This window comes from Diadema antillarum, unplaced genomic scaffold (genome assembly GCF_040938485.1).
Source record: "Diadema antillarum isolate AM-2024a unplaced genomic scaffold, OU_Dant_1.0 seq00002342_RagTag, whole genome shotgun sequence".
NCBI lineage: Eukaryota > Metazoa > Echinodermata > Echinoidea > Diadematoida > Diadematidae > Diadema > Diadema antillarum.
The window spans coordinates 12,417-84,505 of NW_027272957.1; the positions used below are offsets into that span (position 1 = coordinate 12,417).

General features: G+C 39.6%; 2 protein-coding genes across 2 annotated transcripts in view; one reads left to right on the forward strand and one right to left on the reverse strand.

Annotated features, from left to right (window-relative positions):
* Window positions 1-674: 674 nt before the first annotated feature.
* Window positions 675-57,266, forward strand: LOC139714615 (solute carrier family 12 member 4-like; the record flags this gene model as incomplete). Its single annotated transcript, XM_071626296.1, has 25 exons — window positions 675-698; window positions 8,290-8,366; window positions 9,388-9,501; window positions 13,659-13,808; window positions 18,121-18,306; window positions 18,778-19,013; window positions 22,473-22,696; window positions 24,926-25,057; window positions 25,889-25,987; window positions 26,562-26,619; window positions 26,992-27,285; window positions 28,056-28,274; window positions 31,176-31,280; window positions 32,560-32,648; window positions 35,627-35,706; window positions 39,882-39,914; window positions 45,883-45,971; window positions 46,932-47,038; window positions 48,386-48,505; window positions 49,382-49,471; window positions 50,059-50,150; window positions 50,701-50,808; window positions 54,090-54,385; window positions 55,265-55,398; window positions 57,122-57,266. Coding segments are annotated over 25 exons (3,248 nt in total), but the record flags the coding sequence as incomplete, so codon positions are not given.
* Window positions 57,267-63,798: 6,532 nt separating this feature from the next.
* LOC139714618 (uncharacterized) overlaps window positions 63,799-72,089 on the reverse strand; it is a 22,015-nt gene continuing 13,724 nt past the window's right edge. Inside the window, exons 12-22 of the mRNA XM_071626298.1 lie at window positions 71,232-71,439; window positions 70,683-70,885; window positions 70,202-70,319; window positions 69,386-69,479; window positions 68,530-68,650; window positions 67,593-67,695; window positions 66,924-67,062; window positions 65,966-66,090; window positions 65,388-65,401; window positions 65,187-65,300; window positions 63,799-64,067 (exon numbers count right to left, since the gene is read on the reverse strand). Of these exons, the coding sequence (XP_071482399.1) occupies window positions 63,799-64,067; window positions 65,187-65,300; window positions 65,388-65,401; window positions 65,966-66,090; window positions 66,924-67,062; window positions 67,593-67,695; window positions 68,530-68,650; window positions 69,386-69,479; window positions 70,202-70,319; window positions 70,683-70,885; window positions 71,232-71,439 (1,508 nt within the window). The remainder of the gene's footprint in view (window positions 64,068-65,186; window positions 65,301-65,387; window positions 65,402-65,965; window positions 66,091-66,923; window positions 67,063-67,592; window positions 67,696-68,529; window positions 68,651-69,385; window positions 69,480-70,201; window positions 70,320-70,682; window positions 70,886-71,231; window positions 71,440-72,089) is intronic.

Here is a 72,089-nt window from a genome sequence, read left to right on the forward strand (position 1 = left end):
TTTGCTCATTGCGGCTTACATCATCTCTTTACATTGTTGTAGTGTATTCATGGAGCAGAAATACAGTGTATCTTTGTGGAATACATTTTCTTTCAAAAGAGAACTGTTCCTTAGGGAATTTGCATGTAGCCTATAATTGATTTCGTAGTCAGAAATATGGTCTTTTATACCACAAAGTTGATAACTGTGTTAATATTTTCATTGAAACATTTACCACTCAATGAAGAGCACACCATTGCGGATAGTTTATCCCATTTGTTCAAACTTGGTGGTAAGTAAATGTCAATTTTATTATCTGAAATCTTTGAATGTGAGCTTGGTTCTATACTTTTGCATTTTGATGTACTGGTGCATTAAATGTGCTCAATGACTGAAACACTGTCATTCTTATGGAGATAACTTGTTTTTATTTTCTTATAATCCAATGTATCTTCACATTTAGCAAGCTTGTACTTTAATATTTTTTCTATTAATGCGTATGTTTTGTAGACATGTATGGTCTTTTTTATTTTCCTTCTTACAAAGACACCAAATGGTGTGACTTTTTTGTTTGCCTTATCTGTGCTTATCTTCTGATTTCAGAGAATATTTTAAGCATCAATTTTCAGTTTTAGGAAGTTCGCTTTGTGTGCCTTGTATCTACATGTATATTATTATTTGTCTCTTGTTTTCAGTATATGAAAATTGTTCACTGTTGGGTACGTACACACTCACTACAACTTGGAGCTAGTGCACTTTTTCTTATCTGTGTAATAATCTTCAGTTCTTTAATACACCACACTCACATTTTCACACACTTAGAAATTGTCTGTGTTGGCAATACTGTCTCTGCTATCGTGAATTTGACCCTCATGTGTTCTAAATGTACAGATGTAAGGTATAGTGACCATTTCATGCAAATCCACTGATTAAGAACATGGTTTTCAATAGGCGGACTGATATAAATTAAATAAAGGCCTTTTTTCTATTAAAAAAGACCTCATGAGCTATTTTTCTCTCTTCCCTTGTCTGTTCATCATATCTTTTGTCTGTATATCCTCATGTATACACTGTACATTGCATATAATCTTCCTCTTTCCATAATAATTCTCCCTCCTTCTTCATTAATGTTTGGCAATATCCATGCATACCCCAAATCTGTCAGTAATGTACATGACGTACAGCAGAGAAAATGAAAAACAAAAATATTTGTCCCAAAGGAGAACTTTGGATCTTGTCTTCAATGATCATTCAATAGATTAATTACATGCTTTCGTGCATCATAGGCTTTTGAATCAGAGTATCATGACTTCATATGCACAAACAAACAAACCAATGCTTCACTCAGGTTGTTTGAAATGCTCAACGATGTTCGCTATAGTCCTATGCATGATATGTGCAATATGTTGTCAGCCCATCTGACACGGGCAGATGTACATGTACACTTGAGTGAGCACTGTCTTTCAATTCGGCTGCTGGCAAGTCTCTGTTGCCTTGTGGATGCCCAAATTGTCTCCCGTATTTGCTGCGAGGGATTCCCTGAAATTAGATTTATCCGAGAAGGGTGCCCGGAAGATACAACTGATTGCGAAAACACACCAGTGAACTTGCAGCTGCTGTGTCGCTTCACAGCTTCAGTAGATGGTTTACAACAAACAAAACAGATGGATACTAATTGTCCTTTATGTGGAGGCCATGGGACAAATCCTTCACATACACTGTAACTTAGCCCTTTTGGTATTTGATCCAAATTAAGAACTTGTGCAAGAATTCATGCACTTTGCAACTGAGAGACAAATGTTCTTGTCATGTGTGAAGGCAAATTCTTTTGAAAGCCAGCATTTAATGCAAAAGCTATCATTTGCCATCACTGTCCTTCCCCCCCCCCCCCCAAAAAAAAAAAAGGAAATATGAGATAAAATCCAGAAATAATATCAAGCCTGCTCATCAATGAACAAGCTAAGTTTCGAAAATTTTGAATCATCTTAACTGTAGGCGCAATTCAAATGTCTATTTTTAACGTTATAAGAAACATGATTTTGCTCTCTTCTGTCTATAACCAGTAGGACACACACATTAACATATGATACAGTGTATGTGGGCTGTATAGTTTTGGGATGCTGCATTAAAAACAAAAACAAAATGCTAACCAAAAAAAAAAAAAGAATAAATAAACATGCTGTAGAATAATTGATGAAGAGACCTGTTTTATTCATTGAACAGATCACCAGGGATTGATATTCTGAAAGAAATTAGAGTGAATGAATAATAATGCTTTCTTGGCTATCATGTAACACAAAGCAAACCAGAGGAAAGAAGGGGTGAACTTGCTGGGTGATGTTCATTATTTCAGAGGCCCCTTAGATAGTCCAAAAATGAAATAATATATAGGTTTGTAATTCAAAAGGTTTGTCATTCCACAACACACTAACTCCTGATACTAAAAGGGTTTGTTAATCCAAAAATGAAAAAGGATTCATTATTCTCAAGGTTACTCTGAAAATGAAATAAGGTTTGTTTTAGAATCTGAAAGTGAAAAAGGATTTGTCTAGAAGGGTCGTTCATCTGAAAATGAAATAAGATTTGTGCAAGAACCTTTGCTACAAGTGCACTTACTTGTACTCTTGCTTCAAGTGCGCAATTGCATGTTTACAGTGTCTACCGTCCTTTGTGAGGCAGCGTGCAGCCAGTAAAAATGAAGACACAGCTCTTTGGTTTAACCAGTCCTTGGAATAACAGACATTACTTCATTTCTGGATTAATGACCCTTCAGAATAATGAACCTAAGAATAACAAACTGTATCCATTCTAGTGACTGTAGTCTCTGTCATAGGCAAGTGCAGTGCTACTCTATGCTGTAGTTGTCTTAACTATAAAAAGAGTAAAAAGCACACAAACTGAATGGAGAGTGTCTAATTTGCATGTGAAGATAATAGAATATGAAGATTTCTCATGTTTCCATTTTAAACAGCATTACAGTATGTAAGTATGTAGGTTAAGAAGGGAGGATGTAATTTCATAACTCTCACACATTTAGGTTTGTAAAAAATAGATAAATGAATGAATAAATAAATAAATAAATAAATAATAAATGAATACATACATACATAAATACATACATACATACATACATACAATGTACATAAATGAATAAATAAATTTGTAAATAAATAAATAAAAGGAAAAAGAATCATGTTTCTGTTGCGGACATCTGCAGTCTGAGCCACAGCTCCTTTCCCAGTGACAGGTTAGTACTACATTGTACATCAGAACAACAAACTGTACACATTTACTTTTTTTTCATCAACAAACTTAAAATATGATGAAGATTTCTGTTTCTTCAGGGAAAGCTGTGGAATGAGGATCATCCATTCCTCAAATTTTTATGCATTTGTATTAGCCAATATTACTCTTTCATGAAAAACATGAAACTGAGATCTCTTCACTTTATTTTACTTGAGGTTCTTATGGAATATTTATCATTTTTTGTTGCTGTACCTTGCTCTGTTTGTCGAAATCAATTCAAAGACATTGTTGAGTTGCATCGTTACGCTCTTTCTCTGTCATGGTGACGTCAGTAGCAAGCAGGTATTCATTGTGAAAGGCCTGTGCATACAGCGTCTTGTTTGTTGAAGCACAATTCATTTTCTGTCGGACATCATACTGTTGGCATTGGGCATAAAATGGCTCTTTGTACCCTGATTGCGGCCTAATTTTTAGCTCACCTGAGCCAAAGGCTCAAGTGAGCTATTGCGATCGCCCTTCGTCCGGCGTCCGTCGTGCGTCGTGCGTCGTGCGTCGTCCGTCGTCCGTCGTCCGTCGTCCGTCGTGCGTCGTCCGTCGTGCGTCGTGCGTAAACTTTTTACATTTTCATCTTCTTCTTGAAAACCCCATGACCGATTTTCATCAAACTTGGCAGGTAGCATCCCTAGGGGGTTAGGAACTCAATTTGTTAAAATGGGCACCATGCCCCACCCAGGGGGCCCCCAGGGGGGCCCAAACCCCCCAAAATTAAGGAATCTGTAAAAATCTTCTTCTCTAGAACCAGAAGTGATAGAGCTAAGTTAATACTATGAGTTAGTACATTGATGACTGTAGTATCAAGTTTGTTCATGGCAGAATCAGGGGTGCCCCCCTTGGGACCCAGGGGAGGGGGGTGGGGAAGGGTTCTAATGGGGCCTAAATTGTACATTTTCATCTTCTTCTTGAGAACTCCATGACCCATTTTCACCAAACTTGGCAGGTAGCATCCCTAGGGGGTTAGGAACTCCATTTGTTAAAATGGGCACCATGACCCACCCAGGGGGCCCCCCAGGGGGCCCAAACCCCCCAAAATTAAGGAATCCGCAAAAATCTTCTTCTCTAGAACCAGAAGTGATAGAGCTAGGTTAATACTATGAGTTAGCACATTGATGACTGTAGTTTCAAGTTTGTTCATGGCAGAATCAGGGGTGCCCCCCTTGGGACCCGGGGTGGGGGGGGGGGGGGGGGTGGGGGGGGGGGGGGGGTGAGGAGGGGTCCTAATGGGGCCTAAATTGTACATTTTTATCTTCTTCTTGAAAACCCCATGACCGATTTTCATCAAACTTGGCAGGTAGCATCCCTAGGGGGTTAGGAACTCAATTTGTTAAAATGGGCACCATGCCCCACCCAGGGGGCCCCCAGGGGGGCCCAACCCCCCAAAATTAAGGAATCTGTAAAATCTTCTTCTCTAGAACCAGAAGTGATAGAGCTAAGTTAATACTATGAGTTAGTACATTGATGACTGTAGTATCAAGTTTGTTCATGGCAGAATCAGGGGTGCCCCCCTTGGGACCCAGGGGAGGGGGGTGGGGAAGGGTTCTAATGGGGCCTAAATTGTACATTTTCATCTTCTTCTTGAGAACTCCATGACCCATTTTCACCAAACTTGGCAGGTAGCATCCCTAGGGGGTTAGGAACTCCATTTGTTAAAATGGGCACCATGACCCACCCAGGGGGCCCCCAGGGGGCCCAAACCCCCCAAAATTAAGGAATCCGCAAAAATCTTCTTCTCTAGAACCAGAAGTGATAGAGCTAGGTTAATACTATGAGTTAGCACATTGATGACTGTAGTTTCAAGTTTGTTCATGGCAGAATCAGGGGTGCCCCCCTTGGGACCCAGGGGGGGGGGGGGGGTGAGGAGGGGTCCTAATGGGGCCTAAATTGTACATTTTTATCTTCTTCTTGAGAACCCCATGACCCATTTTCACCAAACTTGGCAGGTAGCATCCCTAGGGGGTTAGGATCTCAATTTGTTAAAATGGGCACCATGCCCCGCCCAGGGGGCCCCCAGGGGGCCCAAACCCCCCAAATGAAGGAATCTTTAAAAATCTTCTCTAGAATCAGAAGTTATAGAGCTGAGATAATACTATGAGTGAGTACATTAATGACTGTAGTTTCAAGTTTGTTCATAGGAGATCCAGGGGTGCCCCTCTTGGGGGTAGGGGGGGGGGTGGTTGGAAGGGTCCAAATGGGGGCCTGAATTGTACATTTTCATCTTCTTCCTGAAAACCTCATAATGGATTTTTGTCAAACTTGGCAGGTAGCATCCCTAGGTGGTCAGGATCTCAATTTATCAAACTGGGCACCATGCCCCACCCAGAGGGCCCCAGGAGGCCCCAATTCCCCCAAATTAAGGAATCTTGAAAAAATTGGGCCCTTATTGTACATTTTCATCTTCCACTTGAGAATGCCTCGTCAAATTTTTGGTAGAGCTGTGAATAATTTAGATTAGTGACTGCGTGAAAGGTGAACTTGCGATACTCAGGTGAGCGCTAGACCCGCGGGTCTCTTGTTTGGTTTCCACGTCTCTGTGTACAGACCTGTCAAGTTTTGCCAACAAAGTGATATATTATGTCACCTTGAACGTACACACTCTGGACCATTCACCCTGAGCAGCTCATTGATGGATTTTCATTTTCGTTTGCGATCGGCATCCTTTCAGTATCATTTCTTTTATTCACCTCTCATTAATAGTGCAAACATTATATTAACTATGATTTGATTTATGTACATCATGTACATTATTTTGTGTCTTCTTTGAATACATGTATCATGTTTTTTTTTTTTTCTGGCATTATTGTGTACACTGTGCAAGAGCAATGAAGTATTCTTGGCTTAATGATTGTTCTATGAGTCTTTTTCTTTAATGTGTAGTCCTTCTTTTGTACGAGTCACTTTTTCTTGTCTTTTTGTTTTTAGTCAAGCATTTGTAATTAATGTTTGCCCACACAAGATATACTCGTTTGTTGTTCAATATCTGTTATTGTGGCAGTGATAGCAGTCATTACTAGACATTTTGTGCCATACTAGTAATATTCAACTCATACAACATACAATGTAAATTTAGATTATCAAATATTTTTTTAATTATCTTTTTCTGTTTTTTGTTTTTTTTTAAGGTCATGGCATATGGTAGTGCACAGAGAATGTATCAATCTTAATGAAGTTCAATTGTGCTGCGTCTGAGGAGGATTTATACCAGTGATCAAGAATAATCCTAATCCGTTTCAGGTCCCTACGGTACATGTACCAAGTTTGAGGAAGACACAGGTGCAGCTTAAAACTGCTCAGAATCTATGGCTCAAGTAAAGCTTAGATACTATACGGGTAGTCATACTAGTGAGGGATTTCATTTGTCATATTCAACAGTGAAACAAATCATATTGCTACATGTATATCTATGCCTTTCAAAAGAACGATAAACAACAGAAACCCATCAAAAAGCCAAAGGGGTATTAGGGGATTTCTGTTTACCAGAGTGTTATTATTTTAGAAAATCTGAATAGCAAATCTACATTGTATGTCCTTCAACCAAGCAAGTTCTTAATGCTAACCTTGCCCACTAATTCTTACTGAGATTGATGAACTGTCATATAAATGTCAGTGCAATATCAGTACATGCATCTGATGCCTATCCATATAATAAACCCTACTAACTGATGTAAAGTTATGATGTACATTATATATACAAAGTAAATGTATTCGGTTGTCAAAGTGAAAACTATTGTCTTTGTATCACTGTACATTGTATATGTGCAGTCTGTTGTGGTAAATTTTTGTGGTAATGGCATCACTAACTTTGTAGTATTTAATGCCACTTATACCTTTGTTCTGTGATGTAAACTGCCTTTGTGTTGTGATTTTATTTGTTTTTTGTGCTTTTTACTCTGTTTTGTTGTCCTGTTCCACTGTGTTTTAACAAAATCCACACTTACAATGCCTAATATCATGTAATACACATTATTTGTCTTCATGTTGGTGTAAAGTACAATTGTTGTACAAGTTATGTCTGTTGTACATGTCTGTACTTCAGTTGTGTCCAATGCTTGCATTGAATTAAACACATTATATTTGTAATAGCTCATAAATTGGCAAAATACAATGTAGAATGCTTACGTCAGACTATAAAGTACAGTATGCAGATGTATAGCATGAAATTGGAGAATATGATAACATGTAATTACGTTCTCTGGTAATAAGTATTTGAAGGGGGTAATATGACAAAATTAGACCTGCATTTGTTTTAAAAGGGTAACAGGCACATCAAGGGCCTTTTTTTTCTGCATTTTATTTATTTTGATAATATTGGTAACTTGGTTTGGTCATTCAATTTGATCATCTTTACCATCATTTTTTTTCTTCCTTTCTTCTTGGTTGGTCGTTGTGGGAATTCAGATACATGCATTCACACCCTCGTCAATGTATCATAGGCATAAGTCTCCTGGCTTCCTTGAACCAATTTATCAATGCATGATTAAGAATATGGTATTTTATTGGACAATTGTATGAACATGACTCAATACCAAGTACACACTTTCTGCCAAAACACCAATATCACCCAAAATGTATGTATGTTTCAAACTTCATCCGGTACTCTTTTCTCACAAAGTTGCAGTGAAAATTCAGAATTTTACTCTGTTAACCCGTTGTAGACTAGTCCCTAGTATACTTGGGCAGTTGTCTATGGGAAATGCATGTTATGGTAAAATCGGATCGTCCTCAACAGGTTAATGTTACCTGCCAATTCCACATTTGTTCAAATAAGTGATTATCATGGCTTTGGATCTACAACATTAAGGTTGTGGGTTTTGGTTAATGAACTACTAGTTGTTTTTTTTTTTCTCCCTCTTTCTGATTGTAGCAGATCACTTCCTTGCTATTAGAGGGTATTGCTTAATATCATATTTGACCCTACTGACCGGTCTTGATGGCAGACAGTGGTCAGTCCGAGGGTCAAGGTGTGGTCTGTATACTGACACTTCATTGGTTTGTCCTGCACTGCCACAGGTGATGGAGGCGACAAGTCCGATGGCATGGCGTTCATCGAGTCCGGTATTCACGAGAGGAACCTGGCCCTCTATGAGGTGAGCAAACTTTCAAATCATTGAAGTTTTAACCTCATGATGTCATAATGCTACATCATTACTTGATGAGGGCATATTTTTTTAGTGGTTCTCCACAATCTTTTTCTTGGATCAGACTGATTTCCTTGACATTTACCCAATAGTGCAATTTTCGTCCTTGAGTTAGTTCCAGTGAACTCCTATTATAAGGAAGTCCTCGGGATCAGCAGTTTTCTTTTGTTATATCAAAATGTTGTTATAATTGAACAAATAAACAATGAAATACATAGAGTGGATAATGTTGCAACCTAAATTGTTAACGTCATTGTAACTGGAATTTTGTTCTAACATTGTTTGTTATAACGGGAGTGCACTGTACATATTTCTGTCAATTCTCATGACCGTATCCGGGCAATTACCCCGAGAGGGCAATTACCCCCCCCCCCCCCCCCCCCCCCCCCCCCCCCGCTAAATACTGGTTAGTGGTAAGCTTAGAGTAACGATTATGGTTAGGGTTAGGGTTAGGGTTAGGAGTTTGAGTTAGGGATAGGAATAGGTTCAGGATTAGGATTATGATTAGGGCCAGGGGAAGGGTGCGGGGTAATTGCCCAGGGGGTAATTGCCCTAGACCCCTCATGACATATCTTATAGTGCTAGGGAAGTGGATTCTTTAGTGCTTAGGGATTATGCTGAATTGCATGAGTACAGTTCATTTTGCACGTAAATGTCACATGCATGTTCTGTGAAGCTACCTGCCAGATTAATATTCTGTTCCAATGTAACACCGTCTGCATTGGTTCCGATCGATTTGCAGTAATGACAACCCTCGAATGACCCTGGAAGCTGTGAAATATAAGACTGCATGAGAAATGTTATTACCTCATGTAGCTGGTAGCTGCAATCTACCTGTAGACTTTTCATCCCAAAGCTGCGCCCCATTATTGTCATGTAAACATATTAGTCATCTGGCCAGCCTTGATAACTTGTTATTGCTGTTGATTTTTTTTTTCTTCTTCTTCTTTTTTTTTAATGGCGCTGTTAGGATGAGATGGAGCAGAGGCCCAAAGTCTCTTCCCTCATCAGCTCCCTGGCAAACTACAAGACGCTGCCAGAGCACACGGAGGAACCCGACGAGAAGAGGAAGACAGCTGTCAAGGTACGCACATGATTTCCCCATCATTTCCTCCATCGTCGCCCCCGGCAACATCCTCATCCCCATCACATTCTTTTTTTCTTTCCTCCACCGTCCCCTCAGTCATTACCCTGAATCTCTGTGAGATGGGTTTTCTCCTCGGTGGGAAGGGAGAGGTTGTATTTGCCAGGTGCTCGTCAGGCATGCCAGTGTTTTCGCATACCTACCTGGCTCTCTCTTTGTCAGTCGTCACTGTCTTTCAAGATGCGTAAAGAGATAAACAGAATACATCCATATCCCGAGCATTGTCAATATGCATTCAGAGGCAATTAATCAAATGGGGTATTGGAATCTACTCGTGGTTTTTCTTTGTCTTTTTTTTTTTTCCTCTCTCTCTCTCTCTTCAATTCTGTGGCTGAGCCACAGGTTCTTAAAACCTATGCACAAGTATTTTCAAAATTGTTTCTTGCCAAGTGGATATTTCTTATTGTTAGCCACACTTTCTCTTTAAAAGACATCAACCACAGCTATACTTGCCACTAGTCAATTTGTCCATCTAGTCTTTTTCAAAGACCACCACACATCTCAGAACCAGTTTTCAGGCATGGGCAGTGTTGATGCTACAATCGTTTATTTTGGGTATTGTATCAATGTGAATGTCTGTTTCCTTTCATTTGCCTAGGTATGCTTGACTGAATATGATAAATATCAAGTGATATCAATCAGAGTATTAGCCACACTGCAATCTGACTGCATGGCATGGCTTTTTTGTGCATGTACATCACAGAAAAAACTTAGAATCTGAAAGTTTGTGATCATTGGGATTGGGAAGAGGGGTGGGGGCTGATATCTTGCATGGTAAGTTCAAATCTGTTCTCTTACATGATGTGCCAATTCTATGTTGCTCTGTTGAGTGGACATATATCTTGCATATTTTGTTGATTCAGCACAATTTAATGGACTGTCCTTTGTGTTGTAACTGTGGTTGTACATCTTGTAGATACATACACTGTACATACAGGTGTGATTAAAAATGTTATTTCAAGTATCACACTTTTGACACCTGTGATATACAGTTTATGTCATTTAACTCATTCAAAATCAAATACTAGGACTGAAAAGGGGGAAATAAAGATGTGCAGCTTTGATGCAGGAAACACGATTTTCAGACCAAAGTTGGGCGGGAATTTGTGACTAGTTGCTGCTTAAATATCAAGCTTTAGTTTAGACAACAATAACAAAATACAGAGAAGCAATGCATGGAATTGGTATTGTAAAATTTTGTTATGAAATATTCAGTTCATTTGAATGGATATCAGTCAATGCAATTTCTTTTGAATGTGACATTTATGTAAATGGAGAATTCTTTATTCGCACCTGATGTGTTGACAAACAGGGTGGGTCAAAACAGCGATGTAAAGAGGTACTTGAGTGATTTTTCTTCTTTTTTTTTCTGTTTGAAGTGCCCACATTTATACTCAAACTAACTTTTACCCTTTGTGGTGAACTGCACTGCAAGCCTAACTCTAGTTATCCACTGCAGTGAACATCAAATATGCACCAGTTTGAGGTTGTACGTCATTGTGATTGAACAGAATGAAGTGATTTGCAAATTGCTACAGTGATATTTTTGCTATTCCTTGTAAATTCCCCGTACAAGGGACAGGGAAATATATTTATGACCGTAAAAAGAAAATGTATATTCTATGAATGTAACATTTCGTCTCGAAACTTCCCTGGTAGAGTGACATTTTCGTTTACATCCACATGTACACACATTATGGTCCGAATTCACAAAGGTGGTACAATCTTGTCCATGGTTTAAACCTTGGACAAAGACCATGGAGCACCAAGTGTCGCATGGAATATTTCGTTGCAGAATATGTTATGTTTTGTGACAAAATGTAACAGAATGACTGATTTTGTAACGAAATATTCCATGCAACAATTGGCGCCCCATGGTTTTTGTCCACGGTTTAAACCATGGACAAGATTGTACCACCTTCGTAAATTTGGGCCTATGTGATTTTTTTTTTTTTAATAATTACATGGTGGATCACACTCTCATTTGTTCAAATGTTGTTTCCTTGAGGTGCCTCCTTCCTGGTTGCAAAGCTTTTCCGTCGTCCATTTTATACCCACCGTGTTTCAAGAACACCCTTTTCACCACCGTGCAGCAGTACTCTAAATGCGGTTCTGGTGACTGACTGAAAAAAAAAATGCTGCTGTTTTGCCTTGCTTTTGTCTGTTTCTTCCTTGAGATTCACCAAGCAATTGATTTACTGTGCTTGGTGTCTCGCAACAAAACCTGTTTTGTCAACGTCTTTGATTCTAAGAGAAAGTGACCAGTGATAGGGTAGTAGATAAATTTTAACCTTTTTTTTTCCAAAGGGTTATGATGAATGTGTCATGTCTTTCATCCTTTGAAATATATGTACTATAATATCAGAATCTTAAATAAGAACTTTGCTAAGAATCAATACAAAATCAATGTTGGAATACAAAAATCAATGTTGCTATACTGGTACCTTACAAAAGGGGGGCACAGTCACAAATTCATCCGTGTCAAATGAGGAATCTTTTTTTTGGGGGGGGGGGGGAAGGGGAGGAGGTAGAGAATGGGACTTAAGTAGCTTTTAAGAATAAAGTGTAGTTGAGTCACTTGCTTTATAGGGAACAAGGAACAAGTCATGATATATATTCAAATATCAATACACAGTTGTGGTTTGCAAATTCAGATTTTTTAGTCGAAATGAAAATATATATTATCCAGATCAGAGGGTGATGTTGTGCCAAAGAGGAATTTGAGGAAAAAAAAACACCAAACCAAAGCAAAACTACTCTTCACTGCTTTGAGATCATTTTACTAGTGATGGTGCTAACAGCACTATGAAAAAGGTACTGGTTGTCTAGTCTATTTGTTTGACATATTGTCCTCATTATCCAAAGGAATTCCAATTTTCATATTTGAATAGGATTTCCAACGACCTAAGAATCCTATTGAAAAGATAATGTTGTGACCGTATATGTACCCCTAAAGAATTTGTGGAATGTTGGTGGTATCACTGCATAGCTGGCAGGTATTGTGTTGAATAGTCAATTTGCATAAATTTGTGAGTATTGGGCTGCAATACAATATTTTTTACTAGTTTGTCTTTTGTTCTGTTTTGTTTTTGTTTTGTTTTTTTCAAGGTGATCTGAAATAATGGTATGATTTATTCTTCTTGAGGTAGTTTTTATAGCCTGTTATTCTTATCATTATGGAGCTAGCTACTTGTACATTGTACTAGACATGTTTTTTTTAATGTTCCATGGTATCATCACAGGACTGCCTGCCTTTATCTCATCATATTATAATCAGGGAGATCCCCAAGAGCAATCCATGTACATGCATCGCAATGGTTGACAGCAATTCCTAATTCAGAAGGAAATAGTTTGCTCAAGTTGTCATGTTATGAAAAGGAATTCAAGTTTTTGGGAAGCTTTGTGCAGAATTAGGAAGACTTTGCAGCTTTAGTATCATTTGAAACTGCCGTTATGTTTGTGAAATGCAATGTATCTAATTTTATAAATTTGCAGTCAGAAATTACTGTAGCTTAAATGCATTGTATCTCCCAGAAATTTATGTACATTAATCAGAGTAGGAAAGCACTTGGGTGGTTTTATTCGATAACTTTTAAGTTAAAATGTGTGTGTTTGCTTACACATCACTGGACTTTTTTTTTTTCTTTTTGCTTAAAGGTGTGCTCACGCCTGTGTGTGTGTGTGTGTGTTGTGTTTGTGTACAGTGCATGTTGATATCAAAAGCTGTTTTGCTATCGTGTATTATAAGACATAGTGTGCAAAATGTGTTTGCTGTGATTGAATGCACCAGTTATATTGTTTTTTCCTTTATCAAGTACTTTTTTTTTGCAAGTATGCACATAGTTGGTATAATCAGTAACTGTTTGAGCATATTGATGTTTGTATAGAACATACAGTGTACATTGCAGTATTATACAAATGAACACATTGTAGATTATAAACCAGATTGTGATATATCCAGGTCACCACTGGAGGGATGAAAGTGAAATGTGTTCATTGCACCGAACATCAATTATCAAAACTATTAAATATCAGCACCAAAACTGCTATAATGGCAAGTGACATTCTGGATCCACATCATGATCTCCCACCTACAGACAGCACCCAAGATGGGAACCCTGATGGGTGTGTACCTGCCGTGCCTCCAGAACATCCTAGGCGTCATCCTCTTCATCCGTCTTGCTTGGCAGGTGGGCACGGCCGGGGCCCTCGAGTGCTTCTTCATCGTCTTCGTCTCGTGCTGCACGGTGAGTTCTCTCTGGACGTCTCTTCTTATCCGTCTAGCCACGCATTGTCAATTTTTGTAGGTTTTGTTTTTAGTTGCTACACCCAGGCTATATACACTGTAAATACTGGAAATTTTTGCGAGAATGAAACTTTCACGAATTTGGCGATGAACCAAGATTTGCGAAAGTAAAATACATGTGAAAAGTTTTTTTGTACACAATGTATAGAATACAAGGGACAATTTAAGTTTTATGCCATGAAAAAGACCGTAGGCTCCAATTTTGTGAAAGTTTCATAATGTGAATGCTCCTAGTTTTACTGTATATAGTGTTACGATTTTTCTATTAAAATGAGTTGCGTTTGAGGGAGAGATTCTGTTGTCATTATGCGCTCAAAGATTATTCATCGACTTTACACTGGTTTTGTAAAAACAACAACAAAATCAAACAAGCAGATGAGGAAATCTTTGAGGATAGCATGACACTCATGTGCTTATACAGAATCATGAAATGTGATGCTGTGTAAGCAACAAACAGCATGACCACTGTTTGTTAAGTAGGAAGTGTACCTTAGAGGTTATGTTTTAAGTTACTCTTTGTTACCATGCTATTGCAAGTCACCGAAGCCATGTTAATTATTATGCTACTACTTACTGTGAAAGTGGATATTTTTTCAAAATGAGTTGCGTTTGAGGGAGAGATTCTGTTGTCATTATGTTGCTCAAAGACCGTTCATCGACTTAACGCTGGTTTTGTAGAAACAACAACAAAATCAAAAGAGCAGATGAGGAAATCTTTGAGGATAGCATGACACTCATGTGCTTATACAGAATCATGAAATGTGATGCTGTGTAAGCAACAAACAGTATGACCACTGTTTGTTAAGTAGGAAGTGTGCCTTAGAGGTTATGTTTTAAGTTACTCTTTGTTACCATGCTAATGCAAGTCACTGAAACCATGTAAATAATTATGCTACTACTTACTGTGAAAGTGGATATTTTTGCATGAGTAATGTTCCTTGCTTGTCCGGGTAAGATGAGTTTCAGCGTGTTTTTCATTCCACGTAATCAAGACATGAACTACTGGAACATACAGCAAGCAAAAATATTTGTGTGCTTTTATTTTTGTGCTGGTTTTTGGTTGCACAAAATGTGTGAAAATTTCAACACTGCAAAAATTTCAATGCTGACAGCAGGAAAATAAATATATATCACTTGACATACTCAAAAATTATGATGGAATGTCTGAACGATTTGGTCAATATCCTTGTATCCTTGTGTTATCAATGACAAGATACATTCTGAAGAGATATATCATGAATGTTATGTATTAGCTGCGTGCAAAAAGTACTATATACATTGAATGCCTTGATAACCTGCAGTGGCTGTAGGTTATCAAGGAATTTTCAGAACCTAGCAGAACGTACAGGTGCAGCCTAGTCAGTGATGAAGCTGGAAGAATTTTGTGCGATGTTCATGATAAGATGCCATGATGCATCAGAATTAGTCACCATGTACACTACTGTAGTGAGTGGTGTCTGCATCATTGGCACTTATGCGGTGTCAGGTACATACGTGTATGACTGTCACTCCGGCTTGTTAGGTCATGGGCGACTGAATCCACTCAGCAGTGGGGGTCAAATGTCATGCAGTCACAGACACGAAGGCACGTGATATGAAGTGTTGTGAGATCAACTGCCATGCACTGAAAGACATTCAGACACATGACACAGAGGATCATGTGTTCATGTGTCTTGTTAGCAGATTTGGTATGTGATGCATACTAGCAGCTGTTAGGTGGATCCTGAGCTTGTTTAAAACAGTAATAATAATAATAATGATGATGATGATGATGATGATAATGATAATAATGATAATGATAATGATAATAATGATAATAATAATGATGATAATAATAATAATAATAATAATAATAGATAATGATAATAACAAATTAAGATTAAGACTAGTATAATGAAATAAAAAATTTTGATATTGTAACTCATTAATACTAAAGGTGGTTAGGTCTTGCCTACAAAATATCCTTTTGCAGAAAGAAAATGAGGCAACCCACAACTGTTCTCTTGGAGGATATTTTTTCCTTGTGATATCAATGGTCCTTTTGTCGCAATCTTTTTTCTCTCAAGAAATTCTCAACAGTGAACTTTCTCTGAGGCATCTTTAAGCACTGGTCAGAACCCGTAAATGGAATCATATGAAAGGATATACAGGTCCTTATACTGACTGATAGCTGCGGATATTCATTTATGTTAATCCTTGTTTCCCAGTAGCAACTGTGATCCATGGAGAGATATAATTGAATGTCATTTCTCCATCTTCCTGCCCCAATTAATCAAATGCATCAACAACAACAAAAGTGTAAGCCTCTTTTGATGAGGTTTGTAATTGAAATCTAATGCAGGAATTTCTTCCAAAAAAATTAAAATGTGTGTTGATACTATGATTATGAAAACTTCAAAAGCCCTCAAAATGCTATGTGCTGATTAGAACAAGAAAATGGGAGTACAGCAATGTATTGATAGTATGAGAAGGTGTACAAGTGAGTGCTTATGATTAAAAAAAAAATGAATTAAGTGATTTTACAATGTGAAGGTAGGGGAAGATGAGAGATTCTGTCATACCTGTTAAGGAAATTGCTAATCTTTGGATTGCATTGCAGAGAATAATTGTCACCTTGAGGTTGAAACTTCATTAGCATACAAAGAAATTCAGGTGTACACTAAAAATTTTGAAGTAGACTGTGTATATGTGTAGTTCTACGTTTTGCAAATCCCTCTGATTTCCACCGAGCGCTATCATTCTATGAGATCGGAATTAAGGTTTAATTGGTATAAGCTGTCAACTCAAGTATTTGGCTGTCCTGACATTTGAAATTGGTGGATTAGAGTATTACTGAAGATTTCTCTTTATTCCCACCAGATATCCTCAGCTCTAGGGAAATGAACCTTAAGATGGAAGCCATTTTTGTGAAATAATGTGAAAGATCGATGAAAATTTGAGCAAGAGTGCATGCATTTCCGGGACAATTGGCCATTTTAATGCCATTCAATGTAGCCCCCCCCCCCCCCCCCCCCCCCCCCCCCCCCCCCCGAACGGGCTGTTCTGATCATATGACTGTGACATCACTTGGAAAAGATTCCCCTTGGGTAGCATACAATACATGAAATGTCACAAATTTCACTGTTTCTGCAATGACACAGTTTGTTTGTTTGTTGTTTTTTCAGGAGTCTATCCAGTAATGACCAAAGACATTATATTCTTTAATAGATGTAATCCAAAACAGAGCCAGTGTCATTCTTCGCTCAGATTCTAGAATATGACATTTATGTTCATTTCACGTATTTGTATCTCCATCAGCATACAGTTCAGAAAATCTTGTGCACAATGGAAATACTTGCTTACATTCGTGTGTGGGACCAAGATTTCACTTTCTGTTAAAAGTGCATGTAGGAAACCACAGACAACTAAATGGTTAGGGCTTTCCTGTCATTTGTTCCGTTTTGCTCAAATTTTCAGTTGTGGGTGCTACTTTCTTCAGTTACAAAACTGCCTGGATAATTTTCTGTGGAGCAGAAATAGACGTCTTGTTATTTTTGCATATGTATCGCAATGCTGTTATTTTTGCATATGTATCGCAATGCTGCAATGACTCAAATCTGGTATCAGAGGGGTGTTTCATAAAAATATTCTTAAAGTTACGAATGACTTAGGAACAACTGGTGATCAGTTCTTATGTGGTATCCTTTCAGAATTTCAATAATTCGGCACAAGAACTGATCACCAGTCATTCTTAAAGGCACATGGTCTCGATGGTTTAGTCAAATGCGTACGCGGGCGCATGGCGCAAGTTTCCTATAGAGACCTAGGCTATCGACTCCTCTTTGCACTTACGCTGTGACCCATTTCCCCGAGTCCGAAGAAGTGCGATCCACTGTAGTCAGTGGTCCGATCACAGTTCGGCTCACGATTCGGCTGAGGGGGATGACAGCTTTAGCAAACTTCTTTTGTGATGTCATAATAAGAAGCACATATGCACGCACCCTGGCATTACTATAGAGATGCGCAGAGAAGACAACGATGGCAACGTTACTTAGCAACACCTATGCGCTTTACTCTTGATGACGGCTCAACTTCGGCAATCTTCGTATCAATGCTAACGGTGATCGGCAGTATCACCAACAGCGTCCTCTACACTACCGGGACTTTGCGCCTTTAAGTTGTTCATAACTTTACGAACAGCTTTATGAAACACTGATTGCACACTTGAACCACTTCCCTGAGATAATATTGCCCCACCTTCTCTCCCTTTTCAGACGATGCTGACTGCGATATCGATGAGTGCCATTGCAACCAATGGAGTGGTGCCTGCCGGAGGGTCCTACTTCATGATCTCTAGAGCCCTCGGCCCGGAGTTTGGGGGAGCAGTTGGGATCTTGTTCTACCTTGGCACCACATTTGCGTCTGCCATGTACATCCTCGGAGCCATAGAAATTCTCCTGGTAAGATGTGAACAGGTTGCCTAATTATTTTTTTTTTTTCTGGAAGCTAACGGCTCAATCTTAAAAGCAGCGTAGAGTTTGGTCAATGTTGGATAATCGTGGCATGGATGACATTTTCCTCCCACTTGAAAACTGAGATATTGTTCTGTGCTCATTCTAGATTACAGATATTTTGCAGATTAAATTTGGTCAGTGCTAGCTCAGGTTACAATTAGTGTTTTGATACTGTAAGGTATACTGTCGGAAGTCTGTTTGACACAGACATTTTATAGCCATTCTGAACCATTCTGGAGATTTCATGAGCATGCATTTAAGATCTCGTAAGCTGTCTTTTCAGTGAAAACTGTGTGAAGAATAAAAGTAATCGTCAAAACCAAGACATTCAGAACTTGTCAGTCAGTGCAGACTTTGGACTGACTAAAGTACACTTTCTTCATAGTCCTCATCAATGTACAATCTCTCTGTGCCCAGATTTACATCGCCCCACAGATATCCCTGTTTGGGGACATCACATCGGACAGCGGGGGCCCCAGCGCCGCCCTGCTCAACAACATGCGGGTGTACGGGACCATCATCCTGGCGATCCTCTCCCTACTTGTCTTCGTCGGCGTCAAGTACGTCAACAAGTGCGCCCTCCTCTTCCTGGCCTGCGTAATAGTCACCATCTTCTGCATCTACATCGGATTCTTCACCCCGCACGGTCTCCGGTCAGAGTTTATTCTTTAGTTGCACAACTTTATTTTGTGAATTACAGTCGTACCTCAGTTATCGTGCCATCACTCACCGGGCATCTGGATCTCTCTACTGTCCGAATGTGGGCTGGCTTACTACACTGTATTTTTGTCCTGTTTTCGTGCATTTTTGGTGACAAGTCTCTAATACTTGTGGTCTTTATATTCCTGTGAATGATTTGGGAGTATAACTTTATGAAATCTGCAAAATTTGTGTGCACTACCGGTATTTGAAGTTCAGCCATATTAACTGCAAGAGACAATGGTATGATACCGCACTAGTCTAAACTGGCAGTGCACTGGCAGTGGTGCGATACAGCGGCAGTATACAAGGAGTCACACTCTCAATCTCAGTCTCGGTCAATGTCAATCAAACATGCAGATGTATTAGAAGAGAACAGATTTTTACTCACATTTCATTCTATTTTTAAATTTGTTGAATAATGAAACTGGAAAATACCATGCAAATAATCATGATGGTATTCGTCAATTGATAATAACATGTATGGTATGCCCCCAGCATAATGTGCTAGAAAGTGATGCGTTTGAGCATATCTCTCTGGCCAAATCACTTATCTAGATGCCCACCTGTCCTGACGTGGCAGGATAACTGAGGTCGGACTATATACGTGTCCTGCAAGCAGTGAGAAGTGTTAGCAACAGCAATGGTGCCCAACCTGACTGTTAACACGTTACATATGGACGAGGTTCCATGCTGTCAGGTGACATGTTGCCTGAGGGGCAAAAACAACTCACGCGTGATTGTGCGCATAGCTATAGGGTGGGGTACGCGAACCAGATACCCGCCTGACTATCATGTGGCGTGTATTGTAATGCTTACGCGCTTGCCCACGCGTATGGTGCCCCCATACATTGTGGTGCCCCTATAGGAAGTTTTTGCCCCTCAGCATGGCTTGATGACATCATTGGATCCTCATCTATGGGTGTTTATAAGTACAGGCAAAGCTTCCCTGATTTGTTCTTTATGGAAAGGCATTGAATTGCATGTATCTTTTCTAGTTCTTGTTTGTCAGGACTCTTATCTGCAGCAAAGCAAGCAGACATAAAAATGTTAGCTTGTTTTATGTGCATGTGTCTGTGGGTGTGTGGATGGGTGTATGCATATTTGTGGTTGATGAGTAAATATCAGTATCAATGTAAATATTCGTATCAATGTAAACATCAATAAAAAAATATTAAAAATCCAGAAAACATGCATGGGAATGTGAGCCGGACTTTGTTTGATGCTGATTGTGATTTATTGTTATGGTGTATGCTTTTCCCCTATGCTTTGTAGTTTTCCAAATTTATCATTATTATTATTATTATTATTTTTAAACAAATGATGTCTGTGAGATTCAATTCACAATAGCGGATAAGTCATTGCTACTATTTCCAGCAAGATAGGAAGAGTCATGCTGATTACATCTATATGAAAAGGAAATCAGTATTTTTGAAGTTACAGAGAAAATCCCTTCAGGGCGGTCCTTTCTAAATATCTGATTTTTCATATACTGTGTTTCATATTCTGTAATTGTCTATATGTAAATCTATGCAAATTGTCTGATTTTTAAATATAAGTTTGACAAATTATTTCATACAATTTTGTTGAAATGAACACTGGTTTGTGTGAGGGACAATATAAAAAGATTTAATGGTACAGGGATACAGTATATTAAATCAGAAATGAACAAGGAAGATCTTTATTCCTACTTTTTTACATTATCCCACTTGAAAGCCTGAAGATGAAATATTTATGTAAATCATTGCTTGCATGCTCCTTTTTTGCCACTGTGTTGTGCAGAATTAGGCTTAAGAACCGACTTATGACATCTTTGAATTTTTAGCTCACCTGAGCCGAAGGCTCAAGTGAGCTATTGCGATCGCTCTTCGTCCGGCGTCCGTCGTGCGTCGTGCGTTGTCCGTCGTCCGTCGTGCGTAAACTTTTTACATTTTCATCTTCTTCTTGAGAAACCCATGACCGATTTTCACCAAACTTGGCATGTAACATCCCTAGGGGGATAAGATCTCAATTTGTTCAAATGGGCACCGTGGCCCACCTGGGGGGCCCCAGGGGGGCCCAAACACCCTAAAATTAAGGAATCTTTAAAAATCTTCTTCTCTAGAACCAGAAATGATAGGGCTTAATTGATACTTGAGTAAGTACATTGATGACTGTAGTTTCAAGTTTGTTCATGGGGGAATCAGGGGTGCCCCCCTTGGGACCCAGGGGAGGGGGGTGGGGAGGGGTCCTAATGAGGCCTAAATTGTACATTTTCATCTTCACTTTGAGATTGCCATGTCTGATTTTCACCAAACTTGGTAGGTAGCATCCCTGGGGGGATAGGATCTCAATTTGTTCAAATGGGCACCATTGCCCACCTGGGGGGTCCCTAGGGGGCCAAACCCCCTAAAATTAACGAACCTTTAAAAATCTTCTCTAGAACCAGAAGTGATAGGGCTTAGATGATACTATGAGTAAGTACATTGATGACTGTAGTTTCAAGTTTGTTCATGGGGGAATCAGGGGTGCCCCCCCCCCCTTGGACCCAGGGGAGGGGGTGGGGAGGGGTCCTAATGGGGCCTAAATTGTACATTTTCATCTTCACTTTGAGATTGCCATGTCTGATTTTCACCAAACTTGGTAGGTAGCATCCCTAGGGGGATAGGATCTCAATTTGTTCAAATGGGCACCATTGCCCACCTGGGGGGTCCCTAGGGGTCAAACCCCCTAAAATTAACGAACCTTTAAAAATCTTCTCTATAACCAAAAGTGATAGGGCTTAGATGATACTATGAGTTAGTACATTGATGACTGTAGTTTCAAATTGTTCATGGGGTTGGTGGAATCAGGGGTGCCCCCCCCCCCCCCACCCCTTAGGACCCAGGAGAGGGCTGGGGAGAAGTCCTATAGTTGTAATGGAGCCTGACTTGTACATGTTCATCTTCTTGAAAACCTCAAGATGAATTTTGACCAAACTTAGCAGGTAGCATCCCTAGGGGGATAGAATCTCAATTCCTTCAAATGGGCACCATGTCCCTCTTGGGGGGCCCCTAGGGGGCCCACCCCCCCCCCCACATTAAGGAATATTTAAAATCTCCTGCTCTAGAACCAGAAATGATAAAGCAAAGTTAATACCATGAGTTTGTACATTGATGACTTTAGTTCCAAGTTTGTTAATTGCAGATTCAGATCCAGGACCGCCTGCCCCCCCCCCCCCCCCCCCCCCCCCCCCGAGTTGAGGGGGGAGGGATCCATATGCAGACCTAAAGTATCCAATGATCTCAGGTAAGAGTGTGCAAGAATGCATGGAAGGTGAAATAGCGATACTCAGGTGAGCGCGTGACCCGCGGGTCTCTTGTTCTTTCTTCATATGAGTATGCTATAAATGGTTATTTTGATAGATGTTAGTATATTCCTGCCTGTTCAAACAGATACTGCTCTCTGAATGGAGAAATTGCCATCAAGCATGATATAAGTGTCATTAGCAACTGCAGCTGGTACATCTACGATGAGAACAACACCAAAGTGATGTCTGACTTGGGCATGTCCTTGTGCGACTCGTACGCCAACGGGACAGACTGCGAAAGCATCGTGGATAGCTACGTCCTGAAACGGGAGCTGGCCATACCGGGGCTCTCTTCGGGTGTCTTTAAAAGTAAGATTCAAGATCCAGTTCCTGTCTTAATATGAACAGATTTTAATAGGATTTTATTTATGACTTTTGTCGAGCCCACCGGAGGTGAGGGGAGACTAAGGGATCGCCTGCGGCGTCCGTCTGTCGTCTGTCTGTAACGCTACAAAAACTTCAATAACTCTTTACTCTGGGCTTCAATTGCAATCAAACTTCAAGGAAAGAGGGGTCATACAAAGTTTCACATTTTACCATATATGAAGGTCACCTCAAGGTCAAGGCTCACAGGCAGGGATCAATGAACTTTTAGAGCCCAATGTTAAGTTTTTATGGCGCGTTTCTATTATGGGTCATAACTTTTGATCCATAGGTCCGTTTGTGACCAAATTTGGATGGTAGATGTCCCTTTGGGAGTGGATGGTCACCACAAGGTCAAAGGTCACAGGCAGGGGTCTACGAATTTTAAGGGCCCAATGTTAAGTTTTTATGGCACGTTTCTGTTTTTGCCACAAATTTTTACCCTTTCATATCTCTTTTTGTCTGTTATCTCTTTTTTTATGCCTCCGCCACGAAGTGGTGCCGGAGGCATCATGTTTTCAAATTGTCCGTCCGTCCATCCTTCCGTCCGTCCTTCCGTTCGTCCTTCCGTCCGTACTTCCGTCCGTCCGTCCTTAATGAATTTTGTGGCAAGCGTAACTAAAAAACCTTTTGAGGTATCCTAATGAAACTTGGCATGTATGTGTATTGGGGGAAGTCGTGCCTATCAACTTTTGGGTGCACATGCTCAAGGTCAAAGGTCAAAAGTCAAGGTCAGATACGTAAAATTTCACTATTTCCTTCATATCTATATGCATCGCCTGAAGATATTTTCTTGAAACTTAGTGTATTACCCAATGAAGATTCTCTGGTGAAAGTTTGGGGTCATGAGGTCAAAGGTCAAAAAGTCAAGTAGAAATATTGAAATTTAACTTTTTTCTCTGTACCGTGGAAATTGTTCAAGGTATCTTCATGGAACATAGTATACATGTACTGACTGGCAGTGATTATCTAGAGAATTTGAGGTTCATGGGGTCAAAGGTCAAGGGCAACACTTCAAAATTTTACTATTTCCCTCATATTTATGCAATGCCAGCAGGAATTTTTTTTTTACACTTGGTGTATGCATGTAAAACCCAATAGAGATTCTCCGTTAAGTTTTTTTTTCTTTTTTTTTTCCTCAAAGGTCAAAAGGTCAAAGATCAAGTGAATGTGCTGAACTAACTGTTTCCTCCATATCTAGGAAATGGTTCAAGTTATTTTGAAACTTACTACATATTTTTGCATGTTCTGCCTGACGGTGATTATCTTAATATGAATTCTAGGGTCAAAGGCCAGTTTAAAATGGCAACAATTTACTATTCAATACAGAAATTACACTTTTTCTCCATACCTTGAAAATTACTCCGTGCATAAACTTATGAATGGATCAAAGTCAAGTTAAAGTTCTTAAATCTCCAAATACATGCTCTCCTATTCATCCAATTAAACCTAGGTCAAGGAAAGTGAACATTCAACACATTTGTGACAAACTTTTCATTTTAATATTTTGCCAATTTTGTGAAAATGTAAACGCACGTTGTCCACATGTACTATAGAGAACCATGCATTATGGCGGAGGCATGCCAGTCGCCGTAGCGACATTTCTAGTTTATCTGTTATATCCCATTCGCGTACAATTTCTTGTACGCGAATTGGGGACACACATTATGGCACTTGCCTTGTTAGAGCATACTAGAGGGACTTGACTATTTCCATCTACCAATAATCCTTCTGCGGTGCAAAGATATGTAGAGAATTTCAGGGATGCTAATGTAATGATGATGCAAAACGATGATTTCTGCGGCAAACGTCTGCCAGGACATTACGGGTAAAGAGGCGAAATCCCCATTCAACTTGTTTGCAGGACAACAAGCTTTGGTGCTGCCCATTGTAAAAAAGAATGACAAGGGGTCTTTGAGCACTCTCCACACATCACAAATGTTGATCCACAGTCATTGTACACTGGCCTCACATGAAAGCAAACATCTCAAAAATTATATTCACAGAGACAACCCAGACAATGAGTTTAAAAAACTGATGATGATTGAATTGAGACTTCTTTATACCAAAAGTGTGTCATGTGCAAGTTTTGTTGGGATAATTTGCACAATAAAAAGGAATGAATGTGAAGTTTCATAATGGGGCATCACTCGATGCATTTGTTGATTTCTCCAGAAAACGCATGGTCTGACTACCGCAAGGGAGGAGAGGTTCTGAAGGGAGAGCCTGGCAAGCCCAACCAAGTAGTTGCCGATATCACAACCTCCTTCACCATTCTCCTAGCCATCTTCTTTCCTTCAGTCACAGGTAATAGTGATGTTTCTTATGACATTTGAAGGTTGTTGTTGTTGTTGATGTTGTTGTTGTTGTTGTTGTTGTTGTTGTTGTTGTTGTTGTTGTTGTTGTTGTTGTTGTTGTTGTTGTTGTTGTTGTTGTTGTTGTTGTTGTTGTTGTTGTTGTTGTTGTTGTTGTATTCAATTGACCCCATCATATGTCCACTTTTCTCAACAATCCACTGCAGGTTCTCGGTAATGAAGCAAGTCATGTAATGAATTGAAGGTGTTTTGTGTGCAATGTACCATTCTCATGGAGGAAAGAAGTGTAGTAGAAAAGCTCATATCTCTAGTTCTGGTTGTGGTGATGATGATGATGATGATGATGATGATGATGATGATGATGATGATGATGATGAAGGTGCAGATCTCTGTAATACAGTAAAACACATAGAACCATGCTTCTCAGCTGATGAGCTGCAGCCCACTGGTGGACTGCAAAGCGGCCAGATATATGAATAAAAAAAATTCAAATTTCATCTAAATATGGGCCTCGAAAAAAATGTGTAGGAGCCAAAGTGGGCCTTGGGTTGAAAAAGGTTGAGAATCACAGATGTAGAAGATCAAGGTGATCTGCTTGCAGTGTGCTATTCTCATTTTGGAACGAAATGTCTCAACAAAATAGCACAAATTCCATGTTTTGGTTATGGTTATGATGATAATGATAGTAAAGATTAAGATAAAGATGGTGAGAATAATGGCGTTGAAAGTTTACGTATTGATAAAGTGTATGCAGTGAATGTAGACTTTCACATCGTATCTCTCTGTGTTTTCGTCTGTTCTCCCTTGGTTTCATCTCGCACAGGCATCATGGCAGGTAGTAATCGCTCAGGAGATCTGAAAGATGCCCAGTACTCCATTCCAAGGGGAACCATTGGGGCTATCGTAACGACAAGCCTTATCTGTATCCTTAGCAACATCATCTGATGCTCGACAAGTGTTTATTTGTTTGTTTTCCCCAACATGTAGTTCTTTCATTGTAACTCACAGACTTTGTTTGTAGCTGTAAAGTTTGCACCATCATAGCAAACAGAACTGATTAGATTATGAATATGCGCACTTCTGAGATGGATGTAAAATTGTGAAGCTGTAGTGGACGACAGAGAAAAAGGATTGTGCAACACAGCATTGATGTCGGTGTCTGGTAGGAGGCATGATTGTGACTCTGTTATTTTGTTTTCAATGATGCAAAATTATGATAAGGATGATGATGATGACGAAGATATGACAGCTTTGTTGAAGTTAATGGCATTTAATGGTTATACAAATAGCAAGTGTTTATACATACATAACAGTCATGATAAAGATGTAATTGTATGGCAGTTACTGTGGTGATGGTGGTAGCTCTGAAGATGATTGTATTGATAGTGAGAAAGATACAGTTGAAATAGAGGCATTGCAGATGTGATGTAGGAGATGATAACTGACACAAAATTCTGACTGGATATTGAGCTTCTTTAACATCTATCATTCGTCAGACCTTACGTCTGTCCTCTTCTTTGCTGGCACCGTGGCTGGACCTGTTCTGAGAGACAAGTAAGTGATCCATTACTTCATGTGAACATGAGCAAGTTCTGTATACAATCTCCCTTTAATATTGGCTTTGATAGTTATGGGGAGACAAAAGATATGTTCTAGTACTCTATCATTAGGAGATTTTGTGCGTGTGAACAGTATCGGATGTGGCGAGTTAAGTTTTTGCATTAAGGTACAATTGCAACTTTTCTCATCAATAGGTTTTTGTAGGATTACCTTCTTGTTATCTGTTTTGAATTGTTGGGACTCACTTGAACTGGCATTTACCCTTTATCACAGTACTCTCTAAATAACAAAGTAATTGAATTTGTAAGTGCAACATAACACACAGAAGTAAAAGGAAATCTGAATTCTCCTGTTTTCACCACCTAGGTACGGCGAGTCGATAGGGGGTGGCCTCATCGCAGCTTCCGTTTGCTTCCCCACCGAGTGGGTGGTGCTGATTGGCTCCTTCCTCTCCACTGTGGGGGCGGGGCTTCAGTCCCTGACGGGCGCACCCCGCCTCCTCCAGGCCATTGCTAAGGACAACCTCATCCCATTCCTGAGTGTGTTTGGCAAGGGCTCGGCCACTGGGGAGCCCACCTGGGCCCTGCTCCTGACGGCCCTCATCTCAGAAGTGGGCATCTGTATCGCCAGCCTGGATCTGGTTGCCCCTATTATTACCATGTGAGTTGATTGACTAGTGTCATTTTTTTTTTTTTTTTTTTTTTTTTTTTTGGTGTGTGTGTTTTAGTGTGAGGTCTGTTTTCATATTTCTATTTTTGTAATTTATTGGGGATTTGTTAGGATGTGATTGTTAAATGTATGTTATTAATTGTCATATTTCTTGTGATATGGGAAAAGCCCTACTTTCTGTCGTGATGCTCCTTTGAATTTTGGATAACTGCAAGGTATACCTTTGCTCTGTAGTGCCAACATACCGCCACTGCCCCCCCCCCCCCCCAAAAAAAAAAAAAAATAGAATTAATCAAAAAGTGGTGGGGGGATGAGAAGGGCATGGTTGACTGCCACTTTAAATCTCTGATTTAGGATGAGAGTATGAAAAGTGTTTGCATCTTTCTGGTGATAAGCTGTAGCCATACTATGTATTTGGTCTTTGGAATTCAGGATAACTACAGAAAAGACCTCGATTCTATGCAAATCTTAAGATGAAATGAAAGCAGAGAAATCTATGTTTTGCTTTTTTTTCTAAGTCTTGTATCATTACCTTCATCATCTACAGATATATCTTAGAGATTGTTGCCATACTAAATCATTCTTGTCTGTCTCAGTAACTATCCTGTGTTTTACATCAGAAGTATTTTTCACTCATACATTCTTCCCCCAGTACCTAACTGCAATCTTCTCATCATCATGTTGAGATAGAATCATAAAGAAAGTGTAGATAGATGGGAGATTCTTTTCACGGTCCTCTCTACCATCCCTCCCGTGGGCAGGTTCTTCCTGATGTGCTACGCCTTTGTCAACCTGGCCTGCGCCCTCCAGACCCTGCTGAAGACCCCCAACTGGCGGCCTCGCTTCCAGTTCTACCACTGGACCCTCTCCTTCCTAGGCATGTCATTCTGCATAGCCCTCATGTTCATCTCCAGCTGGTACTATGCCCTCGTGGCCATCGGTGTCGCCGCATTCATCTACAAGTACATTGAGTACCAGGGGTGAGTCGTGTGGTCAAATAATTGACTCGATGTGACTGGTTTCAAAAGGAGCAGCGATTGAAGCGGGCATGGGTTTATGTCACATGCAGTAAAACATTTGTATGGAGACAAAATGTAGGGGGATTTGGTTATATAGAATGCATGCATAAGTTGGTTTTTTATTTCATTTCTGCATATTTTTGGGGACACAGAAAGCACCAACGGTATGATTAAACACAAAGTGTGATAGAAGAAATGTGGAATTTAAGTCTTGTGCTCATTATTGTTAGTTTTCATGCCCATAGTTACATGGGGCAGATTATATACTGTAATTACATGGGAAAACATACACAGATAACCATGTAATCTGTATTTCACTTGAATACCTTTCTCAGTTCATGATATTGACATTATGTTGCAATAATAAGAAACTCTCTAGAGTATGTGTATGTTGACCAGTTTAAAGACCTAATAAAATGCTTGCAAAATGTTTTAATATGCAAAAGAAATGTAAAATATATGTCATGATTATCAATGTAAATATGTTGTCAGTGTCGTTCCGGTTTTTATCGCTTCTAGAAACTCCCCCAAATATCACATTTTTGGAGGACCCCGTTGCAGCTTTTGCGAAAAAGATAGTCACGTGACCAACACCCCTGAACCGATTGATGACGTATAAGCACGGAGTTGTGCTCAGTTAGCAGACGCCGCTCAGCACAAGCACTCAGATTACTAGCTTGGTAGACGCGCGTACACGATAGCTAGCCCGGCCTGGCCCGGGCCCCGCGGGATGTGCGCTCCCGGCCGACCCACTGACTGTCGACATGTACGCATTACCACGTACATTATCACTAAGTTAGCTTGCACAGATACCTGGTACCTCGAGCATAATGTCTTCCCCTATATGGGTAAACTTCGACATTGATGATGATGATGAAGACTGCAGCTCTGACGATAGCGGAGAAGAAGAGGAGGCACATGAAGTTGAAGGGGAAGATGGGGAGGGAGAGGCAGCCGATGAACCAGAACGTTATCGTGGGGCTGCACCTTACTGATATGAACCAGCTGCATCTCCCCCGCTGCCAATGCAAGAGGGTATGAACATGGCACCAAGCCCGAGAATAGACCTCACGGAAACGATCGCCTGGGAAATACAGAGTGGTATGTCTGGTATGCCCCCATATAGTTTAACGTTAGAAAGGATATACGTGTACTGTATTCTACATGATTGCCATTGTAAGTTGTAACTGTTTGTCTAGTAAATAGATTAGAAGAACAGACCCAGCTTGCTCACAAAGTGAGCGGCTACTCCGACCCCAGCAAGCAAGCGGGAGCGTCCCGGCCGTGGCCTGGCCCGTCGGCCGGCGCTTACAAGTTAAACTACTAGTATTAGTCTAGTAGTAGATCTAGTAGCAGTCTACTAACAATGTTAGTAGTTATAGTAGTCTATACTAAGTAGTAGTAGTAGTCTACTAGTACTACTACTAGTAGTAGTACTATTACCACTACGGCATAGGTCTAGTAGACTAGTAAGTAGTAATAGCAGAATCTTGGGTAGTAGTACAGAGGCTACACTCTAACGCCTATTCGGGGGATATGTTGTTACAGGATGGGTCGTGGCTAAAAAAAAATGGAAAAAAAAAAAGGCCTAACCAGTTTCCCATAGTCAGTTTCTGCAATATTTGTTATCAGTAATTTAGATGCGCCATTTTCTAAGAAAAACGATACCAAGAATGATCGTCAATTTTGGTCGAGTAGTTTTTGTTTTATGCTAAAAATCATACTGTGAAAGGAAGCCCAAACGCCGTGCTTGGTCTACCGATGAATGCCACGGTGGGGCTGGATTCACGAATAGGTCTAGGCTATAAAGCAGGCGAGTCGCCGTAGTATTAGTACAGACACGCAGTGGTGGTGGGGCTATCGTGAAATAGGCCCCACCGCAGTGCGCGTGCACCGTACCCGTGCGTTTATAGCAAGCAAGGGTAGGTCCTCCCAGGGTTTAGGGTTAGGTAGGGTTGTATGGTTAAATTGGCCGTTAAATTAGCCGAGTTATGAAGTCATTTTCGCCGCATTCACGAGTATTGACTGTGGAAGGCAGCCCCACCGCCGTGCTTACCTACCGAGATGAACGCCACACGGTGGGGCTGAATTCATGAGTATAAACAGGCGAGTCGCCGTAGTATTACTATTTATCTATTACAGTATTAGTACAGACACGCAGTGGTGGGGCCTATTTCACGAGTTTGCCGAAAATAATGGATATCCAAGCGTACCACAGTTGTAATCTGTATTATTGGCAGTATTAAATCCGATACAGTCCATTAAATATTCTTTTGTCTAAAGGCTTAGCCAATGACAATAGTGCAGCGCAGCACCTGCTATGCGTTGCTAGCTCGCTCCCCCGCCAGCGCTAGCCAGTGCAGCCGCCAGCGCCGGCTGTCGCTGCGCTGCGCTAGCATAGCCTTGCCAGCTCGCTGGCTACGGCTAGACTGGTCGTGAACGACTCCGTTCTTAGACGTCATCACAACTTAGAAGTGATAGTGCGCCGCATGCGGCGAAAGTATAGCAAGTTTTCCAAAACCGAGGAAATTGCATCCATTATGTTAACAAATATAGAACAAAATTCAGAACAGTAAAAAACCCCGTACAACCATAGAATTACTTAGAATTTAACATTTAATATTATTACATTATTGAGAAAAAAATGCCTAAACCATTTTATTAGGTCTTTAAGCAAGGACTTATATAAGCATGAACCAAGGTGATTCAAATGGGCCAGCTGAGTACCAGTGAACTTGAGCATAGGTGTGACAAAAGGTGTAAAAAAAATGCTAGCTTGTGTCAATTCATGCATACAGATGAGGCTACTAACAAACATGCATTACTATTTGTATTTCTAATGATAATTCTTGGCATCCATAGAGCCGAGAAGGAATGGGGAGATGGCTTACGAGGGTTGTCCCTGACTGCTGCACGCTACAGCCTCCTGAAACTAGAGGAGGGCCCTCCACACACTAAAAACTGGCGGTAAGTCATGAAGGTGGAAAAGATAAGTTCAGAAGTTGAGTTACTCATGTACACATAAAAACTGTTTGCTAATATCAATTCAGTTTAACTCATTTATATGTTATTTCCACCCAACAGAAGGTAATGCATAATACGGATTCTACATTTTACTGTTTTAACAATTTGTATGAAGTGCAAATTGTAAAGTGTAATACAAAATATATTATGTGCAAATGAACGTATCATGAGAGAAACAATGCATACTTCGTAAATTTGACCAAAAAGTAAATACAGTGATGGAAAGGAGTGAACTATGTAAGAACGGAGCTTGTGAGATGTAGATAAATTGATCAGTTTGCTGTTTGCTGTTAGGCTGTATTACTGTGTTTAAAAGCCTCCATTACTTTTGTGTCTATCCCTTTGTTATTTTAGGAAGCTATAAAAATGAAAACGTAGGGGCGTCCATTTCTTATAAAAGTAAACCTCCTTCTATGGAATGGGGGCATGCATTGTTGCAACAAAGTCAAACAAATTCCTCAGTAAATGTAATGATTTGTCTGCCAATATGAATATACTGCATCATTGAATTTTACAGAAGAGGTTTATAATGAACTTAAGTTTTGTGATATCTAATAAACTTTGAAGGTCATGGTAGTATGTCATTTGATAAGGATGAGAACATCTTTTGCTACTTCTCCCACTATTTTAATGGCAAAAACTATGTTTACTTTTACTTCTGTCTTTACTTTTGCAGGGATGCCAAATTCAAAAAAATTTTATGAGTGAGATTTTCATGACTCGGCATCTCGGCATGTGAATGTGCGCGCGAGCGAAGGTGTAGGAGGGGTTTTTCCCCCCTGTGGCTTCCCACGGTAGGGAGCTTTTTCAATTTTTAGCTCTTAATGGTGCGATCAGGTGCATACTTAAGTGACTATTTTTTACTTATTTTGAAAGACAAAAGGGAAATATACCTTCATTTGCAAGTATCACTTTAATCTTTTGAACTATACTCATTATTATAGGCCCAAGTTGCAGACTTGGCCTGATGCGTGAGAAAAATGGGTGTCATGCGTGAGATCATGAGATTGCCCCTAAATGCTTGAGTCTCACGCAGAATGCGTGAGACTTGGTAGCTCTGCTTTTGCTTTTACCTAGGTACTTGCACTGTTATTACAGTTTTTACTTTTACTGCTAATAGTAATGTAATGATACTCATGATGATGATGAAGACAGTGATGTTGATAATAGTGATTATTTATTACATAGTGAACACCTATTTTCATTTCATGCTTTTCTGCAGACCTCAGATTCTGGTTCTGTGCAAGCTCAATCCAGACTTAGTGCCCAAACACAGGAAGCTCCTCACATTTGCCAGTCAGCTCAAAGCAGGTAAGTACTACTTCTCACCACTGACTATGACTTCTTCTAATACTCATGTTCTACCAAGCATTGCCTCAGTTCTTTGGCAAGGGTTTTTTCCTCTCTCTTGATTTCTCCCCAGTGCCCCGAAGCACATTGTATATTTACATATGAATTGGCTTTTTTTTATACTATTTCTGCTACTGTACTAGTATCCCTGGTTTTTATTATTCTGGTACTTACACTGTACCAGTACTATTCCGACTTCTACTTTTACAACTACTGTGTTACTAGTGCTATTCTGTTACTGTATCTGATGCTACTACACTTACAGCTACTATGACTACTGCTTTTGTACTACTTTGACTACTACTACTTCAATTACTTTTTCTTCTACAAATACTGCTACTACTACTTCTACTAGTACTGCTGCTGCTGCTACTACTACTGCTACTGCTGCTGCTGTTGCTACTATTACTATTACTGTTGATGCTACTGTCTACTTTCAGATGAAATGAGTGAACTTCCTTCATAAACTTTTCTTTCGCCTTTCTCTTCTGTTTGTCATGTCTTGCAGTAATGTCCAATCATTAGAACTGTTTGGTAGGAGAAAATTTTGAGAGCCATTTTATCATCGAAACACAGAGATTTGGTTTAATTCATTTGGAAATAACCACCAGTCAGGTCATTTCTGTAGTGAACACAACCTACCCAGAACAGAAGTGTGACCCAGCGTGATAAAAGCATAGCCACTGTAGCCAAGTGTGTAACACGCGATACCACGTGCAGCATAAAGTTGTCTGAACTCGGGTCACTATGAGTAATACCCTCTAGTGTGGGAAAACCGATGCGATAGTGAGATGAAGACCAGAAATTGCGAGAATGGCTTGACTGATACTTATTTTTGTCTGTCCGGATAGAGGCTGTATGGCAATTCAGGAAGTTGTTTAGAGGCATGTCAAAACATCATATGTTTAGCCAGGATAGCTACAGCCAGTCAAGCCATATAGGAGGCGTTGGGAAATGTGCTCCGGCTGCTGGGGAAGACAAAATCTGTAGGCATGCGATAAGAGATCGATGTAGGTCATGTGACCCCCTCAATCAAAAAAAGGGACTGATTGGAAAAGCAGATGAGAAAGCAGAACCAGACGTTTTCCTGTTCCAGTGTGAATTGTGTCATCAGTGACCATGTGTAGCCTTTGGTGCTCTCCTCTATCTATCTATCTCTCTATCTGTCTATCTATCTATCTATCTATCTATCTATCTATCTATCTATCTATCTCCACGGATCTATCTATCTATCTATTTTCTATCTATCTATCTGTCTGTTTTTTTTTCTATCTTTCTATCTATATATCTATCTCCATGTATCTATCTATCTATTTTTTATCTATATATCTGTCTGTCTTTCTTTCTATCTTTGTATCTACCTATCTACATAACAATGTACCTATCTATCTGTCTATCTACCTATCTATCTACCTATCTATTTTCTATCTATCTATCTGTCTGTCTTTCTTTCTATCTTTGTATCTACCTATCTATCTATTTCTATCTATCTATCTGTCTGTCTTTCTTTCTATCTTTGTATCTACCTATCTATCTATCTGTCTATCTACCTATCTATTTACCTATCTATTTATCTAATTATCCATTTATCTATTTATCTATCTATCCATCTATCTACCTTCCTTTCTATCAATTTATCTATCTACCTATCTATCTATCTACCTGTCTATCTGCCTATCTTTCAACCAATCTATCAATCTACCTATCTATCTACCTAGCTATCTATCCATCTATCTACCTATCTATCTACCTACCTATCTGTCTACCTACCTACCTATCTACCTACCTATCTATCTATCTATCTACCTAACTATCTATCTACCTATCTGTCTATCTACCTATCTATCTATCTTTCTCCTTAACTCGCTTTCTCTATCTTCCCTCTCTGTCTCTCACAGTCACTCTATTTTTTTTGCTGTCATGCTCACTCTCATGGAAAAGCATGTGTGGTTTGAGTATTCTAGAACTCTGTATTTCTCTCTCAAGAATAACTGTGTCTGACCTGGACTGCCGTGTGACATGGTCTGATCTGTTTAGCATGCTAGCCAGATTTCACTTCTCTTTCCACACCACCAGCACACGCCACTATGCCAGACAAATTAACCTCACTGAGTCATGTTCCAGGTCTCCCTCAGTAGTTCCACATGCTTACGGAGAGATGGCATGTGCCCACGAGTGTGGTGCATTCTGTAGTCCTAAATAGCAGGAAGCAGGCCCTGATCCAACAATACAAATCATAGTTCTTCCCTTTGGCGTATTGCGCTGTTCCGTTGTCAACCTTGAGGGTTCCTCTTGACAAATGTTAGATGTGTGGTTGTGTATGTTACGCGCTCCATTCTGTAGATGGAGACCAGCCATTTTAAGGTCATTTATGCTGCACCTAATCTAGTCCGCAGTATCAATGAAAAATCAGGACAATCATTGTTCTTAGAGTAATTAGTCATGATGACAGTTATTTCTTATTTGATGGATCAGTTGAAGTTGCAATGAAATGTATTTTAAAATTCAAACTAGATGTGCATGTGCACAATGTTCATTTCTTCTTTGTTTTGTTTGTAAAGTAACACACCAAAGTGCAGCTGTAAATCTTGAAACTTTAAATTGACTTATTTTGGAAGCAAAGAGTGCTTTGTTTTTGACAAGAGCAGGAGAATTAAAGTTGTGAGACCCTGGCACAAAATAAACATTTTGATGAAAGTATCGCAGCATTGTTGCGCAAGACTCCTTGCTTTACCCTTTGTGTGCTTAGAATGCCAATTGGCACAGAAAACCCCATAGCATTGTACACACTGTCAAAGAAAGGCCCTAGCACAGAAAGGGTTAAGAGGTGAAATGCACAGCGGGGTTGGCTTCCATTGGAAGTCCCTGATGAAGAGAACAGTGCATCAATCAAGACCCAACATACATCTTTCTTCTTTGATATTGCCGTTCCCCTGCAGGCAAGGGTCTCACTCTCGTGGCGTCCGTACTGGAAGGAGACTTCAGCCTCAAGTATGGAGAGTCCCAGGCAGCTCACCAAGTAAGATGTCCTCGTAGTCATGATTTTCAATATTTGAACTATACGGGATAGAATGCATCAATTCTTGCTGTGCTAGCATGGAACTTTGGACACTATTACTAGTATTTTTGATTAAGAAAGGCAACGGAACCCATGAATCAAACCCCACCTCATTGAGCAGATTTTTTATGTAGACGAATTTGAAACAAGAATGAACTTTCAAGCCCCTAGAATATGCAGTCAAAGAAAAAATGTAAATTTAGTTTCACCCCACCCCACCCCCACTTCCAATGTCAACCTGGCAAATACAGGCTTTATATTACATCTGGGTGTAAACAGGAGTTCTGCCAACTTGGTAATGATAGGGTGCGTTCGAGCGCTCTCCTAAAGTGAACTGTACCGTACCGTACCGCGCCAGGGGAACGTTCGAATGCTCCTAAAGGGTACCGTACCGTACTGTACCGAGCCAAAAGTGGATCGCTTCCCGATGTGCTCCAAAAGCGTACCAAAGCGTACCAAAAGTTCGCTGTAAAACATGCGCGTATCATGCGCATACGTCACAATGCAAAAACATCATTCTCTTTGTTCGGGACAGCTGTAAGTAGGTCAAGCGCGAGGTGAATGACCTTCTTGCTACAAACAAGCGTGACCTTTTCTAAAAATAACTCGAGAGGTACGCTTTCTCAACAGAGCATTCGAAGGCTCCCAAACTGGCACAGTACGGTACGGTACGCTTTAGTTCAGTTCGCTTTGGTTCGCTTTAGAGCGTTCGAACGCACCCATAGACAGCCTTCAGTTCGTGCACAGTGCCTTCATATGAGAGCATTATGCTAGGTATCCCCTCCTGTCCTTTTGTATCTTATCTCTATTGATACTCACCTGTCGTATTAAGATTTTCTGTCACTGTAAAAACACAATAACTTCCTTTCATATTGGGTGACCACTTTTATCGAATGGAGTTAATTCCCGAATGTCATAACAGCTGTCCTATGCTGAGGGTTCTCTGTGTTTGTGTGTATTTGTCTGATTTTAAAGTCATGATTGGTGCCATTCCCGAAAATCAAGACCAGTAGGAACCAGAGTTTTACAGTGCATATTTGATTGATGGAAACACATAGTGTTAATGAAGAGAAGGAAGTCAGTCTGCTAACAAAACTTACTTTCACCTATGATGAGTGTCTCCCCACATATTTTTTAATCATCTCTCCTCTACTTCTCAATTAACAGTTTGTTTGTTTGTTCGTTTGTTTTTGGGGATGGATATTTACATGTAATTTTTAAGATAACATGGGTAAACTGTGTATTTTTTTGCTCCCTTATAAGTCAGAACAATAAGCTTGCCAATGTGTAACAATCTGGCGTGTCAATTAATATATTCACATTCCATTCCAGCCTGTCTATATGTAAAGAGTTCAACATTTGTGTTTGGCTGCATATGAATTTGAATAACTCCCTTTCACTCAGTCTTCATCGAGGCCTTTGTATTGATTTGCTCCATTTCATTGTTCCCATAATGTGTATCTGTGTCTTTACTTTGTACTGAGGGCACATGCAGTGAAACTTAAACACTTTGTCATGCAGGTTTTCTCATTGATACTCTGAAGGATTATGTTCATAGCATGCTTTTTTTAATATATATGTCTGAGATAAGAGATGGCACTAGAAATGGAAATGATTTTATTACCCTAATGTCTACCTGTAGTAGGTCCTTCTTGTAACACATTCATCAAACTCGCAGTATGGGATCTGTGTCCTTTCTTCTAGCTCTTCCCCCTTACTTTTGATAGCTTTCATTTTATGGTGATGAGTATTCTCACTGTTTGCAGAAGCATCATCTTATATAGATCGAGATTTCAGTTGAATTTGTTTTTCTTTCTCTACACGAGGAGTTCAGGCAGGATATTGTTTTTCTTTGAATGCTGCAAATGTTCAGTAACAACTGGCATGCTTCTCCTTGTTCTTTCCCTTGCGAGAGTTAAGAAATAATACGCAAAGTTTAATACTTTTTATGCCAGCAGATTTTAAAATTGGGTTGCACAGTGTGATGCAGATACTTAAGATGCATTGCCATCCTCATGAGCATCCAAAGAGAATGCTCCATCTTCTTGTTTCTCCATTGTCATATCTTACCCCACCCCATTTTGAGCTGTGGACAGCTATACTAACACAAATATCTGTGCATGGGACTATGGGATTCATACACCTATTCCTGCACAGTCATGTGACAGTACTTGCCTATTCGTGTAATATGTAACTCTCAACAAACATCTCATTGATATCTGTAAAGCTACATGTTTTATATGATTGTTTCATGTGGTACAGTAATTTGAAAATGACATAACATGAGGCATGGCTTGTGCAGAGGAAAAGAGAAATGTCAACTTGTTCTAAAGAGTGTAAATGAGTAACTTCTAACCGTATGCTTAGGCGCTTCTAAAGTCCATCCAAATCATTTTGTCCTTGTTTATGTCCCATGTGATGCAGCTCTTCAGAAACATGGATAAAAGTGCCAAAGTAGAATCAGATCTACCAAAAATGATAGCTGCTTTATTAGCTCACCTGAGCCAAAGGCTCAAGTGAGCTATTGCGATCGCCCTTCGTCCGGCGTCCGTCGTGCGTCGTGCGTCGTGCGTCGTGCGTCGTCCGTCGTCCGTCGTCCGTCGTCCGTCGTGCGTCGTGCGTAAACTTTTTACATTTTCATCTTCTTCTTGAAAACCCCATGACCGATTTTCATCAAACTTGGCAGGTAGCATCCCTAGGGGGTTAGGAACTCAATTTGTTAAAATGGGCACTATGCCCCACCCAGGGGGCCCCCAGGGGGGCCCAAACCCCCCAAAATTAAGGAATCTGTAAAAATCTTCTTCTCTAGAACCAGAAGTGATAGAGTGAAGTTAATACTATGAGTTAGTACATTGATGACTGTAGTTTCAAGTTTGTTCATGGCAGAATCAGGGGTGCCCCCCTTGGGACCCAGGGGAGGGGGGTGGGGAAGGGTTCTAATGGGGCCTAAATTGTACATTTTCATCTTCTTCTTGAGAACTCCATGACCCATTTTCACCAAACTTGGCAGGTAGCATCCCTAGGGGGTTAGGAACTCCATTTATTAAAATGGGCACCATGACCCACCCAGGGGGCCCCCAGGGGGCCCAAACCCCCCAAAATTAAGGAATCCGCAAAAACCTTCTTCTCTAGAACCAGAAGTGATAGAGCTAGGTTAATACTATGAGTTAGCACATTGATGACTGTAGTTTCAAGTTTGTTCATGGCAGAATCAGGGGTGCCCCCCTTGGGACCCAGGGGGGGGGGGGGGGGGGTGGGGGTGAGGAGGGGTCCTAATGGGGCCTAAATTGTACATTTTTATCTTCTTCTTGAGAACCCCATGACCCATTTTCACCAAACTTGGCAGGTAGCATTCCTAGGGGGTTAGGATCTCAATTTGTTAAAATGGGCACCATGCCCCGCCCAGGGGGCCCCCAGGGGGCCCAAACCCCCCAAATGAAGGAATCTTTAAAAATCTTCTCTAGAATCAGAAGTTATAGAGCTGAGATAATACTATGAGTGAGTACATTAATGACTGTAGTTTCAAGTTTGTTCATAGGAGATCCAGGGGTGCCCCTCTTGGGGGTAGGGGGAGGGGGGTGGTTGGAAGGGTCCAAATGGGGGCCTGAATTGTACATTTTCATCTTCTTCCTGAAAACCTCATGATGGATTTTTGTCAAACTTGGCAGGTAGCATCCCTAGGTGGTCAGGATCTCAATTTATCAAACTGGGCACCATGCCCCACCCAGAGGGCCCCAGGGGACCCCAATTCCCCCAAATTAAGGAATCTTGAAAAAATTGGGCCCTTATTGTACATTTTCATCTTCCACTTGAGAATGCCTCGTCAAATTTTGGTAGAGCTGTGAATAATTTAGATTAGTGATTGCGTGAAAGGTGAACTTGCGATACTCAGGTGAGCGCTAGACCCGCGGGTCTCTTGTTTGGTGAAGAGATCATCTTGTGAAAAGTGAACTTCATTGCATCCTGTCGATGTACAATGTAGGCCAACATTTCTGAGAAATCTCACTCCACTCTTTTGTACCACTTGTGCGTGTTACAATGTTCTGTATGGGAGCAGTCTTCTCTCATTCGAATAACAAACCTGTTTTGCTCCCAACAACAACAACAACCTCATCCCCACTCGCAAATTGTATCAGGTGGGTTTTGGAGAAGCTCAAGCTGCCCGGGAGGTGAGGTTTGCCAACTAGAATTTCCAACACCTTTTCCCTTCATATTTGTTTGTTTTTTTTTTTCTTTAATATTCTTAATCTTGTTCACGTTTTGTGAGGAATCAACTGACCATCTCAATCCATGGTGATTTGCTGTTTGTCTGACCCACCATTCATTACTGGACACCTGCTAGTTAATAATACCATCACAAGATCACGTAATGCAGGGCTCGACATCAGTGGTAGCCTGGGGCCACTAAAAATTGGTGTCAGGCTACCAAATTTCCCCCCCCAAAAAAAAAAAACAAACAAAAACAAAACAAAAACAAAAACAAAAACAAAACAAAACAAAAAGAGGTTATCTTTTGGTGGCCCAATTGGGCAACCAAAGACTCAAAGTGGATTGTTCTGTCTCCATTTGTTTCCTGCCAATACATTTCTTTTCAGGCCACCAAAAATGTAACATATAAAGATTTTAGTGGCCTGTGCCCGTATGGGCCGCCAAAGAATAAAAAAGTTAGTGTCGAGCCTTGCTATGCATGCATTAAGCAGATAAATGGAAAATGGTGACATACAATTTATCATCTTATTCCAGGATGTTATGTAACATGTACAAACTTCTTTTTAAAAAAGACCGCAAGAGTGTCCTTCTGTGAAAGTAAATGTCTCGTTGAGGTTTTATGTGGATGCAAAACAAAAAGGAAATGTTGCCTTCCCGGCCTGTGTTGTGTTGCCAAGCTCTAGTGATTTTCACCATTTCAGATCCGTGTCTGTGTGCAAACACATACCAGTAATTGCATTCAATAATTATTATTTAGTGAAGTATTTCAAGAGCTGTATTACTTCTGGTTTCTAACAAATGAAAGTGTTTCAGTTTATGTTAAATTGCACTCCATGCTCAGCTAACTTGCAGAGAGAAAAAAAATGCACTAACACTTTTGAAAAATTTGCTTGCTTTTGCATACTACAATTATTATTATCATTTAAACAAAAAATCAAAATGTGTATCATGCACCTGCGAGTTCATGATGATTGATGTCATTAGACATGCAAAAAATAACTTTCCTCATCACTCATTTCATTTTTCCTGGGAGTTATCAGTAATTTTGCTGTGCCAATTTTGCTGGTGTTCTGTTTTCATTAACATGGTTAACCATACTGTTGGAAGTTTCCATCTAAACTTGTCATCTTCAGGAAAACTTGAAAGTTCTCATCAATTCATAATATTCTATCCATAGCTCTCACCTCATACATGTATTATACAGTGTCTTCCACAGCATGCCTGCCAGATATGTTATCAAGGCAATGAAACTGTATGTAATCTGGTAGATAAGAGACAAGGAAAGATAACTGGGTTGATATACAAGTAGGTATGGAGATAGGCTTTGACTGAAAGAAGAAGATTAAGAAAGTAATCAATCTCTAGCTTCAAGTGTTGTCAGACAAATGGTACACTCTGACGAGCATAAGATTATTAGACCCCGCGTTCACATTGTCCCCCGCGCCGCGGGGACAGCCTCAAGAGATCTTATCTTTTTTACGACTGACCGTTCACATTGGTATCTCATCTGTCCCCGAGCTGTGGGGGCAATTGGGGCTTGGGGCGAGCTCTGCCAGGCATAGCGCATGCGCACATTTGATGACCACAGCTGGACGCTATCAATTTCGCCCCAAGGTCACTCTCCCCTCCAAATCTTGTCCCCGTACCCGACTTGATTCGCGGGGACGAGGGGACAAGTCCCAGCGAGCGTTCACATTATGGTTTTGGAGGAGAAAGTCCCACAGCTCGGGACTTTCCCCGCGGCGCGGGGGACAATGTGAACGCAGTGAGAGATGATGCACCAACTGTATTTGACGTAAGATAAGATAAGAATGTTATAAGTCAATCTCAATACTAAATATAAAAAAAAAGCAACATATTTTCAGAATAAGTAAAATATAAGTATAAATGGCATTGGGAAACACCATAAAAGTTCAAACATTTATCATAGAATGGATATATAGCATGGATTTTGGTCTTTTCTAGCATGATACAACTGGAATATATATCTATATATCTATATATATATATATATATATATCTATATATCAATGTATATATATATATATATATATATATATATATATATATATATATATATATATTTGTATTCATGATTTGTAGAATTGCAATGCCTTCACCCCCCCCCCAAGTGATGTATTTGGTTTGAGCATTAGGCAATTGACATAACTTTCTTAACCCATCAATAACTTTAAACAGAACTCAAGTTTGTAATTCTGTAATGTTTTCTTTCTTCAGCAGGAAAGTACTTTACTTTTTGTCATGCGAACCATAACATAAAAATTCTCTCCTTTTCATTAGCAGACGATATTCCTCACTTAGCTAACCATGTACTTTCTAAAGCTGATACTATCCTGGCGCATCATTTAGTTTGCATGAAGAATTTCTCAAATGTGTTTGTCCATGAAAATATCAACCACTTGCCATTTGCCACGAAACACTGAGCCATGATTATGTACAGTGTATATCAAGTTGCACCTTTCAAAGAATTGTGAAAAGTTGATGGTGTAAATACTGCGAGGGAAAAATTAATAACCTGTTGCAATTTCCCGCCAAACCTTTGTCTGTCTAACCAACTTCAGCCATGTAAAAGCAAATCCCACACAGCCACTTGTAGAAGAGCATGGTAACCCAGCATTTGTACGGCAGCTCCACTAATATCTAATCCCTTGTTGTCTGTTGCGGAGAGAACTGGCAGCAATTGTGGCATACAACAATTATAATGCTTGCAGCTCCTGCGACAACAGCAGCTTGTCATTGCTGGGCATTTCGGTTGTTGCTGTGGCAGCTGCAACTATTGTAACTCTGAGTTGTTTTTGGTTTCTTTTTTTTTTTTCTGGAACCCTGCGTGGTGTTGGGCAGCATTGGATGTTTTTTAGTTGTTTTTCGTCGTGGTGAAGCATGGGACATTTGTCCTCTTAAAAAGGTTGCAACCTGCTGCAAAGTGCAAAGTATCATGGTATATTTATATATTTATAACGGAAAGTAAAACCATCAGTAAACACATCCAGATATGTGAAGGCCAAAGTTAAAGTCCTTAATTGCCATTTCATATGAAAATACAAACTGTATAACCCTTAGTCTTGCAGGAAGATGCGTATAGAATTCACAGGCAAAAAGAAAAAGAAGAAAATCTAACAACTTACAAAATGACCACATTTCATTGCAGTTGGAAGCAGCTTGGAACTTGAAATTTTGTTTTTGTTTTAGTTCTATTCATATGTTCATATGCAATAAGCCACCGCAAGATATATGTGTTTGATACATTATGCATATGAAGACCAGTACCCTTGATATCTTTTATGTGATATTATCAATCCCAAAAGTGTTTTCATGTAAATGCAGCATTGATGTGCCCACACCCATATATGTAATTCAAAATATTTGATGTTATGGCAATGTAAGTTGCTTTGGTGATGCTGGGCATTTTCTCACTTGCCGTGCCATTTAAAGGAATCAATTTTTGAATGCAGTGCTCATCATTTATATTTCCATTTGCATGAAATGAGAAAAAGTTCAAAATTCAATGTTAATGGAGGGGGTGTCTGAAGAATAACATCTCGGTAGATATCTGTGATGATCATTTACCTAAGTGATTTGTTAGATACCATGCATGTCCAGTTCTGTAAAATGAAAAATGAAAAATGCATTTTAAGTGTTTGCACACTGTTGTAAGCAGAGCTCTGTTTTGTTGACAATGGTGTGTTTTATAGCTGAATGACCAGTGGCAGAAAAACAGCATTTCCATCAAATCCACTTCTTTCTTCACATCACACTAAATCCTCTCATAGAGCATAGTAGTCTACTTTCATCCTTCTCTGTAATGAAATTCACTTATGTCACTGAAATCAATGCATCATTTAATAGCTGACTGCAAACTTTACCAGTTGATTTTTTTAAGGCATTAAGAGGCAGTTAAAAAACTGTTTGAAGGAAGGTGATTTCTACACGACTGTGTGTATATATTGTATATATGTACTCTGCGATTTACCCGTATGACAGTTTAGTTTGTGGGAACCAAGAACCAAGGAGATGAATTATATCAGACTACTCCTGTAAAAGTGAATTATGATATCACAGACTATTTGTACAGTTTAATATTAAACTCACATGAATAGCAAGATTTGGGCAAGGCTGAATATTTTTTTCATGCCTCCGCCACGAAGTGGTGCCGGAGGCACTATGTTTTCGAGTTGTCCGTCCGTCCGTACGTCCGTCCGCATTCGTTTAAGCGATAACTTGAGTAATATTGACTGGAATTTTACCAAACTTGGTCCAAGTATAAAGTATGATGGAGCAATTACTTGCTTAGATTTTGGGTGAAATCGGCCAAAGGTCAAAGGTCAAGGTCAAATCATGAAATTGTATTTGTTTACGCGATAACTCAAGACTGGATAAAGCAAATTTCACCAAACTTTGTCCGAGGATGATGTATGATAAGACAATCGATTATTTTTTTAGTGAAATCGGACAGAGGTCAAAGGTCAAAGATCAAGGTAAAATCCTAAAATTTATCTTTACGTGATAACTCAAAACTGGATGAAGCAGCTTTCACCAAACTTGGTCCAAGGATGATGTATGATGGGGCAATTAGTTGAGTAGATTTTAGTGACAGTGGCAAGAGGTCAAAGGTCAAGGTCAAATGCTAAAATGTTGCTATTTCCCCCATATCTATGCAATGCCAGAGACTCCAACCCAAAGTACCTTCTGATCTGGAGATTCTCCCAGCTGAAACCTCTAACAAACGGGAGACTCAAAGTTGATGTGTGCGAAACGCGAAATTCCCAGGGTTCTAGATGCTCTCTGGTGCTATCTAAGGCTTATTTTTTCAACATACGATAGAAATATGTAAGAAATCCTTTCCAACGGGAGACAAAGAGCCAGGGCGGGAGAAATTAAATTTCAAACGGGAGAACGGGAGATTTTGCAAAAATGGGTTTTCGGCGGGAGATCTCCCGTCGAAAACGGGAGAGTTGGAGTCTCTGCAATGCTCGAAGGTATTTTCTTGAAACTTAGTGTGGACATGTACTACTGCGTAAAGATTCTCCAGAGAGAGTTTCATGTCATAAGGTCAAAGGTCAAAAGGTCAAAGGTTGGGTGAAAATGTTACAATTTCACTTTTCTCGCAAATGGTTCAATATATTTTCATATAACTTGGTACATACGCATGTACTGACTGGTAGGGATTATCTAGGGAATAGTCAGGGGTCAAAGATCAAGGTCAACTCCTCAAAATTTTACTATTTCTCTCATATACTAGTATATGCAATTCTTGCATTATTAGTTTTAAAACTTAATATATACATGTATTACCTAATGGAGATTCTCTGGGCAATTTCCAGCCAGAAGGTCAAAGGTTAAGGGTCAAAGGCCAGGTTTAAATGAAAAAAAAAAAATTTGTACTGTAATTACACTCTTTCTTCATACCTTGAGAATTACTCAATGCATACACTTATAAAAGGGTCGGTCAGAAGTCAAGTAAAAATCCTCAATTCCCCAAATATGTGTACCTGCACTCTTAGACAATTATAGCAAACCCAGTTCAAGGAAAGTGAACATTCAAGATATTTCTGACAAACCTGTCATTTCAATATTTTGCCAGTTATTTGAAACTGTCATCACACATTGTGAAGCTAGACATTGTACTATACACCTATTGGGAGAATCATGCATTATGGCGGAGGCATCAGTCGCCATAGCGACATTTCTAGTTTTTTTTTAAGTGACTCAAGGATATTGGCTGTTTAAATTGTTGCATCCCATTATTGTAAGAGGAACAGTTTCACTGATCGTATGAATTACTTCACTGTGCAACATTTTCGTTTATCACTTCACTGTGCAATATTTTTGTATATTTCCTCACTGTGCGATATTTTCGTATAGGGCTTCACTGTGCAATATTTTCTATAAACCTCTTTCTTTGTTCAGGAGCTGAGGAAGATGATGGAGGAGGAGAAGGTGAAAGGATTCAGCACCGTGCTCGTCACCAAGAATCCCACCGAGGGGCTTGCATCATGGTAGGGATGTCGCTATTTACTATGGATCGCAAAGAGAACCATAACCTATATGAAGAAAGGATTGTTTTATAGCATCTGCCTACTCCCATTGCATGTTAACTGAACATTTACACTGTAGCTCTACTTCTGAACGCTTGAATACTTGTTTACGATGGCTTTGAGATGTTGAATTGTGAGCTCTGTATGGATCTGTACAACTCTTTTCTTACCTCATCACTGTATGCACAGTGAGGCCTAAGTGACATGCACTATACGATTGTGATTATGTCATCGATCATCATAAAGCATAGAAAATTTCATTTTAGCTACAGCATTGTGGCACAGATAATCAGCAACGTTAAAAATTCATCTGCTGCCTTCTGGACAGTTCTTACACCTCTGTATCCCAATCTTCTCTTGTAGGCTCTGTCATACTTTTGTTGAGATGTCCACAGTGTTGCATAATTGTTATTTTGTTCAGATAAATTCCATATCTAACAGCAATTACAATCAACTCCATGGTCCTTTTCCACTTTGCCAGTGAATGCCAATGAATGCTAAGAGTGAAATTGATCGAGAAGGCAACCAGCTTATCAGTGGTGCTCACATGATCCAATGCTCTGCTCTGCTCTGCTCAACACATTTATTTGTCTTCAGCAGTAAATAGGACACGTCTATGACTGTGAACATGTGACTTACAGTAAAGGTCCTTACAACTTTCCTTGATAGTATAGATAAAATTCGATGTCACTATAGCCATGCTGGTATATGAGAGAGAAATGAATGCTGTACGTATGATGCCCCATACCTCTTCTTTATAACCCAAATCTATCTTTCATAGATTGTATTCAATGCCACATTGTCGATGCAAAGTCCTGTGAAAAAACCCAACAACATACGAAAACAAGAGCAGCAAAACAATTAGAAGAACGATCCTATATTTACTATATCCTATATTAAAACTACATTGTTTTGATGCAGTGTCCAAATGTGTGGTCTGGGTGGCCTGAAACACAACACGGTGGTGATGGGCTGGCCCTATGGCTGGAGACACAACCCAGATGAAAAATCATGGAAAGTCTTCCTAGGTGAGAATCTTGCATCACTGGCTATGCTTCCTCTAGCCAGGCTCTCATAACTTGTGGCTTTATTTGTTGGGTAGTAAGTATGCCCAAGGATATCTTGCAGTTGTATTCGTCAAATACCGTATGTCCCCCCCCCCAAAAAAAAAAAACAAACACAACAACAACAACAACAACAACAACAACAACCCCCCCCAAAAAAACAACAAACAACAACAACAACAACAACAACAACAACAACAACAACAACAACAACAACAACAACAACAACAACAACAACAACAACAACAACAACAACAACAACAACAACAACAACGACGGGACTTCTGCAACGCTAACTTTAAAAATAGTGAATCAACCCAAATACAAGTTTAGGGTATGAAACTATAACTTCCTGCCCACATCTTACTGAAAACCCATCTGATTTGCTTCTTTGGTCAAAGAGAAATGAAGGTCTTTGTAGAGCATGTCAGGAATCCCTTCCCTCAAAGTTCTGTCCATTGTGTTCACACATTAATATGCAGTTCCAAGAGCATCCAAGTGCTAAACTTGGAAGAAACAGACCCATGACATGCTTTATAATGATCCACATTTCTCTGTGACCACTTAACCAAATTAAATAGAGTTTTCTGCAAAATATAGCTTAGATGTTATAATTTTAGACCCTGAAATAGCATTCAGACGGCTTAATCATATTGAAAGTTATCAATCTGGAAATCTGATTGTAATTTTTTAGGGACATACTGTACAGTCATGATGCTCAGCCTAAATGCATTTGTGTGATGTTTACTTTGCTGTGGGCTGTTTTGACATCACAACTTCAGAATTTGGATGTCTAGCCTGTCAGAGACTAGTGACTAAGAACTCGTCCAAATCTTGGAGAAAAACAAAAGCTTCTTGAATGTATGCTTGTATTCAAAGTGGACCAAATGACAGAGAACGCCACAGTTTAAAGTCTGTGCTCATTTTCTCACACATGCTTTATTCTCCTGTGATGTTTAATAATGCATGTACAGAATATGCACAAGAAAAGGTGAGCTCAAAGATGGAAGTTTATATGGACCTCAGAAATCAAATGTAAAGAGGTACCTCTGTTTTTAGCTCCAATTTTTTGATGTCAATGTAATCAAACTGGTAACACGGTACTGTAATAGTGGATGTTTTCGCGCTCAGCCGGGTAAGCAGAGTTTTGCGTGTTTTTATTTACGCAGAATCAAGACAACAATTACTGGAATATATTGCAAGCAAAGATATTCGCGTGTTTTTATTTTCATGCTAGTTTCTGGTCGTGCGAAAATTTCAACACCACGAAAATTTCCACTTTTATAGTATTTGTTTAATTTGTTGCAACAGATACTGTGCGTGTAGTGTCAGCCAGTCACAATGCCCTGCTGGTGGTCAAGAACTGTCAGCTGTTCCCTGCCAACAATGAGAAGCTGGACGCTGGGTGCATCGACGTCTGGTGGATTGTCCGTATCCTTTTCATTCACAGCCACCTGTCCCCAACTTCAGTCAATCATGAGTTAATTCTAACCACGCTGATAGTCGTGTTCATGTTGAATGTCTCTTTATGACATTTCTAAGGTGTAGATAATGCTTGGTAAATTTTCGATGTGTTGTAGGTTTGTGTGTAGGTGAGGTTTCCTGTCTTGCATACTGTCCATCCACTTGGGTCTGCCATATGATATTCAAAAGAAACACATGATTCAGTTTTCTCTATTTGAAGGCCATGACAAGTATGTGTGGATGTGGGTGTGGGGTTGTGTATGGGGGAGGTAGGAGTGGAAAATATGTGTTTCTTGTTATATTATCCTGAGAGTATTTTAGCACTTGAAGACACCCCATACTCAATTATTTTGTAGATTTTAAGGACACTATCAGCTCATGAAAAAATTAGTGTGTATTTCATAAACTCAGTTGTCTGGTATTTAGAAATATAATGCAGTTAGGGGCCACTTTCATAGAGTAAATAAATTCTTTTCACAACAGAAATAAGACCCGTATGGAAAAGGGGAATCCCGTCTGCTGGTGTGTGTGTGTGTATGTGCATGCGTTTCTACGGTATATACAGGCTTGTGATCATTTTCCATGTGAAGTTGGACCTCTGTGAATTCTCAAAAAACGTGTTCACATTGTTTGAAGTCAGATGTGTTCTAAGCATGCATCCCACACAGGAAAATTTGGTCAAATGGGACAGAAATACTCCCTGATGATGAGTCTTCCCATGATGTTGCTAGACACAAAGCTAGGGGTGCAGCCTTGGAATGATGCAGTGTGATAGAAATTAGATGGAAGGGTCATTTGATTTGGTGATTTTGTAAGAATCCTTGACCATCCGCTCTGCGACAGATGATGGAGGCATGTTGATGTTGCTCCCCTTTCTACTCCGACAGCACAAGGTGTGGAAAAACTGCCGCATGAGGGTCTTCACTGTAGCACGTGAGTAGACAGCAAAGATGTCCCGCTCCTCCCCCCCCCCCCCTATAGCTTCTAGATTCAATGTGTGATTTTACTATTATTAAAGAAACAAACTGAAGTGTCCACAGTGATTTGTGAGTATAAAGAGGACTTCAAATAGTCATACAACAACTCAGGATTTATTTTGTAGAAGTTGAAGCCAAGGATGCTGTTGAAGCAGTAGGGGTGGTAAGGAAATGCCGCAAATTTGGACAAATATGTAGATAGCATAGGGAGAAAAGAAGATCAACATTTTGAGCCAGCCAAAGTTATTAGTGTGCTTACACGGACATTTTCCCTACACAATAACCCCAAGAGTTGTTTTCTTTCTGTCTAAAAGTAAGAACACAGCTCATTTTAAATGTAGAGTCTGCTCTGTTCCCTTGCAAAGTTCACACCCCAAAAAATGCAAAGAGAGCATTTGATTTGATTTGATTTCTTTTTCAAGGGAGTGGGAGGGTTATTTCTGAAACTTATGTTGATAATGGGAAAGGGAGTTTCCTGTAGCAGCCAAGACTATTAGCAAAATGAGCTTATGTACTTTTCTTTTTTTGCTTGATGTTTTCCAGAAATGGAAGATAACAGTGTCCAGATCAAAAAGGACCTTTCAACGTTCCTCTACCATCTTCGCATCCAGGCTGAGATTCAAGTAGTAGAATTGGTAAGTAGGAAATGTGTAGACTCTAGTCATTCTACTCTATTTTCTTAAATCCATAACTATGTGTAAGTCTTTTCCCAACAACAATTTCCTTTCATTTAAGAGTAAGCACCATATTAAGCATGTTGACAGTGACAAGCACCTGAGGTAATTTGTCCACAAGTAATTGAGATTAAAAAGATAAGGGGTCCAAAGAGAGCAGATTGGAGGTCGCACAAGTCTCAGTTAAACACCTAAGCTCCCTAAAATGAAAAATTCAGATATTCTGGGAGGTGAACAGTGAATATGTGTTGTTGTTGTTTTCAACCAACATAGCAAAAGCCATTCTTGCAGCACTCGCATGTTAATTACCACTTTCTTCCTTAATGTTTGTAACTGCTCTTCTCATCGAAAGTTAAATCTACGTTTGGAAAACTCTGTGGTTCAAAGGTCATTGCCGACCCTTCTAAGTTGATGACATATATTGCAGTTAAAGTTGACTGATGTCTGTGTTGGACTTTGTATATGTCTCTTTCTCTCTCCTTGGCTGTTTCCTGTGCCTGCCATGACGTAGAACGACTGCGACATCTCGGCCTACACCTATGAACGCACACTGAGGATGGAGCAGAGGAACCAGATGCTGAAACAGATGAAGCTGTCCAAGAAGGAAAGCCGAATGGAGGTCGGTCTTAACTTTGAATCGAAGCAAGACCATGATGGGGAATAGACGTAAAAGAAAAAAAGATATATAAAATTAGTAGAATTGTACAAATGTAGGAAAGCTAATTGTTATTCAATTTCAGTTTATTTTTGTTCAATAATCATATCTGGTTGCTATTACTCATGTCTGATTGAATAATCATATCTTATTGTTATCAAACATTTCTAACTGGATAACTATATCTGATTAGATTATGTCTGCACTGTCAGGTAGGAGAATTGACATCATGTATCATGAAAGATACCCAAATGCATTATGTTCTAGATGTATGTTGGTGATGAGGGATTCATCATGTATAGAAGAGGAGCAGTTGCCAATACATGGTCTCTTGGGATGTTTGCCAAACACAGTTAAACTTATTATACCATTTCTTATTTAGTCACCATTACATACTTTCAGAGCTCAAACTTCATTCAGTAACAAAACCACCAAGCCAAGTTTTACACAGAACTTTCTGGTAGAGGAGTAGAATTAATTTTTTAGGGCAAGTTCTCCTTCAATTTGTTTGGCAATAGACTAATCGTTTGACTGGCCAAAATAGGAAAGTTTACTTTTTGTTTTTATACCCCCGCCAAACGAAGTTTGAAGGGGGTATATAGGAATCAGCGGACGGTCGGGCGGTCGGTCGGGCGGGCGGGCGGGCGGGCGGTCGGGCGGTCGGGCGGTCGGGCGGTCGGTCCGTTGCAAATCTTGCGTCGCGAACTACTTCCTCAGTTTTCAACCGATTCCCATAAAACTTGGCACAGATGTGTGCCTTGGGTTGTAGATGTGCAAGACGTATTTTTTGACAGTACCCAAAAGTACGTTGCCATGGTAACGGCATATTATGGGCAAAAATGGGTACAAATCTTGCGTCGCAAACTCCTCCCACAGTTTTTGATCAATTTTTATGAAATTAGGTACAGATGTTCATCTGAATATGTTAATGTGCAAGACACATATTTCCGCAGTGGCAAAAAGTGCGTTGCCATGGTAACGGCGTGTTATTGGTAAAATATAGGGCAAAATGCTTCATGGCAAAACTGCTTCATCAGTGTTCTTCCAATTCTCATGGAATTCATATTGAATGTTTGTCTTAGGATATAGGTCAGCATGACACATTTCTTGACAGTGACAAAAAGTATGTTGCCATGGTAACAGCTCACATATTATGAGCCAAAATGATGGAAAATTTTGTGTTGCAAACTACTTCCTCAGTTTTTGCCCAATTTCCATGAAACTTGGTACAGATGTGTGCCTTTGGTTGTAGATGTGCACCTTTGGTTGTAGATGTGCAAGACGCATTTTTTGACAGTACCCGAAAGTACGTTGCCATGGTAACGGCATATTAATGGCAGAAGATCAAGGAAAGATCTTGCGGATTTAACTACTTCCTCAGTTTTCTGACCAAAGCTTATGAAATGTGGCACACACCTTGATCTTGGTGGGAAGATGTGGAAGACATATTTTTCGGACGTGTCGGAAGCTGTGTTGCCATGGTAACGGCATATAAATGGCAGAAGATCAAGGAAAAATCTTGCGGATTGAACTACTTCCTCTGTATTCGACTGAAGCTCATGAAATATGGCACACACATTGGTCTTGGTGGGAAGATGTGCAAGACATATTTTTTGGACGTGTCGGAAGCTGCGTTGCCATGGTAATGGCATATTAATGGCGGAAGATCAAGGAAAGATCTTGTGGATTGAACTACTTCCTCAGTTTTTGACAAAAGCTTATGAAATGTGGCACACACAATAGTCTTGGTGGGAAGATGTGCAAGACATATTTTTCGGACGTGTCGGAAGCTGCATTGCCATGGTAACGGCATTTAAATGGCAGAAGATCAAGGAAAGATCATTCCTTGGGTAAGACTGTCGTCACAGGGCGGGGGTATTAATCACCTTCAGTGATATTTCTAGTTTGTCATGTCACACAAGAGCATACATAGAATGTGTAGTGAGAATGCATGCTTGTGATTATGATAGTGTAGACAGATAATTGATAGATAGATATATAGATAGGTAGATAGGTAGATAGATAGATAGATAGATAGATAGATAGATAGATAGATAGATAGATAGATAGGTAGATAGGTAGATGGATGGATGGGTCTCGGGCAATTACCCCCTGGGCAATTACCCCAGACCCTTCCCCTGACCCTAACCCTACGCCTGATCCTGAACCTAATCCTAACCCTAACCCAAACTCAAACCCTAAACCTCACCCTAACCCTAATCTTTACTCTAACCTTATCACTAACCTGTATGTAGCCAGGGGGTAATTGTCCTTTGGGGTAGTTGCCCTGATAGGGGATGGATGGATAGATGGATATAAATTTCAATTTCAATTTCAACTTCAATTTATTTTCATATTTCTCTAAAAAAAATACATCAAATATAACAAAATTAAATTAAAGGGAAGATAAACCCCAAGAACAATGTGGATTGAGTGAAAGCAGCAACATTAGTAGAACACATCAATGAAAGTTTGAAGAAAATCGGACAATCGATGCAAATGTTATGAATTTTTAAAGTTTTGGTGTTGGAACCGCTGGATGAGGAGACGACTAGAGGTTATGACGTATGAGTGGACAACAATACCAAGAAAATATAAAGAAAATACTACAAAAATCCATTTTTCATGAAAAGTACAAATTCCATCAATTTGATATTGACATATGTTAAGGGTAGCAATTATTCCCCCTGCTTTCTGAAAGCGGTTGGTCCACTGCTCTTTCATAATTCTAGAAAAGTGAATTTTTGTTGAATTTCCTTTATATTTTCTTTGTATTGTTGTCCACTCATACGTCATATCCTCTAGTAGTCTCCTCATCCAGCGGTTCCAACACCAAAACTTTAAAAATTCATAACTTTTGCATCGATTGTCCGATTTTCCTCAAACTTTCATTTATGTGTTCTACTAATGTTGCTGCTTTCACTCAATCCACATTGCTCTTTGGGTTTACCTTCCCTTTAAATACATGATATCCAGCTAGGAGACATACATAGAATACTGCAAATATATAAAACATATAGTGGTCGATCTATGAAAGTTGGAATCTGAGAATGAATGCTAAAGAAATATGAAGGAACCTACTTAAAAGCAAGCTTGTTGCGAGCTTGTTGGTATATGGATAGGTTGTAACAGGAATTTCATTATAACTGTTTGCCACAAGGAGAGTGCCCTGTATAGATGGGTAGATATTAAGTACATACATGTAGATAGTTTGATTGCTGTTTTCTTTTTACATGAACTCTTAGGCACAAGCCATCTTCGATCACCACCACATGAGCTCAGGCATGAATTCTCCGAAGCAGAAGCGAAGCAACGGGAAGTCTGTGTCCTTCGACCTCCACACCAGGGAGTCCCCCTTTGACATCGAGGTGGTAAAGAAGGAAGGTGAAGGCGGTGAGGAGAAGAAGGAGCAGGGAGAGGCCGCTGACGCAGTGGACAGCCCACTGGTCATTTTGGAGGAGGACGCCCCCGTGGCACCCAAGACCAACGGCAAAGGCGCAACGGACATGTCGCAGTTCAAGGGTCTCATGCATCTAGAACCGTAAGTGTTGGGGGGGGGGGGGGGGGGGGCACAAAGTGCAACGCAGGATGCTGCTTTGGTGTAATGAATGTGCAGCGTGGTACTGCACTGTGAATTGAAGTGAGATTCACTGGGACACTGTCGTTTTATACACGTTTGTATGTTGCGCTCAATACACAAGAGTTAATGGCTTCACCACACACGTCAGATTATGGTGTATTCTACCAGTGCATATTTTTCAGCACAGTCCACTGAGGGATAGGAAACAGTGGGTTTACATTTCTTGAAGATAAAAGGAGTCTGCTTTAGAATACGTATCAAAGCTAGGAAATTCAGTGTGACTAGCAAGTGGTACCTACTTGTTTTATGATATATGCCTATTTATTCATGGACATTTCAAAGCACAGCACTAGCTTCACACCTAGGAAAATATCAGGTACTGACTGAAACATCGTTGTGAGATCACAATTTGCATCTACCATTACAAAATTTACAGATAAATTCAAGGGGACTGCAAGGAATATTGACACTGCCACTAAAAAAACAATCAATATCAAACTTTCAAACAACACGTTCCTTCATTTATTTATTCATTCATTCATTCATTCATTCATTCATTCATTCATTTATTTCCATATCAAAACATAAAATTTACAAAAATCAAAATGCAATTGCTTTGGTATAATGTATACATTTTGAATGGAGGGATCATACATCGGTACGTCTTTATTTAGCTATTTGTATGCTGGTCTGCAGAAAATGTGTAGATAGTCGGATGGTCAGCCACACAAGATAGCAACCCACAGGAACTCGTATGATATTGTAGCAGACTGTTGATAAGGAGGATGTAATTGACCAATGCCATATGTACTCATTCATTTTTCTTTATTTCTCTGGTAGGTCTATGGGCAACGTGCGTAGGATGCACACTGCTGTTCGACTGAATGAAGTCATCGTGGAGAAGTCACATGACGCGCACCTCGTTATTCTCAACCTCCCCGGTCCGCCCAAACATGCCTATGCAGAGCAGAACTGTATCCTTTGATCACATGCTATGCCAGAGTGCTTTGGCACTCTCCCTCTCACTGTAGCTAGAAATGTGGCAAAGATTTATGGCGTCCTTTTTCTAATTTTTTTTTTAAATTTTCTGCAAAGTTATTAAAAGTATTATTTATCATTTGTAGATGAAACAAAAACCCAGCTTTAGTGCTTCAACATAGTCCTAAAATGTGAGATAGGGATGGAAACAACCATTGTCAATATGTGACAGTGCACCTCAAAACAAACAAAAAGTCGCCAGACATGAATTTTTAGTTAAGACCATATTCTGAAAGAGCAGACTTTAAGCTTTAAAATGATGTATAACTCAAATCAAATGGACTCCTCTAACCTATCTAAATATTGGAAAGAAAGCACAAACTCAGGAAAAGTGTGAACTGAGAAAAGAGGCTCTGAAGTACAGTGTCTATTCAAGCGCTTAATCTTTACCAAACCGTGTTGGCTGTGCGATGAATGGGACAAAAATCAGGAACTAAACCACCAGAGTAACAACAATGAAGGGATTATCAAATTAAAGTGAAATTAAGCATGCCTCATTAACACATTCTGTCCATAATTAATGCCAACTTTTAAAGCAGTAGTATTGTCCTTTCAAAAGTTATTAGAGTTGAAAGTGAAGAGTGTGGACAAGGTTTTTCAGAAATGAAAAAGGGATTCTAAAGACACACCTAATCACACTATTCTACCAAAAATGTTCGAGATAAACTGCTAAAAAACACACTTTCCTGCCCGTTTTATGATACCAAATTTTAGCATAATGTAAAAGAAGACCCGCTCTTTCAGAAAATATGAAAAAGTCAAGTTCGGCTAGGTTGACCCATTTCACTTATTTTCAGTCCTCACGCAAAATCAGTGTGTGCGACTTTATGTTCGTTTTGAGGTGCACAGTCACATATATTAATCTGTCTAATCAAGTAAGTATAAGTATTGCTGGAATATACAAAATGTGAACAAAAGATATAACGAAATTGTTTGTAGAATATATCATCTTCAGCTATGGTTTATTGAGAAAAATAGTAATATCTCATTGTATTTTAAGCTTTATGGCAAAATTTTTATATGGTAGGATGTTTTGTGATACAACAGACCTACACATATGCATCAAAAGTCATATCTTGAAAATTTTTTAAATCACTGTTCCCAAAGGTAAACAGGTCCTTTAAAATATGTGGCAGAGATTTGTGGTGTGCTCCATCTAAATTTGTTTGAATTTTCTGCAAACTTATTAAACCCCTGGCAGGGCTAGGGGTTTAACAAAGGCATGACTCTATAAGAGAGAGATCCCTTCATGTCATTGTTGTTAAGTATTATCATTGTCACCATCATCATCATCATGTATTGAATTTCACTTGTTTTTAATTCTGCAGGATCAAAACATTAAGTAGTGTTGCATATGTCAAAAGCAAAAAGTTTGGATACTTTAATGTTTGTGCTAGTTTCGTATTAAGTAAAATGCACAGAACATTCTACTTTTACAGTACCCTCTTATCTTTTTATCAAATGATAGTTTGATTGATATTGCAAGGGGTAATGATGGTAAAAAAAAAGTTTTGTTTCAAAATTTTGAAGAAAGTGGAATCCAAAAAGAAGCTCCCCACCTAAATTTGAAGAAAAACTGTAATGGCACAGGGATTCTCTTCCCCGAAATTCTGCTCTGCCCTGTCCGCAAATTTCCTTGACTGCCTGATTCGCCAACAGACATGGAGTACCTTGAAGTCTTGACGGAAGGTCTTGACCGCGTCCTCATGGTCAGGGGAGGTGGACGCGAGGTCATCACCATCTACTCGTGATTGCTTCCCTTCCGTGGCTACCCTGCCCCCTCGATGGTCTGTCTCCCCCCCCCCCCCCCCCCCCCACCCAACCCTCTCTATGATGCCAAAGATACCATGCCATGTGTCTTCATTGTCCTTACAGTGTGTCCCATGGAGTTTCAAATTGTCCCGTGGAGTCTCAGAGCGTCTCTCTCTTCTCTCTGTGTTGGTGTGCTGGGTTGAAACCTCGGGGAGCAGGAGAGGAATCAGAGAGCGCCGTAGGGAGCAAAGAGTTGTCTCGTTTTCTCGTTTCCTCTTGTCGTGTCAGATGTGCAAAGTGTTCTAGGCAGTTTTCTATCTGCAATGAGTCTGCTGAAATTTACATGTCAGCTGAATGTTTTAAAAAAATAAATAAATGAATATATTGTGTGATTACTGACCTATTAGGACGTGAGATAACACGGAGTTAAAAGGATATCTCTGTTTGAAGATGCACAAATGTAAAAAGAAAAGAAAAAAATACATTTTTGTCAGTATTGTTGTTTTCAAAACCAAATAACCATTCAAAAATGTTTGATATTCAACCTTTTCTGTTCCAATCTAAAGTTCCTGCCATCTCAAACTGTTCACAGCTTGGCTTTAAACATGATTGTTCTCCATTGTTTGATTGTGAAATCCTTGGCTGTACAAAAAGCCTACTGAGTGATGATTGATGTAATAATGATGATCTTCAAATTTTTGTAAAAATATAGAGATGAATAAAGTGTAATAAGAATGCAAGAGGAAGATGAGTTGATCTCCTTTAAACTTTCGTCCAGCGATGTTGAGCCTGAGATGATATTTGCAGTGTAGTTGTGGGTGAGTACAGATTTTAAGAAAAAAAACAATTATTTATGCTACAGCTCATCTGCCCTTCTAGTGTGTCGTTCTTACCATGACTATCATTTTTTGGGGTATTGTTTTTTTTTTATATGGTGGAATCACATCTAACAAAGTTGGGATATACAAAGACATGAAAAATGCAGACTTGTTGTAGATGTATAGGTATGTATGTCTACGAGTGTTTGTTCATCTGTCTGTCTCTCTTTCTCTAACTGTGATGTATGTAATGCCGTATTTGCATGATCTCTAATGCACCACAGTACTGTAAAGCAAGAAATGTTCGCGGCATGAAATTTTCACAAATTGGAGCCGTCAGCCTTTTTTCGTGGCGTAAAATTTTCGCGAATTGCCACTGGCATCCAGTGCATATACTGTAGACATGAACTTGCTTGGCTGTCACAAAATTTGCGAAATTACAATTCATGCGAACATTTCTGGTGTTACAGTAGTTATATCATGTGCATATGGTCCATGCAAGAATTTAAGCAAGAGTACATGACTGTGCCCTATAACCAAAAACAAAGTCAGTTACCGGATGCCAGTTCAGTTCGTCCAATAACAAATCGTATTTGCAGGTTACAAATGCAATGTGTACAAAGTAGGTGTATGTGTGTTTTCAAGCATGCAAGGCTTGACACATTTTTTCTTTCGTAGCCCATTTGGACCACCAAAATCATCCAATTTAAGTTTTAGGTGGCCCTGAAAATGAAGAAAATGACATGAATAAAACTATTTCATTAAGAAATAAAAAGATAGTAAAAACGATTTGGCCAAATTAAGCTGAAATATATACTTGAATTTTGAGGCAAGAAGACTAGCACTGATCACGGATGCAGCTACCCGAAATGCACGCAGTTTGATATGAAGCACTGAGCCACAAGTCATTTTTTCTATTCTGGATGAAAAAAAAAATACATAAAAACAATGCACATACTTGAAAAATTTTGGTGGCCCATTTGGGCCAACGAAACATAATTTCTTAAAAATTGGTGCCCCCCGGGCCACCATTGATGTTGAGCCTTGATATGATTATATATGAATATATATGTGAATTGATGCATACACTTAATGCTCTATGAACAAAGAGAGAACTATTAGTCTGTTAAAGTCACGAGCAATTCAAAGACAAGACAGCTCAATCTCTTCCTAACTCTGATCAGATGTCTCTTTTTTTCTGTGGTCTGTTTGAAATTCTTGCAAAAGAATTCATGGCATGAAACAATGGTGCTTCTGGATTATTCGTTTCCAAACATCGAGTGATCATTATGCGTTCTTGTTCACTCATGATCGTGTTTTGTATACTGTGAATGCTGAAATGTATTTGCATCTGTCTTCATATGTGTATGCAATTTGTGAGAATTTTCTTTCTAGCAACTGCCAGAAGTTGTTGAACTTTTAAGTGCGTAGAAGTATAAAAACCAAGAGTGATATGCTTTGTAGGTGCACAAATAGACAGTGAATGCTATGCAAGGTAGTGCCTGGTATTTTCTCCTTGTTTTTTTTTTTTTTTTTTTTGTCTGCATGATGAAGATCTTCCTTGACTGTAATCCAACTGTATGTCTAGGGAGAATTATGATAGTACTGTGTAGTTCTCCAGAATCTTGACTGTTGTCTTACTAGATTTGGGATTTTGTTTGATTTTTTTTAACATTTTGTACCATCATCTGTGGCATATTTAGTAAATTATTCTTGGTTGACTGGATGGTTTGATATGTGCATGCACATGTGCAACCGGTTTTGGAGGTGATTCTACATACATCTCACCAGCGTGTTGTACAAATTGAAGAGCATGACATGATTTTGACATATATTAGTTGTGGCATTAAGTTGTTTTACACGTTCAGATTATCTGTGATTTATTGCTTCTAGATATACTGTATGTTCATATTATATACTTATATGTATACATGTGTGTGTGTGTGTGTGTGTGTGTGTGTGTGTGGGTGTAGCCATTTAAGTTATTGTTTCATACTGCAGATATTTTATATTCTGTGATTGATATAATGAAGATAACTCTATTTTTCAAATTTTTGTGAAAGATTTAGCTTTTAGTACATATTGTCAGTCTTTATTAGTGGTTTGAATGTACAGACTAGTTTCGAAAGCTCATGTTATCTTCATAATGTTCTTAGAGGCTAGTACGCATGCGAGAGGAAAAACAAAGTCAATTTTTGGTATCGTGCAGTTCAACACACGAATCCATGAATTTCCAGCTATGACATATTTTTGTGCTCAGGACGCGTGAATCAAAAGTCATAGCTGAATTATTGTTTGTTTGTTTTTTAATACATTTGATGTGTGCTTCCCTTGGGGCCAGTTTACACAGTGCATTTGTCAGAAATTGTTTCTAGAGTTGCCCTTGCCCATCTTAAGTCCATGGGTGGGTAGCCTCTACAAAATGTCGAAGTCCCACAGTTGCTATGATGCCTACAACTATTGCATAAACCATGGAAACTGTGCCTGCATTAGCAGCAGCTAATACATCACGACCAAGCAACTGTTGCCAAGCTGGTTGCTTTAGTGGTGGTAGCGCAGCACTTTTTAAGCTCCGATTGTTGTAGGTGTTGTGAGACAATGCTCTTGAGGTCTTTATGCTCTCAAAATTTTTCAGCTTGATTTCGTTGGTTGCAAAGTTGAGTTGATGTGTTCTAAATAGCTCTTTTTCCAAGAGTTTTATTTTGCTTGGAGCATGAGCTTTGTTCTGTGAATTCCTCCGGAGGAGAGTAAAAGATTCAGTGTTTTCCAGCCAGATGAAATCCATTTCACTTGCACCTTGCATACCTGTGGAGAAGAATGTACTTAGGATAGAGTGAAACTAGCTGAAAAAATGGGTGATGTAGATTTTATTTGTTGTTATCATAGTAAAGGTGGTATTTGTGATGTTTTATGAGCTTTGTGAGTGAAATAGTTCTGTTCTGTGTTGGTTTTATTCCCCCTCGCGAAGTACATAGCATATTGCAAGTGTATACCGCGTACCCCTTCAGAAAAAAGTCTACGCTATTCAACCTCTGTTATTGTGTATATGTGCAGTTGTTCTTCATAGCCGTAAGGGTCATGCTGTTTACCAGTTGGTTGTAAAGTTGAGTCGATGTGATAATTAAATTTACATATCACATAGAGGTTATCCAGTAATTTTATTCTGATGAAATTTTGTTTTTGTTGCAAATGAAGCTGAAATCCTGAAGAAATAGTCCTTGAGAAATAAACCCTACTTTCAGCCTTGCTTCATACCAGTGTTTCAGTGGCAAATGTTTAAACATTTCAAGTTTTGAATATGTGTGTTTGTTAGATATGCTTTGAATTAAGGCCCTGGTTTTAGAATTTCATTTCAATTGAGTGTGAAGTTTGACCTGTTTTTTTCAGTATTACAAACCAAATTCAGAGGGGGCCATGTATACTGGCTGTACTTGGACCATTGTTTTTTGTGTTTTTATACGACAGTTTTAAAGAAGCTATGGTACTTAAATCCTGCTCAATGTAAAATTCTAATGATTGAAATGTATTTTTCTATTTGGAATTCCAAATTTATTGATGTGTACATATTGGGTCTCAATGCTGTGAAGCAAATATTTTACTCTGCAAGCCAATGTATGAAGTGCATTTCAAGATTTAGATTTTATACATGAATTGAAAAAAAAAAAACATGCACACACACATGCAAAAAAAAAGTTATGCTGTTTACTGTGATAGCATGGTGTTACATAGGATTTTTAGTGTGCATTATTTTGAGTGCATAAATTCTGTTTTTTCCTGTCATAGCTGATGTAAAATGTGTGTTGGCTGTGCAGTAATTCACAAAAATTGAAACGCTTTGCTAAGAACTTATTACCAAGCTGTCCACCCACTGCAATGTACAGTGGAATACCTGGTACGCAAATTGACATAGTATATGCAAGGGCAAGGCATGCTGTAAAAGTTGGGGTTTTTTTGCCAGCAGAAGTTTCGATTGAAATTCTCAAAGACCCACAACATATTTGTTTGTTTGTTCGTTTAAGTGGTTGTACAGGTCAAGTGTTGTTGAAAACAAACAAGCACATGCATGGAATAATGTGATGAGGTTCTGTACAGAGGAATCGCTCTGTGGACAAATTGTGGAATGATTCTCGTCCTGTTGAGAGTTGTGAAAAGGGGGCACCTCCACTTTGATGTGATTTGTAGTGACTTTTTAAGTTGCACGGCCGCTTTAAAGATGTGTTCATTTGATGATTGTTTTCCAAAGGGGCGAGATACGAATCCCATCATGAACACAATATGTTCCATCATGCATAGATTTAAAGACAAACAGAAGTTTGCAGCCAAGTCACAGTGTAGATGTTGATTTGAGTGCCATGAAAACATGCACCTTGCTCTTTCTTGACCGTAGTAGTTGAAGAGACAGTGCCGAAGTACACAGGACTATCAAACCAAGTGACAAATGAGATTTGTGTGTGTTACCTCAAACTGCCATAGGCATATTCACAATAATATCAACCAGTAAGATTTGTGTTTCATGGTGTCCAATGGCAGAGTTTAGTCCGGCCACGCATAACTAGCTGGCTGTGTGTTCCACTCGAGGATAGCTCTGTAAAAGGCATATTTCAACGCTTTGCAGAACCGAGATGGCGAACTTTAGTAGGTATCATGCAATATGCTCTTGCTGTTGGTCATACTGTTTCAACCACACCTTTTTTTCCTCCAGTTAATGCAAAAGCAGGAGATAGATAGGCAGCAAAAGTTTAAAGCATAGCCAAAAGAAATCGCAAAATGTAGCAATGGCATTCAAAGAGAAGAGCAAACTGCATTCAAACTTACTTCCTGTAGCTTGTTGATACAGTATTTCATGGGCTATCATTGATCTTCCTCAAGTTCGCAACAAGATCTTTGAATTTGATCCAGTCTTTAAAAAAAAAAGAAAAAAAAAGAATGAGTTAATGACTGGAACACCAGGTTCATTGACACTTCCTTCCTGTAGCTACTAGTAGTTGATATTTTGTGGCCTTTCCGTTGATGTTCCTCAGGTTCACAACAATATCTGTGAATTTGAACCCATCTCATAACTGTGTACTTTAAAAGGAAATGAGTTTGTGACTGTTAACAGACTAGCTACCCCGTAAATCACAACACACACGCATACAAGTTTGAAACAAAAATTGAAGTGAAATTTGTTGGAATTAAAATGGTGTTTGTAATTTATTCTGTTTTCATCAACAAAGAGTTGTCCATGTATTTAATTCTTTTGAGTCATTGTGTTTTGCAGAGATGCTTGATGTGTGTCAAAAATGAATCCCCATTTATCTTAATTGCTCAGATATATCTGGCAGTACACTTCTTTTCTTCTTTTTTTTTTGGATCAACATCAAGGCAGCACACAATATTTCCATTATAACTGAAGTCCTGCCTTAAGTAGCTGCAACTCGGAAACAAATTCAATACAGTCATTCTTCTTCAGTATTGACAGAACTATACAAGTTACTGATCTGCTTGGAAATTGATTTAAAGATCTGTTCACCGTTGGATATCAGTATTGCTTCAAATCAACTGAGGTGTGTGAAATAAATAGTAAGTTACACAATGAACAACGAACTGACTTTCTGATTCGAATGACACACAATTGCACACCCTGTAGAGTTTCATATAGTTGTGTGAAACAGCAACTTCCGATTTTAGGGGGATTCATAATAAGCATTCTACGTTTTTACCAAGGGGAAAACAACATCGGTATGCGATGGCGTCGATCGTGTTTTTTTTAAAAGGATTTTAGTCTTAAAAAGTCGGCTGGGAAGGCAACGGCAAGCCGAGAGAGCGGCTGAGGCGGCGCTGTTGGGCCAGGCCCAGCCCGAGTGCGGCTGGCTGCGTCTGGAAGAGTTGGAGCAGGCTTTCCTCGTGCCCCGAGTTGATCAGACTACGCATGATGTTCCGATAGCGATCACGATCGCGATCCTTCACCTCGATAATATCGGGTTTGGGTTTTGGCGGGAGGATAAGCTGCACGCCGGTCTCGATCGTGTAAAACATGCGTGGTGCGTCGTCGCCTGTAGGTTAGGGAAAGTAATGAAAGAAATTCATTTATTGAGACTATTCATTAAGAAAAAAAACACGCAAAAGTCACCAAACTTTGGCAAAAGATGGGAATCACATCTACGAACGTTTTACTGCGATATGTAAATACCCATACATCCAAATAGGTCCGCATAGATAAAAGCGGCCTGTTGTTGACTTTTCTAACCGTGGATTACTCTGACAGTATTGTTGCCTTGTTTAAAAGTGTGTTTGCAACTTCCGACGAGAACTGTAGTTGTCGCAGTAATTTTAAACATCGATTCACTAGCACAATTCTCTGTCTGAACAAAGCAATATTCGGCAATACAGTCGAGGCAGTTTTCATGGTAACAGACTGGCATCAAGCAACCGATCAGTTGCAGGTGTTGCTGTGGGGAATTTGGGGACTTCACTTTCTGTGTAAAAGGCCTGTCTCACTGGAGGAGACGTCGCCGCGACTGCCTCGAGTAATCAGTTGCCGTGGCTCGTGCAACTCGGCAGGAAAAAAAAAAATGACTTGCGCTCTCACCAAGAAGGCGACTCCAGGGCGACGTCCGAGACGTCTCCAAGTTCAGGCGACAGCTTATTCGCCCAGAAGGCGCGGGGACATTGCCGCGAAGTCATGGGGTGTTGCAAGAAAGTTGCAATCAATTGCAACTTGCAACTGATTGTCACTGGCCAATCAAAATCATTGTTGCATGCATGTCTTCTTAATAGAGCAGACCCTGAGCCAATCAGAATGGTTGTTTCAAAATTAGCAATTATTTGCAATTGATTGCAGTTTTCTTGCAACACACCATAAGTGACGTCTTCTCAGTTGCGGAGACGTCTCCGAGACGTCTCCGAGACCAGCCGGGACTGGAAAAAGCCTCCGAAAAAAGAATACAACCCCCCCCCCCCCCAAAAAAAAAAGAAAAAGAAAAAAAAGAAAAAAAAAAAATCTAACAGGAGACGTCTCCACGACCAGTGAGATTTGAGTAGCAACCATGTTGCCACCTAGTCTTCAAACCAGTGAAATACCCACTTGAAGGAGAACTCCGGCTGATTTTCAGACTTTAACGTGCATTAATCGAGAATATATTCCATGAACACGTTTACTTATTTGGACTTACTCGACGCTCCAATGATCGTCTTGATCTTCACGCCACAAACTCGGGGCGTTGAGGCCCTCCGCTTCTTCATGGGTTTCTTCTTCGGCGGCTGAGAAATCCTCGGCGGGCCGAACTCTCCCGGAGCCAGGTAATCGGCCGGTCTCGTAGGGGCTTCGGTGGCGATAGCTTCTTCGGAAACCACGACCGACTTGTAGCTGAGACGCTCCCGAGTGAACCTGATGTGGTAAGAGATTGAAGTATTGAAGGTTCATGCAAAATGGCAGTAATTAGAAAATATCCCCCTTTTGTTTGGAGGGGATGGGGGGGGGGGGGTTGACTTACACGACTTAAAAGTCGTTTGATGCAGACAAAATATTACATCCGCTGCAAGAATCTCTAAAGTTTGGAGGTGGCAGATTTGGAGGAGGACAAGCAGTAGGAGAAGAAGCAGAAGAAGAGGAAAACGAGGAAGAAAAGGAACAAAGAAAACAACGAAGAAAAAACTAACTATTGGCATTTAAAAAGTAATCGTATTCATAGTGTCAATTTACTCGTAAGACCGGAAACTGCTGTATATTAATTTTTCGACTAATGTTAAATGTACAGGGCTATGCTGGTGTATACAGAGATTAAACATATTAGATTTGATGACTTGGTGAAATCAGTATATTACACGCGACGGATTTGATGAGATAACACAGTAGAGATATATCTCTACTAGTGACACGAATTACTGAGTGGAATCGTTTGTGTATGGTGGAATTTGGCGGGAATTAAGAGTGATCGGTCGGTCAGCTCACTTCTTCCAGCAGTAGAGGAGAACGGTGAAGGTGTGGATCGCCGCATCGTGAAACAACCCGCGCTCGATGATGCCGTGTTGGGCGATGTCGATGATGTCCTCGGCGATCTCCTGAGGAACATTGATCTGTCACAGGATGGAGAGATAGATAGATACATAGATACATACATAAATACATACATACATACATAAAGGGGAGGAAGTAAGAGGGTATGATGTGTTTGAGAGTATAAAGAAAAAAGAAGAGAGACAGGGGAGAGGCAAAATCAGGATGGAAGGTGAAGAACAGGGGATGGGGGTAGAAGAGGAGGAAGCTGCGAAAGTTGGATTTATGTTTAAATACACGAGTACTTTCCATAAAGAGATGATCTCATCACAGTACATTTATGTCATGATCTGTGTCGGCACGATCGGGCTTAGGCGCACAGTGTGGTTTAAACCTGATTTAAAATGTACTGACAGTACAATGGTTCCGAGAAATATATAGGCCTACATTATATTTTTTTTCACCTACATTAAGATTCGAATCATTTCCTGACAAATTGATATGCGAATAGGTGTCTCTAGGGTTGGAGTTCATCGTGCGTACAAAGTAGTTATCAACAGGAAGGACAAATATCCAAAATGTGAACAATAGTTATAATAAAAATCTTAAACCGTCTGCAGTTATGGTTTATCGAGAAAAACAGTGATATCTCCTTATGTTTTAGGCTTTATTGCGAAACTTTTACACGGTAGGATGCCTCGGATGCAACTGACCTACACATATCAAATGTGATATCTCGAACATTTTTTAAAAATCACTAATCCCAAAGGTAAAATGTACCTTTAAGCTTTGTGGTTGCTATGATCAACCTTTGGGATGTTGTCGAGGAACATAACCATGTAGGCAGAGAGGTATAACAAAGTTTAAGGCCAGAAAGAAAGGAAATAGCTTTGGGCAGCGAACGACCTCTTACCTGGACACGTGGTGGTACAAACGAGTCTAGAAAGACATCGATGATTGCATTGGCCTTCTTCTGCACGTACTCCTCGTCTTCCAGTGTGTACGTGCCCGCCGCCGCGGCCCGTGCCGCGTTGTCCGCCAGCTGCTTAAACCTAAAAGGGAAGGTGACATGGGGTGAATTATTTTACCATTATCTCAGCAGGCAAGCAGTATGATTAAAGATTCTGATGAACACTCCACGGACTCCCGTTGGCTTCCTTTTGGGTGACGAATATATGCAAGCTATAATAAGAATAAGGGGCGGTGTATCGTAAGTATGCCGCGTATAATAATGAAGACAGATAAATGAACAGATGAAACGAGAATATACAGTAGATAGATGAGAGGAAAGAATAGAAAACATGGAAATATTTAGACAGCCCTGCAGATTAAATTTAAAGGCATTAGGCACATACTTTCGTGTTTAATGTTTTGCAGTGCACAACTTTCGGTTTTTGCGCAATCAACTCTGTTTACGCATAACTAAATAGAAAATTATCAGTCTTAACAAGAAGACATCAACTCTCTAAGTAGTCCGCATGTCCTTTAAAACAGATCATCCCAGTGAGATGCCTTAACGAGATGTCATACTTACGGATGTATTGTGTACAAGGATGATTAGTGTTATACATGACAGTTATACCTTTCGACTTCTGCCCAGAAACACAGATCGTTCTGCAACTTGTCGACCATGACGATCTTTCCACCGATGATCCGTTTACTCACGACTCCAGTCGCCCTTTGCTCTATTCACATTTAGTGACAATGACATACACGGCAATGAATAAAACATTCTTTAAAAAGAATATTTGCAGAATAGCGCGATATTTACCCATACCATATAGTTTATCATGATGGATGAATACGATATATCAAAGATGATTACGAGGTGGTCATATAACGTCCTCACCATCGTCATTATCCTTACTACGATCATCGTCGTCATTTCCATAACGAGTATTAACACCGTAATCACAACAGTGTTCTATATGATAATTATGTCATTGTGTATGGAAAATGCGCGATGTCAGCATTTTGTGTTGCTGCGTTTCTGAGGGTAATGTATACAACACGTGTATTCATAACATTTAATTTCATAGTGTAAACTTCGTTTGAATATTGCTTCCAATAAACACTTTCTCTGCAATATCATTAATCCCATCTGTCCATCTCAAGCACTGTCAATACTAGTACTCTAATTCACTCAGTCTATCCATACATTTATTGTTCCGTTTTCCCATATATCCGTCTATATCTATCTATCCATCTGTCTATCTATCTATCTATCTATCTATCTATATATATATATATATATATATATATATATATATATATATATATATAATCATAATAACACATACATATTAATATACCTGTCTATCTGTCAATGATTTCTGACTCGTTTTCATATCATATCTGATTTTCCTCTGACGTTGCCTCCTCTGAAATGAATTATGCCAGCTATACTCAGCATCATCACATATTCACGCTCTTTTTCTCAATCTCTAAGAGTTTCATCTACATAATGCAAAAAAAAAAAAAAGCAAAGGAAAGTACAGATGACACTAGTGTTTACTGACTCTCCACTTCTCGCTGTATCTCTCGGCCGAGGAAGTCCTTAAAGAGAGACAGGAGCCAGGGAGTCATGAGTCCCCGTCGGAACTGGCACACGTTGGTGATGAACATGTTCCACAGATATTTCTAGAAGACGAGAAACATGAGGGGCACAACAAGGATATGATTTGTTGCCTGAGTAAAGTTGTGAAATTTAGTGCGGATGCAACTCACATAATTATGACCCATATCGCACAGCAGAAGATAGATAGAATTATTTGGAACCATAGGTAATATATTTACCTTCCTGCTAGGACTTAAACGGTAAAATTGAAAAACAAAATGGTGTACTGTGTGTAAGTCTGTAAAAAAGGCATTATAATGAAATGCTGGGAGACTAAGCGTATTACAGCAGTCTTAAAACTTCTTCATTCATTATACAATGATCATCGCATAAAAAACGGTGATTGTTACTCAACAATAAGTCTCATGCAAAACTTATCATAACATTTGACTCATGGTTACAAATGCTGCATATAGTTTTCACCACGAATAAGATCATCTCGTCAAAAACACGAGTAGACTATTACATAAATAGCAGGCATAAAACTGTAATAAAAGCAAGTTTTAATGACACTGATACATGGCACTGGTATACAGCTCTTGTACCAACGTGTCTTCGACAGACGAAATTTCTTCGAAATGGGGAAGGCGAAAAGATGAGCGCAAAATTTTCCTGTAATGTGTTTATAAGCCATCATTTATATTTATAATTTTGGTCTGACTTTCATGAAACCTTCGATGTTCTGATACGTTGAACTTTACTCTTTATTCCGGCTGACGTGGGCATAGATTGAGTTTCTCTGTATGAGCGCCACCTACCGTTCTCCCTTGTCCAAAGTGGACTTGAGCGGGTTCCTCATTGATGGTGTCTTCTGTTGCATCGTCTGCGTAGGATTCTCTGTAATCTTCGAAACTGGCGCGAAAAGTTTCAGACAAGATTTTAAACATCCCCTGCATGTGCTTGACGCAAGAAAATAAAAAACAGGTCTTATACGGGCTGAATCAAATTGCCAGGATTTATATTATCATAGCAAATATCATAAGAATAGGCAGTAAATATGAGTCAGTCACTGTAAAAGGACGTGTAATGAAAGTGATGAGGCCATTATAATTATTGTTATCATTATCTAAAGTAGCCGAATGTAGTGCACTGCAGTTGTAAGCAGCAGATATCAAGGCATTCTTGTCACGGGCATGACATCTTTATGTTGTGGCAAGAAGAATGTGCATAAGAAGCATTTCTGTGTCTGTTTAGATTACACGTGAATATACTTCATACACTTCCACAGACGCACAGACGCACACGCACAGTCATGTTATATTCATGTGTACATTTACATGGGTAGGTATTTCCCATTTTGAATCGTTTATAACCATACAGCAGCGGGGTTATGATTTTTTTTTTTTTTTTTTTAGTGGGAGTGTTCCTTCTTAAAATCTACGAAAGATCTTGATGGTTGGGGCCAGTTAAGTGTCTTCACCTACTCATCACTCCGTCCTCACCTTAATTCCGTTATTCTCTACAAAAGAAAACAACAAAAAGCACGATATAAAACGAACTAAAACGACGGGTCGCATTAATTTTTTTTTTTATCCCGGCGTATTTCGCGTACTAGATATCCCCTAAACACTCACAATTTATCCTCCATGCTCTTGGCTACGCAAGTCTGAGCTGACATCAGCATCTGGGGCGTAACCTTTTCCATGTGGGGGATATCCTGGATGATGTCAGCGTCCGTCATCAGATCGGTACCTGGAAAGAGAAAAATAACAAGTACGTATATTATCAAAAAATGGTGCGATATGTAATAAATCAATACTTGAAATGTCTTCGTTGATTGTAAAAAATGCTTCCTAATTCATCAGTTTGTGCCCAGTATAGTTTGCCATCTCCTCCAGATCTTAAAACAATTGCTTTTCTCTTGATCACCCCCTCCCATCCTCTATTATTCACCCCCTCCCATCTACTATTAATCACTTTACGTTTGTTGTAATTGTTCATTGCATTCTTTTAGGTATGCATCTATGAATCTCCACAAAGCCGCAACGCGTATCTGTACTATCATTATAATGAATACAGGGATATTTTTCAAAGATGGATGGAGTTGACACCTACCATAGTTGGTGGACTTGTTGAAATACTTCTTGACGATGGCTGCCGCCTTGGCCTGTCTGACCTTTGGGTCCCTGACATTTCCCATGCGGAGCTGCTCAACGGACTGCCAGAAGGAGAGCGGGAGCTCGTTGCCTACCTCCACCTGCAGGTAGCGGCGGAAGAACTCGAAGTGGCTAGCGTCGTGCAACACTTCCACGAAGTTCCTGTTTGTGCGAGGAAAGGAAACAGCAAAAAATCGTGTCCAGGTGAAGTGATGACACTAGATTTATGACGAGGTACTTTAATCAAAGAAATGTCTAACTTTCATAGCTATTTCTGATTGGACACAAGCAGACGATTCGTATATCCATGTCCTGTCGTTATTGCGCTGTGAAAACCCGGTGAAAGCTACCGAAATGCTACCTTTTGACAATATATATGTATGTATATATATATATATATATATATATATATACATATACATATATATATATATATATATATATATATATATACATATTATATGATGAAATGGTAATATGATTAAGTGGTAAACACTTCAAAACATACCGCGGTCTTGACGGACGGTGGATAGTTTTCCCGCCTTTTCGAATGGCTCGACAGACGCCTTGCTTGGTGGTCTCTTGATCGCGCTCGTTCGATTGCGGCGTGTCCGATCCATGGCTGGAACGCTTCGCGCGGGAATGCTGCGTAGTCCTCGGTATATCTTGTGGCCGACGACGATTGATTACAGGTTTAGGTGTCGTCTTAATTTTACCTATGAAACATCAAGGGAATAATCACAATTGGAATTAGCTTGAAAAACGTTTCGTCGAAGTACGAATTTCTTTCCATAACCTTGGATGGCTGATGTGACAATTCACTACAGGCTTCAAACAGAGAAAGAGACAGGGAGGGGGGGGGGGGGGGGAGGAAACTTCAGAAGAGTTGATCACCAATTAGTATCAGGAACAATGTAGTTTAATCACTAAAATAGCAACTAGTTTTCGTAAATCTTTGACTATCATAGGCCTCGATGTACAATGTAAGTTGTGTTCAAACTCTTGAAAATACTTTCACTCAACCCTACAAACATTGCTTCTTTTTGATACATTCATATTCCAACATTTTCATATAGCCATTGAATGTGCTCAAAATGTTTAGCAAACTTGTATATTTTGTTTATCGTACGTTGTAATGTTAGATTATACACTTTTTGTGAAAAATGCACAATTGTAATATGTTTAATTTGGAAATGGAAAAATAAATGAATGAGTGAACGGAGAAATGTCTCAGAGGTTATTTAGAAAAATACATTTCATTATCTCAAGCAAGGAGTTCATACATTTACAGTCCCATCTCGCTTCATACAGATAGAAAATTTCACAAAATACGTAATGAACCCAACAAATAATATCCGATCAGTAA